The 71,178-nt window shown below is 37.3% G+C and overlaps 4 protein-coding genes across 6 annotated transcripts; 2 read left to right on the forward strand and 2 right to left on the reverse strand.

The window, feature by feature from the left end:
* Positions 1-13,602: 13,602 nt before the first annotated feature.
* prg4b (proteoglycan 4b) lies at positions 13,603-24,601 on the forward strand. 2 transcript variants are annotated; one of them, XM_015007247.2, is made up of 15 exons: positions 13,603-13,847; positions 13,932-14,010; positions 14,344-14,460; positions 15,423-15,545; positions 15,794-15,874; positions 15,988-16,035; positions 17,731-17,796; positions 17,881-18,111; positions 18,963-19,526; positions 20,423-20,509; positions 20,988-21,124; positions 22,069-22,225; positions 22,308-22,415; positions 22,798-22,926; positions 24,038-24,601. In XM_015007247.2, exons 2-15 carry the CDS (start codon positions 13,944-13,946, stop codon positions 24,145-24,147), a joined length of 2,025 nt encoding a protein of 674 aa, XP_014862733.2. In that variant the 5' UTR covers positions 13,603-13,847; positions 13,932-13,943; the 3' UTR covers positions 24,148-24,601. The 2 variants fall into 2 exon arrangements, with proteins under 2 accessions (XP_014862733.2, XP_014862731.2); XM_015007245.2 differs by lacking the exon at positions 15,794-15,874.
* On the reverse strand, positions 24,180-52,844 carry tprb (translocated promoter region b, nuclear basket protein). Of its 2 annotated transcripts, none has more exons than XM_088012796.1 (51): positions 52,665-52,844; positions 52,235-52,339; positions 52,068-52,141; positions 50,526-50,622; positions 50,320-50,423; positions 50,074-50,238; positions 49,871-49,963; positions 49,643-49,723; positions 49,478-49,565; positions 48,769-48,909; positions 48,582-48,682; positions 48,070-48,267; positions 47,531-47,638; positions 47,218-47,444; positions 46,965-47,128; positions 46,656-46,795; positions 45,910-46,058; positions 45,651-45,813; positions 45,118-45,252; positions 44,897-45,037; positions 44,643-44,811; positions 43,023-43,189; positions 42,016-42,168; positions 41,785-41,901; positions 39,503-39,706; positions 39,212-39,399; positions 38,906-39,053; positions 38,680-38,817; positions 37,994-38,125; positions 37,574-37,704; positions 37,237-37,447; positions 36,490-36,636; positions 36,191-36,389; positions 35,440-35,633; positions 35,154-35,227; positions 34,356-34,546; positions 33,487-33,783; positions 32,749-32,903; positions 32,204-32,278; positions 31,909-32,085; positions 31,657-31,827; positions 29,894-29,987; positions 28,439-28,593; positions 28,304-28,357; positions 26,884-26,969; positions 26,434-26,543; positions 26,220-26,318; positions 25,957-26,110; positions 24,843-24,964; positions 24,674-24,760; positions 24,180-24,394 (listed from the first exon to the last, which is right to left on the reverse strand). In XM_088012796.1, exons 1-51 carry the CDS (start codon positions 52,813-52,815, stop codon positions 24,345-24,347), a joined length of 7,074 nt encoding a protein of 2,357 aa, XP_087868922.1. In that variant the 5' UTR covers positions 52,816-52,844; the 3' UTR covers positions 24,180-24,344. The 2 variants fall into 2 exon arrangements, with proteins under 2 accessions (XP_087868922.1, XP_087868921.1); XM_088012795.1 differs by having other exon boundaries at positions 26,884-26,972.
* LOC148155293 (uncharacterized) lies at positions 24,503-60,131 on the forward strand. Its single transcript, XM_088012798.1, has 2 exons — positions 24,503-24,591; positions 58,984-60,131. Exon 2 carries the CDS (start codon positions 59,196-59,198, stop codon positions 60,129-60,131), a length of 936 nt encoding a protein of 311 aa, XP_087868924.1. The 5' UTR covers positions 24,503-24,591; positions 58,984-59,195.
* A 3,407-nt stretch (positions 60,132-63,538) lies between these two features.
* Positions 63,539-67,776, reverse strand: pdcb (phosducin b). Its single transcript, XM_014980325.2, has 4 exons — positions 67,666-67,776; positions 66,763-66,824; positions 64,959-65,107; positions 63,539-64,561 (listed from the first exon to the last, which is right to left on the reverse strand). Exons 2-4 carry the CDS (start codon positions 66,806-66,808, stop codon positions 64,046-64,048), a joined length of 711 nt encoding a protein of 236 aa, XP_014835811.1. The 5' UTR covers positions 66,809-66,824; positions 67,666-67,776; the 3' UTR covers positions 63,539-64,045.
* Between the last annotated feature and the right edge of the window lie 3,402 nt (positions 67,777-71,178).

Here is a 71,178-nt window from a genome sequence, read left to right on the forward strand (position 1 = left end):
ATGACCAGGCAAACTGGTCATCGTGATCAGGAAAGTCAAAGATATAGTCGTTTATAACATTTTCAATCAGCACATAAAGTCGGTGTTAATATCTCTATATGCTTATATTTCTTAGCAAAAGATAAAACTATTTTCCTCCAAATTCCTGTGTGCAGAGTGCTGCGTATGCAGTCTGCAGCAGCAGTACATCTGTCTGTGCACCAGTGCATGTAATGTACATCAGCAGAGTCCAATTCCTGTCTAAAGTTTCAAAAACAAATATGGTGTCTAAACTGCCAAATTACTTTTTCAATGTTTCAAAGGCTGAAATTATGGAAGTCTGGTGACAACAAATGGAGGATTAATTAAAGCATTCTGCTGGGTTTGTACAATGCACGAGACACTACTGATTAGCCAGGAAAAACAAAGTCGTTATAACTTTTATTAAGCTCCCAGATGAACTGTGAGGTTAAATAAAATGCCTTTTCGCTAAAGTCTCAACTGTTTAACGTTTATATGCATGTTTATATGCATAAACTGTTTGGTTACTCCACTGTGAGACTTTATGTAGCCAGAAAAATAGATTTCACCTATTTTAGTGTGGATAATATCCTTCTGAAGTCAGTAACCCAGACATAAGCAGTTTTACATTTCAAACCTTTGACGTTTTATAACAGAAATACATTTCTTTATTATCCACCTGTTTAGTTATTATTGTACATAATATTAAAAGTAACTGAATCTTTGCCAACAGCTTTAAAGTGCAAATGTTTTTACAGAAAAGAAACTGTTTAATTTCCTGTTCCCATACAGCTTGTGCTTTTTTGATAAATTACTTAATAAGCAAGCCAATAAAAAAATAGATAAGTGCTTTTCCCTTCTCTACTTTGATAAATGATCTAATTTTTTCAGCTCTACTTATCTGATTCATCAATGAATGATGCAAAAAAGATGGTCATGAACCTCACTGTCGTCATCGTGGTTTACTTCGCTTGTGGTGTAATTATGAGGTAGTTGAAATCCTGCAAATCTATCTTCATGCTGGTAAACAGTATTTTTAAAAAAAAAGGTAACCCAGAAATAGACAAATGAAGGTCCGTACCCAGAGGGATGAGCCTACTCCTCCATCCTGCCCCAGGAATCTCCCATCTGCCACATGTAGACCTTGGCTCGACTCGTTACTGCCTCAGGGACAGGCCACAACTTACAGAGAGGGTTAATATTAAATTCCCCAACTCTTTAAATATATTCACAACTACATGCATGGTGGTCCTCTAAAATCACAATATCTAAACCAAAATCATTCTGTTTATATTTCTATTAAGTAACAAGTTAGCTCAGTTTACCGTTTCCTGCCTCTGGGTGCTGCCCTGCTTGGCAAAGCATAAGGAGCGCTTGGAGCTCTGTAGCCTACATATTAACAGACTACACATGTATAATTTATCAATATCATGGGATCCAATATTATGTTGAAAAAGAGAGCAAGTACTGACAAAGGACAGCAGTAAAATGAGGGGTTATGACACGTTTGTGGGTCAAAGAGAGGAAAAAAGGAGTCATCGAGGAAGAAAAAGAGTCGTTCTGATGGCTTCAGCTGTGTGCATGTTATCATTCTTGACTGTTTGAATAATCAACAGAACTTTTCAGAGCTGTCATAAAGCACTAACTCAGAAATCAAGATGCAAAGCAGCAAGCACTCCTCATTCAGCCGCTGCGGTCATCCTCATCTCTCTGCCAGGCTCCATCACTTATATCCAGACTCATTTAAGTCAGACTTTGAACTGTTTTTCTGACAGTCAATAAAACATCAATAGCAGCAGCAAAGTTTTGGGGACTTTTCCCCCCAAATTACCTGTGTTATCATCACCACCACTTCATTTTCTAAACCAACAAATAGGTTTAGCAAGTTCCCTACTTTTAAATTTAAATAGGCCAATTTGTGTCAGTATTATAGCATTTTTCTGCACCAACATGAATGTAAGGAAAGTCCACAGATTGTTTAACACAAAGTGCTTCACTTGAAGTATTTATATGTTAAAATGGCTTAAAGTCTTCATCTCTGCTCTCCCAATCTGACTGAGCTTAAGTTATTTTGACAAGAACAGGTAAAAAACCCGTGTCTATAATATAACCCAAAACACGCTCAGTTGGAAATGATTTGGAAGATAATTACAGCAAAAGAGGACTGAACACAAAAATCATAATTTTCAGATTTGTATTTTTTTTTTATTGCCTCCTCTTCTGGTCTCATCCACCATGGTAAAGTGGCCAACCGTGCAAGACATTATACGCCAAATACATCTAAAAAGATGCCAGAAGACCACCACACAAGCTTCACAAATGTTATAAAACAGAGGATACAAAACTCTCTGCCTTTGTTACCAAGCATTTCCAATAAATGTTGCTAAACTAAAAGTCTCCTTATTCAATAGCCAACTCAACATATGTGCTCCAGACAGCCAAAACAAGTCAAGGTTTTTATGTTTCTTCTCAAATGATAATACAAATAACAGTGAAACATGAAACTCATCCTCAACTACATTAAGTTCACAAAACTCACAAACATATCTTCTGGCATTCAGTTAATCTCCCCACGTCAATTGCCAAAGTCAGAGTACCTGAATATACATCTGTTTAACTTGAAAAACACATCAGTTTGAAACATCCTTAATTAGTCTGGAAATACAACTATTTATCAATCTAATTAGCCATATTATTCATTGGTTTCCATTCTTTTCTAATCCAATAACTAAGATCAAGTCTGCACAGGGAGCTTGCAATTAAGAAGCAATTTCAGTTTAGTTCAAGATACATTTAAAAAGGGGTTAATAATAGTGATCAGAAATATGCACTGATCAGAAATTTTGTGGCCAATTTTCAATCAGTAGTTGATATCAGTTGTTATAACGTTTTGGATAAATTGAATCCAAAGTTGAGGAGCTCTCTCTCACTGCCTCCCTGAAACTCCACAAATCTAGTAAAAGAATGTTGCACCATTTCCTCTTTCACAGATTTCATTTTTAAATTCCTGAACCACAAAAATGCCAACTTTGTTTTGTCTTTGTTTTAACATAGTGATTAGAGCAACCTGGTTGCATTTAGCTAAGGCACTGATTCGGAAAAGGACTGAATTTTTGACTTTTTAGTCTGCTGCTCACAAATCAGAACTAATCAAGATGAAAATCGCCCTGTTCCAGCCATTTTTTGATGCATTTCTACATCCTGGGCCTAGGATTAATCTTAACTGAAATTTCTGATGATCTTGAAACTATTCTGGCAATAAGTCCCATCAGTCATTACTTAGCAGGTGGCAATATCCTGGGATGGACAGAAATCAAATGCAATTTGTCATGAATGTGTCTTTAAACTGAAAATTGGTGCAAAATGGGAGCTCTGGAACATTTTCATGTTATTTAAACAAAAAACTACATACATATTTTTATTTATCACCTTCACATGCGGTCACTTTAAGGACAAAAAGCGACTAACTTGGGCATTTCAATTGTTTGCACAATGTACCTACCAGCATTCACCAGCAGAGTTAGAGAAAAGAAACATGGGATGCTGCAGGACAACTGCAGTACAGTTTGATTTTGCAAACATTGTGGCCTGTGATATGATTGTTTGCATATTATTTCACATGATGCATAAGACTAAAATATCAGGTATTAAAGGGGAATTCCACACAGGTTTCTCGGGTGAAACCAAACGGTGGCTGAGTTGAGGCTCAGAAAAAAATGATGTAATCAAACCTTAAAACCCAACTTTCTAAATCCTATAAAACTTTAAATAATCTGAAGTCATATTAAAAAGTTAAATACTAATTCAGTTTACAAAATATAAATAGAATCTAGTAACCAAAGCAGATTTTATGTGGTTCTGCCTTCGCCTTTAGGAGAGAAAAAATACTTGAGCATAAAGAAACACGGAGAGCTGATTTGAATCAGTAAATTTCTGCTGATAGATAGAGGTTACTTTTAAAACCACAGTCATAACCCCACCCCATGTGCACTTGACTGCAAAGGTTTGACGCTTATTTACATTCAGTAGTTGAACACCAAAGTTTTCAATGAGTCAGAGCAAAGTATTAGACCAAACTGCAGCCATCTTTGTTTTTGAGGTAGTTGTAAAAAGCTGGGGTCAGAAATATATTAAGCATGAAAAACAAGTGCTAACAGCATATTCATGTGGTGACAGTTAGAAAAGCTAACAACAGTAGCTATAAGTGTATGAAAACATTATAAAAGTTGCAATTATGACTGGCAAAAATACATCTTCACCAATGTTGTATCATTAAGGCTAGGGATGCACAGATGTGATCATTTTGATCAATATTGATACATAACTATTGCAATAAACGATACTATTATTGTTTTGAGACCATTTTCAAATACTATAATGGTAATGCCATAATAAAGCAAGAACACATGATCAAAGATCAATAAACTTTAAATTCTAATGAACATTTAGCACTGTAATTGGAATAAATTTTAAATATCCCAAATAAATAATAAACAGAGACAACAAATAAAATAAATTCTGAAGTTTCTGTAAACAGAACTGTTTTTAAAAAAGAAAGAAAGAAAGAGAGAAAGAAAGGCTATATGAAGACCAACACAGCAGATTGGGGACTTTTGTCATCCAGTTTTTGGTAGCTGGAGAGAAAGAAAGAAATCATACATATGGAAATCTAGTTTGTTTTAATATGTTTAGCAATTTTATATATACTTTACTATTCTTTCAACGCTGTGAAAAATCAACCACACCAGAGACAAACACCTCTTAAAGTTGATATTCCAACTAGGAGAACAGGAACTAACGAAGCAGGCCAAGATTTGTATCCAATAATAAGGCTGCTGCACATGGTGAACATAATAAAAGCTCCAAATATAGACTATTTATTAGAACTTCTAGTGGTTTGTTTACCATTTAATCAGGGTTTGAATTGCATAAAATGGAGAGAAATAAATTGTTCTCTGCTTGTCTGGCTAACAGTCGTTAGCACCAATACACATAGTAAATCCCATTGTTTTCCAACCAACAAGAAAACCTTTGGCAACTCAGAAATGATTCGCAGCTCCAACTTCTCAGTCAAATCCAACACATTATGAAAAACTAGCAACTAGGGATGGGCAATATATCCCCATCAACATCGGTATCAGTCCGATAAGTAAAACTGGGCTGATTTTAACAGCCGCAGATTGTTTCTATCGTATCAAGGTTTGGTGTAGATGTTTCAGGAGGGATAAGGGAGAGAGTTGGCCATGTGGTATTTGCTCAGTCATGTGACAGTAATAGTGGTGCATCACAGGATTATGAGTTTAAAAAAAGAGAAAAATAGGCAGTGAGGTCACCTTTACACAGTGTTGAAAGTGTGGGAAAATATAAACAATCATACTGGTAAATATCAGTTATCGGCATTAAGAGCAGTACTAATATCATATATCAAAATTGACCCTAATTTTTATATCAGTTCATTTACTTGCTACCTTATTTGATGTCACTAGAGGAATGTGTCAAAGTTTGTTTTTAGGAGACTACCACAGTTAAACAATGATTTAAAACAAAATTGTAAAGAAAATAAAACACTTATTCTGTAGATGATAAACTAAAGTGAGTTGAGAAAAGTAGGGCTAGTAACTTTTAATGCTTTATTTTTACTAATCCCACTATTAGTTTCAAAATCAAATGACAGAAGCATGTTAAGACAGAAACAATGCTACAAAATTATTTAAAATTTCAAAGAAATCCAACATACAGGCAGCTGAATGACAACAAAGCAGCACCAGACATCAGAAATAACTGCTAAGTTGGACCATACAGTCTTAATTATGTTAAAGGGATAACACAACTAAAGGCTGCCTTTGAAAATTAAGGTGTTCTAAAACCACCAACAGGCAGCTTGTGATTAAGCTTGGAGAGTTTTATATATTTCAAACACGTATGTTCTTGTTTGTTTCAATAGTTTTTTCTCCTTTTTACGTTAGCCAAATTTCCCTCCGTTCAAATGTCAAACAAGCGCCTGTGCTCTTGCTCGCTATTTTTAAAACGCCAGCGTTATTTGGCGTAGTGCTTCCTGCCAGTCTTCTCACCTGTATTCACAGAATAACGAGTGATAAAAAAAAAGACCCGGAACAAATTTCTTACCTGGAAAGAGTCCTCAGACAACGAGACGTACATTTCCCATCCCCGGTCCGACCAACGGCTGCCCTGTTGCCGCACGCTTGCTCTTTCAAAGAGGTCTGATCATAGTAGTAGACTTTCACCAGGCAGTTTTCAGTGCGAGCTCACGCTCCCACCCTAGCTCAAAGCTGATTGGCTGTTCGATCCGTCAATCACAGGGAAACGTGTAGTAGACATAGCAACCACAGAAAGGCGGGTCAACGGGTGTAAAGAAGCGTCTTATTGGCTACCCATGAGCTCTGTGAAAACAAATAAATAAATAAAAACAGAGCTGATAGAGACGAATGTTTGCAACAAGAAGGATAAATGAATACAAAATGATTTTCGATTTTTGTTTTAAAATACTACTGCATTACAGTACAATACAAGTAGTGTTTTGGGGATCAAATAATGTATTTATTTAAGCTTGGTTTAATTATTTTCTAATAATGCAAATAATAAAAACAACTCACAAGCAAAGAAAAATTAAGCATCAACCTAGGTTTTGTTTTACATGTACAGTGTGGATTCTGATCTATTTCTGATAGGAAACTAGCAAAACTAAATCAGAAGTCAAAACAACCATACATTTCTATTTAACACATTTAACAAAGAAAAATGAAAGAGAAATGGAAAAGAAGCTTAATTTTTAATTGAAAATGGAAAGAACAAACTCCACACAAAGCAAGATTAGAAGAATTAGAACATTTAAAATAATCAAATAGCTTCACTTCCGTACAAGTGATTGTGAACCCACTGTGTGAACCAATGGGTTCACACAAGACCTCAAGTGAAACCATTGGTGAAACTATACTCCTACCTTATATGGACAGTGATGCCATGAGGGGAATTATTTAGCTTCCCCAAGTCAATGTGTGAAAAATTAAGGTTAAGGAGATTTGATTTGTTGTTTGGACATTTTTATGGTTTTAAATATCAAAAGAAAACTAGACCAAATTTGAATATAAATACAAATATAAACTTTCAATTTAAATTTCATATCATAAAAGCTCAAATATCCACTGTCCAAACCTGAGACAGTGTGAACAATCATCTGTCACAGTAAACGGGTGGTTATTATGACAATTGATGATGACAAAACACAGGTTTTTGCCAAATAGATGAAAAAAATCTTTTTTGGGAAAAACATATCACACAGATGATAAAGTTTGTCAAATCAATTCTTGCCAGAGAGATGGTTTTAAATGAAAAACTGTTCTGTATCTTATATAAGCAGAAGCAACAGGAAAAAGGGGAAGAGGTGTCAGTTACTGGTTGCTATGGTAACCAGCAACTGACAATAGCAGCATAACATAACTCTTACTAATAAATGTCATAAAAAAATAACTTTTTGAATGAGCACAATTAATTTGAAAATTAATAAACCAATTTCACATGTATAATATTGTTACAATAAAACGCTGTTTCATATATACTGCAAAAACACAAAGTCTTACCAAGTATTTTTGTCTAGTTTCTTATGCAAACATCTTACTACTTGAAGGAAGACAAAATTATCTTGCAAGTAACTTTTCTGCAAGAAGTGTTTTGTGCCAATAATTCCATAATATTTTGAAAATTACTAGTTCCACTGATGGCTGCACAGTGGCACAGTTGGTAGAGCTGTTGCTGCCTTGCAGAAAGAAGGTTTTGGGTTTGATTCCCGGCCTGGGGTGTGTGTGCATGGTTGTTTGTCCTGTTTGTCTCTGTGTTGCCCTGCAACAGACTGGTGACCTGTCCAGGGTGAACCCTGCCTCTTGCCAGGAGCGTTAGGTGGAGATGGGCACCAGCACCTCCTGACCAGGGAGGGACAAGAGTGTACAGAAGATGGATGGATAGTTCGACTGGCAAATTATTCCACTTATAACATGGGAAAATGTTTGTTAACAGCATAATCTGCCAGTATCAGTGTTAAGGAATTACTGAAATCAAGCTCCTATATTTTGCCAAAATATTACTTGTAAGTTAATTTTGTCTTATTTAAAAACTACTAAGATATTTGCATCAGAAACTAGACCAAAAATACTTGGTAAGATTTTGTAGTCTTACCAAGAATACAAACAATTGGTGAACACCCAGATACTTGTAAGAGTCCGCTATAATGCATGTATACTTTTGCAAAGTATTTTATCAGGAACAAAAGGAGAAAATAAAAATCTTTACTGGTCATCAGTCATATAAAAAAGTTTGTTTTGATGATTTGCATCAGGCAGGTAATGTAAAAATACATTCAGCCACAATCAAGTTTGTTTTCGAACATGTTTACTTCCTGCTGGCATTTAAAATGTAAAATTGAACAGGCAAACATGCATTGTGTATTATGAAATGGTGTAACTTCACTTGTCCTTTCAGTTACTGTTAGACATCAGATTCATGAACAGAAATAGTTCTCTGCTGGAAGTATTCATGCCTGATATGTAACCACTCTGTGTGATATTGTTTATGCCTGATGGGATCCACAGGATGCAGCAGAAGATAATATCAAACCCAGCAAAGTGGCTCCTTTGCACAGCTTTGAAGCGTATTTGTTTCCTGTGCACCATTGGTGATGGTTAGATATGATAACTTCCGTCTTTAGACCTGCAGTAAGCGACAAGGAAGATGAAAACATTAATCACAATGTCACAAGATAAGGTACTATTTCAGGGCTTAACATAACACTATACATTTTAACTTAAATCATGCAGAGTCCAGAAGGACCTATAGGTGGCTGCTGAAATATCAGTTGCTTTATCAAAGAATTTTACTGGGAGATTCTCATCCTTCCATCTGCTAACACAGAATTAAATGAGGGATAATTATTTGAGCATTTAATCCTGATTTAAACCTCAGACATAAAATGAAATTAGCTGCAGAATTTAATCAAACTCTGCCACGTGTTGGTATTTTCTCTACAGATCTGCTCTCATTTGTCTTCCTCTAAAGGCTCTTTTGTTTCTATCACAGCTTCAGACTTTGGAGCATGTTTATGTTGTTTCAGATAGCTCTCAAACTGATCCTTTAGGTTGCTTTTTAGCACATTGAAAACAGAACTGAAACAGTAAATGCGTAATCCGTTTCCTGTTGTGAACTCTTCTTTAGACTGCTCATGTCTTGCCGGAAGTCGCTGTGCTTCCTTCATCGGGTTTTCAGCTCAAATGTTAAAAATGATTGACTGAAGGAGACCTGGTGGGCTCACCCTTTGTCCTTGGTGTCTCTCTGATCCTGCCTCTTTTAGAGGGGGCTCGCACATAAATCAGCTTAGCTGCTGCTTGTGCAGGCTGGCTTATTAAAGCTGCCAAGACAGAAGATTGCCCTCCTCTGCTCAGAAACCACAGACACAGTTCTAGTGCCAGGACAGCAAACCCACTGAACCCCTCAAAGCTCATCTAATCTCACAGGGAGATCAAGTGTGTGTGTGGGATAAATCTGCAAAAACAAATGCATTATCTCCATCTATCACCTTTCCCTTTGTGTCAAGTGTTTGTCTTTCTATGAGCTTGTTACCCTGCAAAGACACAGATGGAGATGCAGCTGTTTCAATCTGTGAACCTTCAGGGCAAAATGAGGATGTAGGATGTAGAGAAAAAAGAAATGTAATTTTTTTTACAGCTGTGTAATAGACAGCTGTAAGTTAAGATTACAGCTGTCTATTACACTGTAGGGGTGGACATTTATTGTATTGTTTTATCATTTATCATCATGTATTTCTTGTTATGATATAAATTTTGATGTTTAAAAGCCTCCAACACTATATGGATTATTGGTTTTAATATTTTATCCACTGTTTGTTCTATGAGAGCATCAATAAATATCAATGCATTTAAATAATATGATTACGTTGTGATGTATCTGTATGTGACTGTTGTCTAAATTTCTCATTGTCTGCAAATAAATACTAAATTTTTTGCTAGAAATTTCAGAGACATGTTGTCAGTAGTTCATATAATAAAAGAACAATGTTTATTTTACTCAAACATAAACCTATAAAAGGTAAAATCCGAGAAACTGATTATTTTAAGTGGTCACTTAATTTTTCATCAGAGCTGTATTTATAATTATTTACACTGCATAAATGGATACCTAACCAAATTTCTTTTACTGTCTAACAGGAGAATAGATTACATGATTCCTGTTTATGTTCAGCTAGGATTGGCAAAATTATTCCATTTTGTTAAATGCCAGAATGAGAAGATAACATTAATAACGATTTTATTTATAAAGCCCTTTACGTCTTTAGTTCTCAAAGGCTAAACAGTAGCACCTTTGGTCACAAAGTCTAAATTAGTTCACACTAGAGATTAGGAGAAAGTATTTTTTAAATGTCAAATTAGTTAGTGACTGGACCAAAATACAGACAGGAGAAGGGCCTTTTTATTGAATTCATGAATTATTGAAGAAGAATAATGGGGAAAAAACATACAGAAAGTCAACACTGCAGGGAAACACGGTGTTATGGAGATAAAGTGTAACGAAAGGAGCCAGAGGAGAACAATGTGATGGGAGCTTAAATATTCTGGGGAAGAAGAGGAAGTGGCAAGGAACCAGATAACCTGTGTAAACTTAACAGAGCAGAGGAACAGAAAACCCTAAGGGTAGAAACAACAAAAAGAAATACTAATCTAAAGAAATGATAATTCAAAGTAAAAACGATGAGAATAAATGAACCATCACAAGAGACAAACTATAATGGCAAAAATATAAGAAAAACAAACAATAAAGAAATGACTAAGACTTTTAGATGAAACTAAAAGTCGAAACACCTGTAGATCTGTCACAAACCTAAACCTGTTGAGTCTGCTGATCTCTGCTGGGACTTTAATCATGACCATGTGCTTTGATAAAATGAGATTAACTTCTCTGAAAATGAAACAAAACAAAACAGTAGGTTTGGTGTGAAACAGAGGAATATGTGGGAAGGCATCCTACTACTAAGTAGATGCTGATTTGAACCTCATCAGAGTTGACATCATCATAAACTGTTTGAGAAATCTGCTCACTCCAGTAGAAGACTTCGGGGTGGTCTCATTTTTAATTTTTTTTTGCACATTATTGTGAAATTAGGAAAAGAAAATAAAGGAATAGATTTAGTTTTGTCTTCAGAACATGTGAACCAGTTTACATTTTTTTTTACAGTCAAGCCTAAAAATCTGTAAATGTGAGAAGAAGCTCCAAAAGTGTCAAATATTTTCAAACTTTCTCTGTAATACATCACCTGCAGAGGAGAAACTTTGCTCTATGCTGTGAACACAAGGTGGCGCTCCAACTCTACTCCAAAGAGAAGCTGAAAGGGCATTACATGGCTTCTCTTTGTCTTGTTTTGTGGCAGGAAATAGTGGAGAGTGTTTTTCCTTTAATATGTTCAGTTGGTGCAGCCATTTTAATATCACTGCTTTAACATGAGAGCACTAACAGACACCGATCCTCTAACTGGACGATGACACAACAGGAAATTCCCCGAGCTGTAAAACGGTTCAGTAAGATTTCCAACCACAAAACGCCATCTTCATCTGATCCACAGACACAAACATATTTGACCTGTATATCGGGTGGATGTGGGTTGTTGCTCTCGTTACATTTTTGATGATTATCTTACTAAAAGACCCAGTTCCATTTTCAGTCTTTTAGATGTTTTATTTTTAAGAGTTCACTCATCACCTTGCAGTCTGGTAAGATTTGCAGGACCTTTGAAGGAAAAACAGGCTCACAGACTCACAGATCTTCCTCCATACTTAAAATTGGGTACTTTTCATAAATAATTATCCTTTGTTTCCTGCCAAACTCACCTCAGTTTCAGTCTTGTTTAACCAAAACACATATTTTCAGTTTAAATTTAAGAAAATCCACATTTACATTTGAAACAAAGATGCAAAAAAGGCTCAAATGCATAAATATATGTAGTAAAATTGCTTTGACAGGAATTGTTTGAGATAGCAAGAACTGCATATCCACTGATTTTGTTAATAATTTTATGAGGTAAGCTTTTCTGCTTTTATTAACCACTTAGCAGGACTTTCCCTTTCAAATAAAAAAATAAACCCATAATTAATGGAGGATATGGTAAAAGTATTTGTTTTTCTTTAACTTTTTCAATTTTATTTGTTTTATTATACCCACAAACTTTTATTTATTTTGTTATGATGTCAAATAATAGAGCATGATTATGAAGTGGAAGGAAAAATACCCTTTAAGGTGCGTTTTATTCTGACACCCTTAAATACTCAGTACGAATTTAATTGTTTGGTAAAGGCCTTAGAGGTTTGTAAGTGAACATTAGTGAACAAAAGGAGTCATGGAGACCAAAGACAAGTCAGGGATAAAGTTGTGGAAACATTTTAGCACTAAAGCAGCGTCTCAATCCTTCAATATCTCCAAATAGCATGAAAATTATGTAAAAATCTAAATTTTAGGGCAACAAAAACCTGTCTGTCCACCTAAAGTGAGAGGGTGGACAAGAAGGACCACAAGAGGAGAGAGATTAACAACTAAGGTGGGACAATTTTGGCTGATCAAAAACTTGCTGTACTGCCCCCAAAAACCTGGAATTCTTGACAAATTGTCAAGAATAAAGTCATTGTTGAAGGAAAACCATAAAATGTTTAGTGCTACTCTGGAACTCATTAATGAACACTCATGTGTTGGAGTGGGCAGATTAGACTGGTACTTTAAATTAATTAAATTGATACTCTCTCTATTAAACTGACTGAGCGTTGGCAATTTTTCAAAAAGGAGTCAGTAAAAATGTCAGTCTGTTACTGCAGATGAAGGTGTCTGAAAATGAACCCAAATGAAAACACACACCAAACCTTTCGATGTTAATTTGTGAAAAAAAAAAAAAAAAAAAAAAAATTTCATAACATTTCCACTACACATTATAATCATTTGCTGTTTTGTGTTGGCGAATGAGATGGATGACAAAATACATTAAAGTTTGTAGTTGTATCACAATCATCAAATGTGTAACATTTTAAATGGTATAAGTGCAAGTTGGTTTATGGTTTGTTTACAAAGGTCTGCAGGTCCAGTGCTTGATAACAGGTGATTCATTCATATTTGTTCTCTGTGACTAACTTTTCCTTGGGACCATCAAAAGCTAGAAAATAAATGTATCTGTGGTTGTTTTCTAAACATAAATAGATAATATTTTTGTTGATTTGCCAGATATTAGATAGCTAACGTGGATCATAGATGTTGTATAGCTAAAAGCAAATTGTTTGAAAATTTGAATCCTGGGTGTGAAGAATGAATAAATTTAATTAATACTATAATAAATCCAGTTAATTATAAAAAATTAAGTTCTAAAGGTTCTGAAGATCTAAATATATAATAAATAAATAGAATAAAATTCCAAAGAACAATAGAGCAAATAAAAAAGCAATGACTAGTTTGTTTGACGGTCTTTGACCTGGAAGGTCTGGCAGGATGAGAAACTCCCCTGTTCTGAGTTTTGACTGAACAACAAGCCCCAGCCACTGTTATTTCCTCTGCCCAGAAGTGTGTGAAGTCAGCCGTCTGTCTGGCACAGAAGTGTGTTGATGTGCTTCCAGGTGTTTGTGGTAAATCCTAATGTCTGGACTGAAGGACCCTCCCTACACCCTGTGAGATCATCGCCTTTTAATTAGACCAGATTCGCCAATTACAAGACACTCAGGGCGTCTCTCTTTCTCTCCCTCGGCTCTATAAAAGGAGCACAGGTCACCGATTCGGCAGACAGGAGCTCAGGAAAGGTGAGTTTACACCATGTTTGTAGTAGTTTGCCTTTTAATTTTGAAAATGACAACTTTATCTTAATTTCTGATGCTTTATTTCAGATTTACTGTATAATGTCTTCCAAAACGTTTATGGTTGCCACTTTGCTGGTTTGTGCTTTGAAATTCATCTCATCTCAGAGTGAGTATAACTTCTATAACTGGCACATTTCATTAAGAAAATATGTAATTACCAGTCTATGCAAAAAAAATAAATAAATAAATAAAAAAAAATCCATATATATTGTTAATTTTTCTGGCAATCTGTTAAATGTTTTCTTCCCTTCTACTCATCCATGTTTGCTTTGTTAATGATCATTAACCGGAGCGAGGACATGTGCCTACATTTGTTTTTGTTGCTCAACTTCAGAAATCGATTTCTGGCAGCCTGTGCTCCAGAGGATCACATCAGCAGCACACACTGATTTCTCAACTCGTTTCTGATAGTTTTTCCTGTTTGCGCTGTTTCCTACAGCGAGCTGCAGAGGACGATGTGGCGCCGAGTACTACCGAGGCAACATGTGTCAGTGTGACTTCACCTGCCTGTCCTATGATGAGTGCTGCAATGATTATGAAGCTCAGTGCACCACAAGTAAGATTTGCTTTTACACATATGCACACAAACAGGAGTGATGCTTGTGTAGAAAATTATATATAACATATATATATATATATTTTTTTTTTTTCAAATTCTGTTTCTTAGAGAAAGTCTGGTATTTTTAAAGAACCACCATTTTATTCCTATTTTTAGGATTTCAGCTAAAAAATAAACACAATTTAGCAAGACTATGGATCTTTTTTCTGCAGGATGAAAAATGGTGTAAAAATTTAAAAAAGCACAAGAAAAACATTTAAAAAAGATTTTACTCGTACTTTTAGTGTCATTTTTGTAAAAAACTGTTAAAAACCTGCATTTATTATTATATTTAAACTTAGAAACATTAGCTGATTCATTTAGTTTTTTAACCAAAAGTTATTAAAAGCCATTGTGGCTCAGGTGCCACAGGCTGTAGGGTATCAGAAAACTATTGAAGTTCTACGACTCGGTCAATAATTAATTTGTCAAATGAATATTTAAACTGTAATAAATATATAGCAAGTACATTATGTACAGTCAAAACCACATATTTACTGTATATACTCTATAAAATACAACTAGTCTTCTCACTATCTGACATTAAAAGTAACTTAACTTCTCTTTTCTCTTTATATATATATATATATATATATATATATATATATATATATATATATATATATATATATATATATATATATATATATATATATTCTCGTATCTATTTAATGCATGTTTCCACTTTTCTTTAACTATTGTTAACAGAAAACTAATTTAATCTTCAATGGTGTGTGCAGCTTATTTATCCATTGAATAGCATGGATTATAGTGGAAAAAAATAGAAGCATAGAGAAAAATGCTCATATGGTGAACTGAGTTTAATTCTCAGCTGCAGTGCACAGTTGTGTGTATCTGGTATCTTCCAGAGGAACTGTGTGGATATGTAGTGTTTTAAGCTTCAGATTTTTATGCAACAGAAAACTCCTGCAAGGGCCGTTGTGGAGAAACCTTCAAGAGAGGCCGGCGATGCACCTGTGACTTCGAATGCTCAAAGTTCAAACAGTGTTGCCCAGACTTCAAGAATCACTGCGATGTGGATGGTAAGCCTTGATCAGCTCATACAGCAGTGGTGTTTGTGTTTTTTTTCTCAGCATGTGAAACATTTTTCCTTTACAGAATACCCAACAAGAAACTCTAACATTGGCAATTTAAACACGTCTTATGCACAAATTTAATGAAATGAATCTAAAAAAATGAACCTAAAATGCATGTGCAGCATGTACAGCAGCATCTTGAAATGCATGCAGTTAATCTGCCCTGATGCATTTGACGGTATTTTCTGTATCAGTAATTACTGCAGAAAAGAGTGGAGGAGCAACAGGACCAATGACGGGTAGTTCATGTGATAATGTACATAACAATCCCAAAGGTATTTTTTTTTACCAAAAGGTTTGCTACATTTTTATCCATTTAGGCTTTAAGGAAAATGCATGTGTCTCAATGGGAATTCCAGCTAAAATTTACTTGTAAATATTCGCACAGATTCAACTGCGGCAAAGGATCCTGAATTGAGTGAAGGAAACAATGCAGGTGAGATCACTATTTGCTTTTTTTCCTGCTTTCATCTTACTAGATGTGGGTAGAGTACATGAAACTGTACTCAAGTAAGAGTAGAACTGCTTAAACATATTTCAAGTAAGTAAAAGGTCTAAATTAAAAAAAAAAATCTAGTTAAAAGTACTTAGTGAATGATCAGAACATCTGATTTAATATTTTTAAATGATTTCATCAGACAGACAAAAATGCAACATTCTGTCCAAATTATATTTAACAGACTAAATAAATAATAATAATAAAAAAACATGATTACAAAATAGCAGATTCAGGTATCCAAATCATAAAAAAAACCTATGAAAACGATAGTTACAGTTGTTAATACAAGTATTCTGCATGTTAAAATAAGGTGAAGTATTTCCGGTGCCCGAAGGCTCAGCAGGGAGAAAATAACGTTAGAAAAACAAAGCTTACGTTAGCTTAAGCTGTAACTGTGTTTGTACTTCATGAATTGGTTGTTTGTTCTTCATTCAGCAAAATTACTCACAGTGGGTAGAGTATCTAGAAAATGTATTTAAGCAAGAGTAAAAACGAAGCTACTCTTTAAAGTATTATTTCCTAAAAAGTTACTCAAGTAAATGTAGCTAGTTTCTACCCACCTCTGCATTTTGCGCTTTGCTTCTCCAGCTACAGCCCTGAAACTCACATTTTAAGCCATGTGAGTAAATGTCCGGAGCTGAACTTTTATTTCCGAGTGAAACTGAGCAGGGAGATGTGCCCATCCAGCCGATTGAAGCTCTGCCCCTGGGGCTTTCTTTGAAGGGCCAGCAGAACAAGCCAAGAGCGTCGGCCTCAGGAGCCAAAGGAAACACAGGGCAGCAGTGTCTTCATGAGTGGAGGAAAGCTGGGCTCACGTTCAGTCGCATAAAAGGAAACCGCAGAATTAAACTTGAAGAATAATTACATAACATATCCTTGCCCTTTTTGAAGGAGTCAGGAACACTGCAAAATCCTAACAAGTAACAACAACTGGATAAAGAGAAACAGAAAAAGTGGAGGAGCTGTCAGTTGCTAGCGCATCCCTTAGCAACTGTGGTTGCTATGGTAACCACCAACCGTAAAGCGCAGCATAATTATAACTTGTATGCCAATAAATAAAAGTCAGGGGAAATAACTTTTTGACTAAACAGAATTAATTTGAGGAATAAATAAGGATGTTTTGACAAACATCCCATCTATAATATTTTTAAAAAATAAAACCCTGTTTCATATACACTGCAAAAACGCAAAAGCTGACCTGGTATTTTTGTCTGATTTCTGATGCAAATATTCTTAGTATGTGAACGAAGGCAAAACTAACTTACAAGTAACTTTTCAGCAAGATATAGAAGTATGCTTTATGTTTTATTTTATGAAAAAGTAATAGTTCCACTGGTATAATAAGTAGGTTTGTAAAATCGATAATCTGCAATTGGAACCAGCAGTTTTTAAAATATATACTAAGGAATTATTGGCTTAAAACAAGCTCCTATATCTTGCTGAAGAGTTACTTGTAAGTTAATTTTGTCTTATTTCAAGTGTACAAATATAATTGCACTAGAAGTTAGACAAAAATATGTTTGTGTTTTTGCAGCAAATTCTCTCTTCTGCTTCGTGGAGATGGAAAATCCTGGCATGTCTGTCAAGATTTTGATTAAATCATTTTCCAATTTTTTTCCAATTCATCTGCAGATGACAGCTTATTTACTCCAGACAGTTTGACACCGTACCCACCCATGGATCTTGACGATGGCGATGGTGAGCAGAAACATCATGAAGAGTTTAGCAAACAACTTTTTCCAGACACAACAATAACAGTCTGTATAAACATCTCTCTGGTAGATATATTTGCTGAGATTTTTCCGAATGACGACTTGTCCACCAACGGAGATGTGCAACCGGAGGCATCTCCAACCCCAGAGGTCAGCAGTGGTGATGGACTGACTCCAGTTGAGCCTTTGGACGAAATCCCGACTGAACCGACTCTGATTAGAGACGATCCACAGTTCAATACAGAGCCGACGCCTGTGGATGACATTTTTACTTTGGCAGCAGTTACGACTGGACGCACAGGTGTGTGATGTTCAGTGTTCAGATGCAGAGATATTGGGAAACAATCAGGCCCACAGCATCACAGAACCTACACTGTACTTAACAGTGACCCCAAGGTGGATTTAAACACATCCATCTTTTGTTTTACACCAGAACCATTTATGTAAAAAATAAGTAAAATGTCCAATTAAGCACCTTTTGCTTTTTAGATTAATTAGTTAATCTAAAAAACGGATCAGCCCTACACTCTAGTACTGAGCATTTCACATGTTGAGGTTAGAAGTATTTTTAAGTTGTTTTTTTTTTGCTGTAGTGTCAAAACATTTTGTCCTAAGGGCCAAAACTGGTAAATGTAAACTACTGACAGGGCACAAAATTCATTAAATAAGTTTTTTTAGTTTTACCTGCGTAACAATAAACACACCTTTTATGAAATCTGTGTATTATTGAGGATCCAAAATATAAATGTTGCAGGCTGTTGCTGTCTTAAAAGTAAAAAAAAAAGAAAAACAATTTCCAAATTTTTGGGGTCATCTGTTGCTTTATATTTTGTAAGCCAGATTTTTACCATTCTTTACTTGTCAGGGGCTGAACAAAATCATTTCAGGGCCCACAAATGGCCCCCAGGCCACACTTTGGACACTACTGCACTAAAGGAGTGTTGTGTTATTGCGTTTTAGTCAATAAAATATTAATATTATTATTTAAAGGATTTTAAAAATGTATTTCTAACGTATAAAAAAGGTTGAATGAAAAATGTGTATAATGTGGTAACTTTTTTAAATCTGATTAGTTAATTGTGAAAATAATGGTTAGCTAAAATAACTACTAGTTACAGTCCTATTAAGTTGTCATTGTTTTCCCATCTCAAGACCCTACAGAACCGACAAGTGTCGACCCGGATCAAACAACGACTCCTCTGGTTCCCTCTGAACCGAACAGCGGCGTCCTCGACCTTTCATTGACCTCAGAGCCACAAACTGAACCTACAGCTTCGTCCGGAGCTTCAGCGATCGAGACAGAGATTTCCCCCTCAGACACACCAGAGGTCAGCCACACCAATGCAAAGGACTTAATGGAAGAGCTGGAAAACTCCCAGCTCACCACAACTTCGGCCTCGTCAACCTTGGCTTCAGTTATTGAGGAAACCACTTCAAGCCCAAACACAGAGAGCAGCCCAGAAAGCATCACAACCAGCTCTCCTGATGTTCTGCAAGACGTTTCAGATGCCACTCTCACCCCAGCTGGAGACGAGTTGCTCTCGTCCACAGCGGCTGCCCCGGACAGCGCCAGTGGCGGTGTTAATCCAGATGAAACAACTGCTGAACCCGACTCCAAACCGGACCCATCCAAAGCATCACCCACCTCTAAACCTGAGTCCAAGCCTCTGGAACCACAAACCCAGATTACAGACAACCTGAAAGATTACCAAGGAGGTAAAAACACATTTTACACAATGAAGACATGTTTTAAGAAGCACTAACTTGTTCCACAGGCGTGATTCTGCCGCATAGATGGATGTTTCCAATTTGTGTTAAATATTCATTGGAGCTGCTAGCAGCAGGTTTTATGAGCTCTGTTGGTTTTTATTCTTCCTCTAGGGACGAAAGTTTAAAACTTTTATTTAGGAAGGGGAAAAAGCTTTCCAAACTGACCTGGGTAATGAGTTTTTTAGCTCATTTGAGTAAATTTGACTGGATGAATGGTTCTCACTTCAGACTTTTTACCAAACACTTTTTTACTCAAGTAATTTCGTTGGATGGCTACTTTTTGGGTAAAAATATGTTGAAATAGTACTACTCTTACTCGAGAACAATTTCTGACTACTCTATCCACCTCAGATTTTAGTCAGTTCATGATTTAACAAGCTGATCCATTATGTGATCCCAACTTCCAAGATTTGACTTCAGAGGTTAGGAAACGTAGCACACAACTGAACCCCTATTTGAAAAAATTCAGATCAATGTGCTTGAACAACATATTTTTGACTATAAGTGCTTATTAGCTCTACTTTATGGTTAATCATTCAAATTTACCTTCTCTGTGTACCTCTACTGAGAGCCTGGGCCCCAGCAGAGGAACTTGTACCATAGTTTAGACATTCATAATCCAGAGTCGCATCAAAGCAGTGTCTGTAGCTAAGCTGAATTTATTAAAAGTTCCTTATTTTTTGCTTTTAAAAATACTTTGCATTTAATGTAACTCTGCAAAAAATATGAAACTAATAGCGTCCTGCTTTCAATTTAATGGCAATTCATGAAGAAAAACTACCCATGTTTCCTGCTGCAGTGTTTTGATTTTTTCTTCAACAATGTGCTCATTTGTCCTCCAGATGACAGCGATGACACAAACCTGTGCAGCGGGCGCCCGGTCAGTGGGATCACCACACTGAGGAACGGCACAATGGTGGTTTTCAGAGGTCAGTGTCGAAAAGCTGGAATCTGTTCATCTGTAACTGGAAGAATAAGAGGTTTTACACCGCAAAAATACAAAAATCCTACCAAGTCTGATCCTGTTTGCACTCGTTTCTAGTGCAAATATCTTAAAACACTTGAAATAAAAAAACTAAATCACAAGTAACTTTTCAGCTCGACATAGGAAGCTTATTTTAAGTCAATAATTCCTTAATACAGATGAAAAAGTACTGCTTAAAAGTGAAATAATGTGGAATAAGACATTTTATTAGCAGTTAAAATTTCTTCTATTGGCAAATTATTTCCCTCCTACATTGTGCTGAAAAATTACTTATAGGTAGTTTTGGATTAATTCGGTTTATTTACATACACATATTCACATCAGTTCTCAACAAAGAAACACATTGATTAACTATGCAATATTCGTTTAGCTTGCATGGAGGGCTGTTATACCTTCTTCATTTATTATTATTATTATTACAGGCCATTACTTCTGGGTTCTGGACAGAAACCTGGTGCCGAGTTCACCCAAAGGAATCACAGCGGTGTGGGGCGTTCCCTCGCCCATCGACACCGTGTTCACTCGCTGCAACTGTCAGGGCAAAACCTACATTTTCAAGGTGAGACGCCTCATAGCAGCACCCTGCGAAGAGATTCATTTAGAAGTACATTAAAATATACAAATAAACAATTCAATTAATTTTTTTTAAAGAAAACAAACATTTCATTGCCTGAAATGCAATAACATTGCTTTAGTGCATGTTTGATCATTTGTAGCAAATGATTCATCTGCAGCTAAAAAATGTGAGCATGTGAAAAACTTGACTTATCAATACTGTTTTGGACTATTTTTCTTTGACTATTTTTTAGATTAATTGGTTAATGATTGGATAGCAAAAGGTGCTTAATAAAATATTTCTATTTTTACAGAACTTGAACAGGTGAAGCTAAAACTATGCAACTTGAGTTGTAGTGGGTAGAACATATTTACAGATCAAGGTTTATTTTATCTCAGATGCAAAATATATACATATTGTTTGCACATTTTTAGTTTAATTACTGATCTGAGAGTGTTGTTCTTTCAGCAAATTTTTTTTTTAAAATTCGTACTCCAGTTACCGATTAATCGATTATTAATCAACGATTACTGCGTAAGACACTTGAGACTGGGGTGGAGGTTCACCTACAACCCTAAACATACAGTCAGAGCAACAACGAAATGGTCTAAATCAAATCAGTCCAGATGATACAATGTAAAGTTTTGGTTCGTTTTTGTTTAAAATTTGACTAAGTTTGAACTATTTTGCAAAGAAAAATAAGCATAAGTGCTAAACTGGTATAGAAAAGACTTGCATCTGTGATTCCCCAAATTTAGAGATGCTAAATGAAAGAAGAAGAAGAAAAGATTTAAAACTGTATAAAATTTCCATTCTGCTTCACAGTTATGAACTTCTTTCCTCTGATGCCATTTCCAACAAAATTGAAGAGCAAGAAGCCTTAAAATTTCTTAACTGTACCTCTGATGAACATTTATAACATTTTCTTGTTTGTTGTAAATTTACAGGGAGGAAAATACTGGAGGTTCGAAAATGATGCTCTGGACCCGGGTTATCCGAAAGTGGTGAAAACGGGCTTTGACGGGCTGCAGGGCCACATCACAGCTGCCCTGTCTGTGCCGCAGTACCTCAGCAGGAAAGAGTCTGTTTACTTCTTCAAGAGAGGTAATCAAATTATCCTAAAGCATTTCAATATTTTTCTCTGTAATTTTTCAAAAATGTTTTTGTTTGTTTGTTTTCTTTATAGGGGGAACAGTTCAGAAATACTCATACCAGTTTGGCACCAGTCCCAAATGCGGAAGAACGGCCAACGTGCCTGTTTATACCGTTCGCGCTCGACTGGTCCGTCAAGCAGGTACGGTGCAAATTAAGGCTTCAAAATAAGAATATTTTTAATATCTGGATAAAAAATAAATATTTTTGGAGCACATTTTTTCTCCCCTATTGCTCAATACGTCAACAGTAATAACATAATTTTAGGGAGATTTCAACTCATGAGAAAGTAGCCAATGAGATGAGAGGATTTGCTGACCTGCATTGTGGTGTTTTTTGTGCATTTGATTGGCACATGCACTGGTCAGTCACTAAATATTTCTAAAGGAAGCAGCAAAGTTTAGATACTAGCATCCAAGAGGGATTAATAATCCTTTCTAACACTAACTCAGCAGAATGGACCTGAACCTCAGATCCAGTCTCACTGCAGAACTGACCAATTCTCATGTTCCACCTACTTGCAGTTTCTGTTTTGGAGCCAGCAATAAACATCCGTAGATCCTGGAAAGGCTTCCCCTCCACCATCACAGCAGCCGTTTCCGTGCCAACCAACAGAAACCCAGAGGGGTACAAATACGTCGTCTTCTCAAGATGTAAGTCAGAAACACAGCATCTTATATTATTTAACTTTTTCACATTTTCCGTTATTTAAATTGGGATTTTTTTCGATAGACCAACACGAAGAAGAAAACTTTATGCACCCGTTTTATTTTGTGGTATAAAATAAAAGCAATGAAAGCATCTTAATGTGTTAGATTGGCTCAGTGAAAAGTCCAGATCTAAATATAATAGATAATGTGTGGTGAGTGGAAAATGGATGCTCAGATGTTCTCCATCCTGTCTGACAGAGGTTAAGCTATTAGTCAAAGAACGGGTGAATCTTTTTACATTTAGATGGAAGGAAGGTCAAAGATTATCGTAAAACTAGCAGCATTGATGACATGGAAATTATAGACATTTGAAGTTTTTATGCATTTCTTATTTTGTAGTGTCATTTTGTGGTTTTAATCCCTTATTATTGTGCTTTAACATCAACCTGCCAACGGGACTAGAGATGGAATCACTTAACTATAATCCCATGAATTTACATGTAAATATCTTTAATACACATATTCCACATTTTTAAAGAAACTTGGAAAATATTCACCCAGGCAAGCATATTTTGTAAATAACTTTTTCTTTTGGTTTTACTTCACATCTATCTTCAGATTTTGTGGGTCTGTTACAAAATCCCGATAAAATAGTTTTTAGCTGCAACGAGACAAGATATAAACAGCTGTAAATATTTAAAAATCTTAAATCGAGTGTCAAGTCAGTCATCTTCAGCACTGAAGACCTTAAGCTCTCAACTAATCAGTCAAAATCTGTCATTATTTTGACAGATTTAGCTTCATTTCTAGATATCCATAGATAATCATTGGATAGGCACAGATTTTTCAAGCAAAACTTTAATATCTATAAGCAGCAAATGTATTTTTCTCCATCCATTTTGTTTGTATTAGCAAGCTAAACTTCAAAGGAATTAAAAACCTTGACATTACATCCAGCGAGTTTAATGAGGGATGCTAAGCAGATGTACAGATCGTTAAATGTGGAGTGTAAAGCATCCTTTAACAAATGGAAACTTCCACCAGCATGGAAAAATACGCTGAAATGCATCTGTTCACAGAATATGTTGACCAAGCCACACCTAATATTTTACAGCGACGGCGTACAATGTGAGGATGCACGACGGCCAACCCGTTGTCGCCGCTCCAAGAGCAAATGTGTCGCCGAAAACCGACAACTTCTTCAGATGCCCGAAGAAATCCTAACTGGAAAAATAAAACAACAAAGGAGCACGGGCTAATTTCAAACAGTTTTATTTTCTGATTAAAACACAGCATCAACATGAATTAAAAAAAAACATTCAAATAAACAAAATCTAGCCAAGAAACAAGAACATGGATGAATGCAGAGCTGAAAGTTGAATGGTGTTGCCTACATTTAGGAGTTAGTACTGATTAGTGCTTCATCTCAGAAATCGTCTCCCATGTAAGCCGCGGGGAGGGAAGGTTTGACCTGTGGAAGACAAAGTTCAACAATGATGTAGATTCTGTACAGTCACTAAGTATTAGTCAATGTTGTGCCTGCATATCATCTCCTGGCAGTTTTGGTTAATGAGGCAACATTTTTATTAAATACACTGTTTGTGCATGAATAAGAGTGTGAACATACAATTTTTTTTAAGGAAAATTAGAGGGCAATAAAGACTAACTGTTGTGAAAACTCTGTGACTGTTTTCCATTTTCTTTAGCTTACTAAGTTCTTTAGAACCACCAGGAACAATAAAGTTGTTACCTCCTCTCTTCATCCGACCTCCACGGCTGTCATGAAAGCGCTGCAGCTGTCTGGACTGTCCGTGATGAGCGGATTTAGGGACTGTATCTGCAAAGATCAGACATTTATAATCACATCGGTCTCACCTGGTATCCCAGACGGCCGTCATGGATGAGTTTTAAGGCTTTACCTGCAGAGCTGGAGGAAGGCTCCTGGCTGGTGGAGGGAAGGTTGGCCTTGTCAGATGGCTGGCTCGGCTCCTCCGCGTCTCCCTGCGACACCACAGCATCCAGAGACGCTTCAGCACTGGGCCTGGAAAAAAATAAACATATAGGATCACAGCTGGAAATCTTCCACCACTACTGTGTTTTCCAGGAAGCTTAAACTTTTAAAGATTGTTTCTACTAGGGTTGCACTGAGTGCAGTTTTCTGGCCAATCGCCGATTACTGATCTTTAAAAACCTGACCTGCTGATTCCGATTTTGGCCGATACCCATTTTATTTCTGTCTGAAATTTAGCTAAATATAGCAAAAAACACTGAGTTGGCAACAAAGGGGTGACTATTGCTAACCGCAAACATGCAGTCATGACCTGGTCTATCAGTCAAACCTCTCTCACAGCAGGGGAGGAGAGGACAGAGGTTGATTTTTAGACCTTTGCTGAGGGAGATGAGATCGGCTTCACATGCAAGTGTCGACCGAGGAGATTGGTGCAGATAAATTGATGCACTTCTAGGTTTTACCAATGTTTTATATCAGAGTAGAAACAATTTGTTGGATTAATTATGATGAACCGACTATTGAAATAATTGTGAACTAATTTAATAATTGATTAATCATTAACTGGAGTAAACAGACAAAAAAAGGCCATTTGCTGAAAAAACAAGATCCTCAGAGCAATAATTAAACACTGTACAAAGAATATCTACAAAATATAAATGCATGCATAAATGTATATACAATGTGTATTTTAAAAAACTTTTGTAAATATGTTCTACCCAAGTGGCACAGTTTTAGTGTTTACAGAATTAATCTGTTTCCTGCTGCTCTGCATTGTGGGTCTTGTTGTTTGGTTGCACAAAACAAAACAAACAAGACGAGACGTGGAGCGACTGAATGCATCCATAAATACAAACAAACAAACAAAGAAACAAAAAAAGCCAAAGATAGACGCAAAACATAAGTAAAGTTGATAAGGTCATAGTGTGAAAAGAAAAGGAATTTTTAAAACTCTTAATGTAGTTTATCAAATTAGAACTCTAAGATGTGGAAACCGTGAAGAAAAAAACTTGAGAGATAATCACCTCTCCGTGTCTGGCTCCAGGAAGATCTCTCTCTGCTCCCCGGCCCCGGCGGTTCCTGGCAGCACCAGGCCCGGCGTGGACGTGCTCACCATGGGAACCGACTGCGAGGCGTGCTCCGTCGTGTCAGACTGTGCAGCCTCCGAGAAGACAGTTACTGGAGATAAAAGGAAACTTTATCTTTACAAACGGTAGAGACTCCAGAATCTGAAACGGTTGGTTGTATTTATGAAAAAGGTCTTTGTGTCAGACTGAGTGACCGGTACCTGGAGCTGCAGCTTGCAGTGGAGTGGTGGGAACGCTGCGGCCTCCTGACTCTTCCTCATGAGTCGCCAAGAACAGAGGACTTTCATACATCCCAAGACCTGGAGAAAAGTATCATTTCACCATTAAAAAAGAAAGAAGATCCCGTTCTTATTGCTTTGTTGTATTAAATCACCATTTTATGTGTAATTTATTTTTAAACGTGTGATGGATCACCTCCTTGCGAGGCGAGCTGGCCGAGGTCAGAGTGAGAGGAGGAGCTGGTCTGAGGCACGTCTTCTGAAAGACCAAACCTGAAGCGAGGGACTCCAGCAACCTGAGGAGAACTGACGAACAAGATGAAACAAAATGAACTAAAACTGAAGCTGAAAACCAGATGAAACAAAATGAACTAAAACTGAAGCTGAAAATTATCAAGCATTCACTAACAGACTGTTATTGCATTTTATGTCATAAAAAGTTTTTCTTATTTAAAAAAAAGAACAGGATTATTTATTTGCCTATTTTACTGCCTTGGTAACATTGTCTAAAAAAGGCTTAATGGGTTAAATGAAAAATCTGCAGAATGTGCCAATTTTTTGTATCCGATTATTTGTCAGAATAGTCAAATATTCAATTAATTGTTAGTTGCAACAGATGTATATTCTACAGCTTTTCGAGACGTACTGGATAGCCTGGTCAAAGCCTTCTGAGCGAGGGGGAACCAGACTGGGAATGCTGGGAACCATCCTGTCGTCGTCTTCAAAGAAATGCTGCTGCAGAGCGAGAAAAATACAATTTAATGCTGATAATCACACAAAAACAACAAATTTACAACAATAACAACGTTATCAGTTGGTGACCAGAGCCTAATCATCCATTCTTTGCACCCTTGTCCCTTGGTGGGATGAGGGGGGTGCTGGTGCCCATCTCCAGCTAACATTCCAGGCGAGAGGTGGGGTACACCCTGGACAGGTTGCCAGTCTGTCACAGGGCAACACAGAGACACACAACCATGCATACACACACTCACACCTAGGGACAATTTAGAGAAACCAATTGACCTGACAGTCATGTTTTTGGACTGTGGGAGGAAACCGGAGTACCCGGAGTAAACCCATGCATGCACAGGGAGAACATGCAAACTCCATGCAGAGGGACCGGGGCTGGGAATTGAGCCCAGGACCTTCTTGTTGCAAGGCAACAGCTCTAACAACTGCGCCACTGTGCAGCCCGAGCCTAATCATGTTTAAGCCAATTAAAAATGCCTGAACACTCAAAATATATTTCCTGATCAGTGAAAGCACCATTATAATGTGTTATCAGGGTAGCAGATTTGTGATTCGATGACTCTCCACTGGTTAGCTGCAGAGTCAGTATTTTGAAATGAAGTCCAGGGAAGCACAGAGATGTAGAAAACTTTTAAAAAGGAAACTGCATTTTCCACAACATGTTTGATTTATTTCAGCTGCGAGAAAGCGAGAAAGAGCTAAACTTTTGACTCCAGACTTCATATGATTGTCAGAACAAGCAATAGGTGAATCAATTACTAAAATATTCATTAGTGGCAGCCTAATCACCTCTTATGTAAATAATAGCAGGATAGCTAGAAAATATTTTGAATGGCACTAAAAATACATTTAGCGACAAAAACTGGAAATAGGAGAACAAAGTGTATTTGATGCTAAGCCTGCCTGTTTATTGCAAGAAGAAATTAATTTCATGATAAATTAAAATGAGCTTGATAATTTCTATTCTGACAATTAATATTTTTTGAAGGACAATTTTGTTTATGGAGACTTCATAATCTATTTTATTTATGGTTTTGGTTGTGTGTTTTTATTTCCATTTAATTGAATTTTTTTTATCATGTTTTATTTTAAATGTTTAAAATATCTCAGTTCTAACATTCAGAGTTCTTTACAAAATTACAGTTTATTGGTCTTTGAGATTATTATCTCTATATTGATTATTATACCATTATCAATATATTTAAAAGTGGTCTTAAATAAAAAAAATAATTACAGGGACAATTTATTGTCTAATAAAATTAGTTATTGTGACAGGCCTATTTGGTGCACGTCTAATAAAATGAAAAGTGACTTACCGCACTGCTTGCCATGCCAGGATTGAGTCGGCCCACTGACTGGCGACGGATTCGCTGTTGGAGACACAAAACCGGTTAGAGGAGAAACAAAAACACCCAACAGATCTTCTAGAGAGACGCTCGCAGTGTGCGAACCTGAGCAGATGGTCCCAGTTCTGAAGACTGAGCGGGATGGATGTTGAGTTGGGGCAGAAGCTGCTGCACGGGTCGCCGCGGCGACTGGGGCATACGTGCTCCGGAACTTGTGATTGGCTGTTCTGTTGACAAGGCCTCCAATGGGCTTCCCTCAACTGAAACATTTCATATGGAATTAAAACAAGCTGCTAACATTCAATGAAAGTTTTAAACTGCTAATCATGTTTAAAATAAGGTAAAAAATATAATATATGGTGCTGAAAGTAGCAAACTTAAAAGAAAAAAACAGAAATGGTACAGTGGACCTCCGGTGGATTTTTTTTTCACAGAATATATCTGAAACATATGTAAAATATTTAAAACATCAGCTTGGAAAGTTGAAACAGTTTCCAAATGCTTGTAAGCTCCTGAATCGGCACCTACAAAGAAGCCAATCCAAGAGCGGCATTCGTTTCCTTGAAGCTGATTGGCTGTAGAGCAGAGATAAGGAAGACTGCAGATATCAGCCAGTAGGGCCAATTAAATTATTATTAGTGTTTTAAAACAGGGACTCAAGTATTTGTAGATTTTGGTTTTTTACAAATATGGATTATATATTATGTATCTATACTGAAAGATTTTTAAAAAATCTGTAGCAAACCTAAAAACATTTTTTGTTTGTTTTTTTCCAACTTAACTAGATTTTGTTTCTTGGAGTATTCTCAAATTAATTACTTCTTTATTTTACATAGTTATTAAATAATGTAAAAATCTAATCAGATTTTAGCGTTTCTGAGCATTTTTCCAAGACTTAATCTTCCAGTTTTTCATACAATTTGTAGTTAATGTTTTAAAATGCAAATATAAAAGTTCACTATGAGTGTCAGGCTTTAATTATAGAAGTGTGTAATAAACACCAACTGGAGAGGTAGAATGGACAGATGAAAAGATGGAGGGCTAAAGGAATGCACGTAATTTGGGAAAAACAAGCATAAGAAGAGGGAATCAAATTATTTTCCACTAGGCCATTTTATCTTTCCGTACTAATCCAAAGGAGGAAAATTCTTAAATTGTAAAAACTTTAATAAAAATAATGAGTACATTTAGTCAGTGATAATGTTTTTGAGCTTTCTGCTTCTACAGTTGACTGCCTTTAAGGTCAGATCTCATAAAAAAAGCAGGGCATATTGAAATTTTATTTTATTTTTTTTACCAAAGCCAATACTTTGCACAAAAATATGAATATCTGACCGTTGTCAACATGTAAGAGAAAATCCCCACATTAGTTTGAAAAATAACGACCGTCCTGTGTTGGAGAGGCTTTATTTTGGCCAGCTTCACCTTTTCTCCCCAGCAGATGTCTTACGTCTTTTCCAGTCATCGCTAAGTGGCCGATAACTAATTAGAAGTGGCGGTGGAGAGTATGAATCAGATCTACGCAGTTCATTTTTTTCGACAGTGTTTCCTGGATCTTACAGCTTGGTGTCTGGGAATCGGCGGGCCTCTGGGTGGAGTCTGACGCCCCTAAGCTCTCCTCTGTCTCAGTGCCCGGGTCGGTGACATCAGCTCCCTGGGAAGAGCAGGAACGAAGGAAAATTATGAAAGAAAGCGAGGAAAACGAAAAAATAAATAAAAATGATGGATATTAAATGTTGAATGAAGTGAAGGGAAGGGGAAAAACACAGGGGAGGAAGATGGGTGAACGTGAATGAAGTTGGCACATGATTGCTTAACAGAAGACACAAATTACCGACTCACTGCATTGAACAAAGATGCCTTTCAGTAGGTGGAAAAAGCTTTAACCAGGAATCAAAACGACAAGTCTTTAATCCTCACAAGGATTATTCATTCTTAAAGGTGATGAATGTGTAAAACTAAATAGAAATATTTTAACACACAAACTAAAAAAAATGCACCAAGAAATCCTGTGATGTTACTATCAGCTGGAATTTATACATTTTAAAACTTCATCAGGCCAGAAGAGAGCAAGATAAAGCAATGCTTCAGATAACAGGAAGGTTGAACAAAGTTGTCATTTTGTGCTTTCTGACTATGAAGTACGCAGGATTTGGAGATGCTGACAGCTTTTTGGATATTTTTACTGTCAAATTAGTTAAACCTTGTTTTTTATTTTTATAATATTGCACAAGAGCTAGAAAAAAATACTTTCAATGCTTATTGCTGCAAAGTTAATGGCTTGATGCAATCAACTGGATTTCCATGGATAGAAAACTTTTTACTAATTTGAATACAAATTAAACTTGACAGAATAGATGTTATCGATTCTTTTTGTGCAGTGCCTTGAGACGACTTTGTTGTAAACTGACACTTTATTATGTTATATAAATGAATTTTTTCATTTAATCGAGAAGTTTATCATCGTTAGAGACACACCTGTCTCCTATTATATCAGAAACAAACTATGTAAAAGCAGTAGAAATAAAAATACATTTAATCTAAACATCATGACATAACAGCATAACAGAAATTAAGCTCTTCTCGTAATTTTTGACTGGCTTTTTTTGCTTCCAGTGGAGTTTTAATTTATTTATATAGAGCCACTTCACAACAAGCGTCTTCTGAAAGCTCTTTGCAAAACAAAAAACAAACAAACAAAAAAAAAAACAAAATAAAACAAAAAAAAAATTCCCTTTGTGATGAGCTTTAAATCTTTGAGGTAGAAAGGCCTCTTTGTCATCACCCTAATCTTCAGCTCCCTTCACAGATTCTCTGTCACTTCAAAATATTTTTATCGTTTCCAATCAGAAGAAATTCACCAATAATTACATGTGTGCAACTGAAGCGTCAACTTGTCCTAAAAATACTGAATCCTTGTTCTTTACTTGTCATGTAGGAGGCGCCGTCTCTTCTGAGCCTTTATTCAGAGTCTGGAGGAAGACTGAAGTAATTCTGGCGCAAAAACGCGACTTTTTGTACGAAAGCCAATATTAGAAACAACAACGAAGCGGATTGGTGTGTCTCTGTTTTCAGAGGGGAGTTAAATGTCACTTCTGAGACACTGACTCATCCGACTGAATATGAGCAACTAACAAAAGAGTAAAAGTTATTCTAGACAAAAGTGCAGAATTATGACAGAAAGGTCAAGTGAAAAACAGACACTGGAACAACACACTATGAGCTGGAAAGGCTGAGTGTGTTGGGATGAAAAATAATACGTGGGAGGGCGATTAATGACGAATCATTTCATGAGAACGAGATTTATGTTCTGGTGTCCCAACCTCTGTCTCGTCTCCTTCATAAACTTCGTTGCCATCACCGCTTCCTTCGTTGCTCTCCTCTCCTTCTTCCTCCATCCCCCCATCATCGTCATCCTCATCTTCTTCGTCTTCTTCCTCTTCCTCCTCCTCCTCTTCTTCTTCCTCGTCTTCCTCCTCCTCCTCTGCATAGTCCTGTAGCATTACAAAGCAGCAATGAGAGGAATCGGGGACATTTCGTATAAAGAGACTAACAATGTTCAATCGGCACTTTACCTGCTCTTCTCCCTCTTCCTCCTCCTCCTCCTCGCTTTCAGAGTCCGTCAGTATGACGATGACTTCCTGCTGCAGGTGGTCAGGTGTTTCACTCTGACTTGGGGTGACCGCCGGCTCTGCTGGGACCGACTGAGAGGCTGAATCTTCCTCCGCTTCCTCGAGGTTTGAAAACTCTGTCTGCAGGGTGAACATAAATATAGAAATATAACCTTAATGCATTTCTAAATGACAGTATTTGTACTAAATAAAAATATTAAATTTTTTTTAACACAAGTTAGAATTATCTGATACAAACCTGGCTTGGTTCTGCTCCATCCTCTGATGGCACCACACCCTCGGCCTCTGCACTCTCGTCAGCCATCGCTTCCTCCTGAGATCACAACCAATACGCCATCGATTGCCATTAGGAATAGTAATTATTGACTAAATTGAAACAAACCAAGCAAATCATTTTAAGGTTCAGGATTTTCTGCTCAAATTAAATGCTTAAACAAATAAAGTTAGGAAAAAAATCTCTAACAAATATAAATAACTGGTGACTGTAACTGATCTAAAACAAGAAAAGTTTGGTCTGGTTTAACTTTAGGAAATGAGGAAAAAAAAAACATGTCTGTTTTTTTATTAGGTGACTGAAAATATCTGGTTTCAACTGTAAATAAAGTTTAGGATTTTAATCAAATGTTACAAAACTGTGCAGTTTGAACATGAATCACTTTCAAAACCTTGGAATCACCTCTTTGAAATTCAGGCATAGTCAAGGACTCCAAGCACAAAGATAAATCTACCAGATAACCATTTTGTCAAACTGAAACCCTCTTCCTCCCCTCTCTTCCTCTTCACCTCTGGTCCCACCCTCTGGATGATGCGCAGCTTTTTGGCCACTGGAGCTCTGGGTTCCTCCTGGGTCGCCTCCACCTCAGTGAACGCAGCAGCGCTGCTCTCCTCTTCCTCTCGAGGTCTCTTGGACATGCCCAACGTCCCAGGTGTCGCTGAAACTGGAGTAAAGGTCCAATTAATACGATGTGTACAGAAACAGGATGCATACATTTAATGCAATACATTTTTTACCCGCAGAAATGAAAATGAATTCAAATTAATCTGAATGTGTGTGTATATCTTCATTTTCCAGATTGGGGCAGTGTTTTTCCATTTATTTGTTTTATGAATGTAATATACATTTCAATGCAATTCATTGCAAAAAGAGTTCAAAATCATTTACACATTAAGGTAAGGCGGAGAAATTTAATTTATTCAACACATTTTCAGCAAAAAATTTTTTATTTATCGATACAATCCAATTTATCACCCGATCAGTCAGATTTCACAGCTTGTTTTATTTCACTCTGGACTCTGTTGATGCATTTTGCAAAGATAAATGGGGCGAGGCGAGTCCAGTAAATGCTGCAGAGTTTTAAGGTATTTTGAAGTTTTGAGATATTTGAAGCCAGAGTTTAGCTTTTATTCAAACAAATGAAACATTTATGTAATTCTAAAGGGTGCAAATACTTTTGTGGTGAACGGTAAACTGAGAGGAAAGTAATACCAGAAAGAAATGATTTTTTAGAACAAATGTCTCACCAGTGCCGAACACAGATGAGGAAGAGGAGGAGGATGTTGAAGGCCATTCCACCTGCGAACTGGGTGTGGCCTCGATCGTAACAGGCGATGGCTCCCGATTGTCTGGCTCTGGGTGGGTGACGCTCTGCTGCTGCGTCGGCTGAACGAACGCCGTGGCCTGAGTCTGCGTCTGCTGAACGGTCAGCATGGAGCCCGCCAAGGTGGTCTGGACGTTGGGACTGGCGGAGCGAACGGAGCCGCTGGCGTTTCCGTACACGGTCACATGCTCCACCGGCGGCGCTTCGGTAGACTGCATGGCTGTTGGAGAGGTTCAGGTGGAGAAAATTAGATTTTAGAGCTAAAATAATTAATCGATCAATGAAATAATAATTATCTACTCGTTAACTGGAGTGTGAAGACTCTAAAAACAGTCCATTTGCTGAAATAAAATAAGTCAAAACTGAGGCAAAAAATTTATATATTTTGAATTTAAAATGAAAAACTTTCTTTGTTGGTAAATTTGTTTTACGGAGAACTCCTCAGATTGCATAGTTTTAGCTAAAACCCCCACCCCCTCATATGAAGCACCTTTTGCTATCCTCCTATTAGTAAAAAAGGGGCTTTACTTCAGCTACAAATAATCACTAAAGAAATCCTGTTATTGAATTTCATTCAATAAAATGATTTACTTATTCACAAAATTCATTAAATTATTTGTTTGCTTGCATTTTTGTGTGCATTTCTAAATTTGTATTAAAGTTTAAGTGAAAACTTTGTAGAACATGCCAATTTCTTTTTTACCCAACTAATCAGTAAATCATCAGAATAGTTGTTAGCTGCAGCCCTTCGTTTTCTCCTTTTGAATCAAAGGTATTTGCAGACGGACCGACCTTCCTGCGTCTCCACCTGTGTGGTGGGCATGACTGTGGCGGTGGGTGTTGGCGGCGGCACGGGCGTTATCATCGGTCTGATGCTTGCCCGGGGTGTCGGTTTGTTGCCGGGGTTGACCGGTTGCTTACTGGCCGTGGCAACCACAGGTGTCGGCTTAATGTTGGCGGTCGGCGGCTCAGAGGCGCTTGTGCTGAAGATGAAAAATAAAAATGATGGCTTGAATGAACATTTTACAGATGCATCAAGATGTCCTGATAGGGAAACTGGTATGAAGGTGTTCCAAGAGTTACAGCATCAAAACCATCAAAATATTCAGTTTTTCTATTAAATCCTTTTGTTTTGCAAAAAATTTCTAAAACAAATTTCTCTCTAAGTTTTCTGGCATGTAGCAAATAGGAATAATTTTGTTTAATGCTAACTGATCTAAAATTTGGTCTGATTTAACTTCAAATAGTTTGAAAAAAATGTGTTTGTCTTTTTATTAGGTGCATAAAAATATCTGGTCTCAACTGTAGCTTCTTTTTTTTCTAAGTTGGGTTTTTAACGCTCAATCGTTAAATTACACTGCATTATAAAACTGTGCAGTTTGACAATCAAACACTTAATAGAGAAATCGAGCCCTTTCCAAATATTGAAAACATCCAACTGTAATTGAAGCATTTTCAAGGATTTTAAGCACCTGTATAAACCGTAATTGTAGAAAAAAATTTATTTTCTAATATTTACGAATGAAAATAAACATCTTCATTCTGTAGAATGACGTCAGCGGAAATTTGAGGATTAATTTTAACACTTACCTGCCCCTGTCTGCAGCTGGGGTCGTCTTCAGACTGATCTGCCTCTGTTCTGTCGTCCTTTGTTGCTCTTGAGTCTAAAATGAGAAAAGAAACATTTGTTTAGAGAGCGCAAAAGACTTGGACAGAAATTTCACAAATCCAACAAACAAAGATACATTTTTCACATATATCTGAAAAATACAGGTTAGGTTGCTATGCAAAGTGAGGCTGTCGTGGTTTCTAATCTTTGAAGATTTCTGCTATTTTCCAGTGTGAGTGCTATGGAGATGTGGTGGAGGTGGTTCACCTTGCTTGGCCCCGCCTCGGGGGGCTCGTCTCTCTGCTCCTGTCTCTCCTGCTGACCCCTCAGGTCTCTGAGCTCCCGCTCCTGTCGGCTGAGACGGCCCTCATAATTAGACCTGAGAGCGCTCACTCGCACCTCCAGCTCCTCACGCTGCTGCTTCAGCTCCTCGTTCTCGCGCTGCAGCTGCTCTTTGGTGGCTGGAAGCAAAGCATTTAAAGGCAATTAATATGGCAATACTGGAAACAAACAACATTTTATTTTGATTTGTACACTTTTCCCAGAGTAAAATTCAGGCATCTCTATAGGTAAGTTTTCAAGCATCACATTTTGGAGATAAAAACAAAGTTTTATGTTTTTAAATATCCCTCTCATACCTGACTGGTACAAAAAAGTAAAAAAAAAAAATCTCTTTCTGGTATTTAGCAAATAAAAATAGTTTTGGTGAGTCTAGCTGAACAAAAACAAGAATAAAATTGGTTTTATTTAACTTTAAACTGTGATAAAAAATCTGTACATGTCTTTTTTATTATCTTTAAATATCTTGTTTCAACTGTAAATTTAGGCTTTTAATCAAATGTTGGGTTGCACTTTATTAGAAAACTGCACAGTCTGAATATCAAGAACTTTCCAATTCCTGAGAACACCTAATTGAAATTCAAGGATTTCAAGCACCCGTCTGAATCTTGTTTATGATTTGGCAATTCTTACGTTTTTGTTGGACGCTACATGTTGCAATATGAGAAAATCCTCTCACCGGTGACATGGCTGATCTTCTGTCTGGCAACCAGAAGCGCCTTTCGTGTTTTCTCGTCCTTTTCGGCCATCTGCTGTCTCAGACCCTCCTCCTGCGTCGTTTTCTCCTGCAGCTCCTGCCTCAGGCGGTTCAGCTCTGTCTGCATCCTGGACGACTGTTCCTGGACGTTACGCAGCTCAGTCTCCCGCTCTGTGACCACCTGAAGGGTCACAAAACAATTTATTAATCTAAACATCAGAAAAGCCTTAAAGTCAAAATGAGTCTTAGAAATTTCATTCTTGACACTTGTGATGTTCCACCTTGTTGGTGTTCTCCAGCTGTCCCTCCAGTTCTTTGGTTCTGGTCTCTGCCTGATTCAGGGAATCTTTTACGCTCTGCAGCTCTTGAGCTGAAGCCTGATGTGCCTCGACGTCTTGGGATGGGCCTGCAGCGGCCTCAGCAACGAGCTGCAGGTCGTAAACAGAGATATCAGCAGAGATGGAGAGAGAAATCAGTTGTAGTGGCACAGTGAAGAGGATTGGCTATTTTTAGTATCAGTAAATAGTTTAATAATGAAGTTTACTTGTTTGTTCTGTTCATTCAGTTTGCAAAAGCAATAGAGAGAGCAATATGTTTTACAAAAACAAGAAAGGCTGATCAGAGCACTGCAAAGTCAGTATACTCAATAACAAATGGAGGAAGGATAAATCAGACTGGAAATGTTGGCCTTGTTCTGCAACTGAGTAACGGTTTACCAGATACACTAATCGCTAATTTAAGATGCTGAAGGCAATTTAAAATGGCAACCCTGTAATCATTTTGTCTGTTTGAGGAATATTTGTGTTGGAGCAAATGCTCCCTCACAGCAGAGCATCATATAATCTTTTCTCCTAATATAAATCATTCCTATCAGCTCAGGAAGGCAATAAAACCTTTTAATTATCTTGTTATAAAATAATTTGGCTAAGGTTTTTATCAGTAGGTAATTTTTTTTTTTATTGTTATTGATTCAATCAACTATGCATTTTCTCCTAAGTGTTTTAACCGAGGCAGAGAGAAACCCTTACCTTGTCATGTTGCACCTTTAGTTCATCATATTGCATCTTGTAGCGCCGCCCGATTTTCTTCACCTGGGTGATGGTTCGCACCTTTTCTTGGATTTCCTGGTTTTTAGTCTCCAGGTCCTTCCTCAGCACAGTTCTGTCATCGTTTGCTTTACTCATACCTTCACGCAGGTTCTGCATTTGTCCCTGGAGTGACGTTGTCATGTTATTTAACCTGCGCAGCGACAAGGAGAAGAAGATATTAGCCAGGTTGGAGAAAAATAAGTGGCGCCATCCACAAAAGTCAACATTTCGGTAACAATGTTTCCTCACAAAAGAGAGAGAGAAAAAAGTCTCTTACTTGTTCAACTCAGCTTTAAGTCGAGAGTTTTCCTCCGTGAGCTGCTGGATGCGTTTCAGATGTTGCTCTTTCTCGGTGTTGAGACGTTTGTACTCGTCAGGGTCCGAATCTTTTTGCTGACTCAGCAAATTCTGCAGGATTGATATAGTAACGTAAAACTTTCCCAGACTTTTTTTTTTTAGAAGTTCTTTTTAATATCAAAGTAGAAAACACATACAATTTACTGATTTATTATTATTGTCAGTGTTCCCTTTTTTTCTTTGCACATGCACACGTGGTTGATAATACTCATTCTTAAAAACAATACTTTCTGCTTCTTTTTCTGTTTGCTCTGTGATATTTCTTTCTTTCATTAATGTAATGTACCACTCCAAGGTCTTTCCCAGATTTTTTTCTTTAACTTCTCATGTCTACACTGACCTGAGTTCGAGCTTTCCAGCGCTTTATGTCCTCCTCCAGGATCGCCTTCTCCGCCTGCAGCATGCCGTTTTTCTCACTCAGCTCAGAGTTGCTTTGCTGCAGAGGAAAGACGTCCGACTCCATCTTTTGCACCTGAAACACGTGACATTCTTGAGTTGAGTGTGAAGAAACGTTCAAACAATGGATTTAGAGACAAATCTAACAGCTTCCAGTTGATGTCTTCGTCATGAGCATGAAAGTCATTAATTTAGTTTTTATATTGGTGCATTTTAACTATTTTTTTTCCCTATGCTGTCACGATGACATAGCTGAATTTTTTTTTTTAATTAAATGGGTGCAGAAGTTGGAGTTTATTTAAGATTTTACTTTAATTTGCACAAGATATAAATTATACATCCAGGCCAAAATGCACCCATAAACAAGGAAGAAACTGAAAATATTAATGGGAGTTAATATTTGAGCCCTTCTGTTTATTTTTGACCATGTGATTATTAGTGAAAATTCAAACTTGTGCGCCTAGTCATATCATCTTGATATAAAACCAGGGAAAATAGTTCATTTAAGGCTCAAAATTAAGATGAAATTTATGAAGCTTATATAAGTGAGAACATAAATTACTGACTGTAACTGAGCAACAGATGCACAAAGAGTTCAACCAGCTTTTTCCAATAAAATGAGGTGAACACCTTAGCTTGAGTTTGCTGCAGTTCCTGCTCCATTTTGGTTTTCTCCTCTCTCAGCATCTTGTTGGTCTCCACTAAGATATTCATGGTTTCAGTCTTCTTCATCAGCTCATCATGCTGGGCCAGAGTCTTTGCAGTCACCTGAGACAAGTCAGAGGGATTAGAAGCAGAACATGTGTTTGGAAACTTATTCTGATAATAAGTTAATAGTGTGAGTTTTGAAACACACCTGCATTCTCTCCCTTGCAGCAGTCAGACTGTCCTGCACCTCCCTAAGTTCTCGTTCCAAGTGTTCAACTCTCAGACGGTGACGTAAGCTCTCCCCTTGCGCCACCTCAAACCGGGATTCAGCCATCTCCTTTTCCCGACGAACAAAACTGCATAGGGAAATTAGAATAAAATTGAAAAATAAACACCAAGAATGGGCGGTGGACCAAGAACAGCAGCACTTATTAATCAGTACAGAAGAGAAAGACTTCAGGGTTTTTCAGAAATACTAGAGAAAACTTTGAAGGGGGAAAATTATCCGGCTTACCTGAGAATCTCAAGCAGCTGGTCTTGAGATTTTCCCTCTTCACTCAAAGAAACGTTCAGCGAGCTCTCATTGGCGGCACGCTGAATATTGGCAGCCATCTTGGTGCTCATGGTTTGGACCTGCTCATGCAGGAGGGTGTTCTGCCTCTGCAGCTCCTCATAGCGACTTTCCATCTTAGATGTTTCCTCCTATAAGATATTGTGGCCACAGTAAATCAATCAAGGACAAAAACAATGAATAATTTCTTAATTTAAATTTCTTTTGGCTCGCAGTAGCTTGTTCTGACCAAACCTTGAGGATCTTTTCCTGCACCTCCCAGGAGACTCTGGCCTCCAGCAGCTCAGCGCTGACTCTCTGGACTTTCTCTTCCAGCTGGTTTCTGAGCTCGGCGGCCTGCAGGGCCTGAGCCTTGGCGGCTTGCAGGGCTTCCACGTCGGCTGCATGCAGCATCATCTCCCGCTCGTATTTATCTTGAGCTTCAGCGGCCAGCTTAGCCTTGGAGGAGGGAGAAAAAGATTTCATTTGTTGTTCATGTGCAGGGCTCCCAACAAGCTCCATCAGCACCAATCTAGCTGGTGTTTTGACAAAATAACAACTTTGGCTTATTACTGTGAGAATGGAACTGATAACAAAAGTTTTCCAAGGTGGTTTTAGTCTCTGAACCGGGTTTTTAGTTCAGGGACGCAGATGTTTCTTTGTGAGAAGAATGAGAAAAAGACGCCTTGAGATGAGGGAGTTGGATGGGAGGTGGCAGTGTGTGTTACTAAAAAGATTATTAGAGAGAATTGTATGATTTAAGTTTCACTTCTTACTCTTCTGCTTCTCTCTCCAGCTTGATCTCTGAGAAAAAATAATTTACCTTTTACTCTGATTGTCTAAATAAATCATCAAAAGACAAATGTGCATTTTTCTCTGATTGACTCAGTGTTTCACTATCATTACTAACAACATTTACTACACTGTTTATTTTCAATTAGTCTATGTGTCTTAAATGCATTAACTATAAACACGGGCACATGTCAATAAAAGGCAAATATCACTAAAAACTTAAATAATTAAGGGAATTCAACTTAAAAAGTAAAATGCACATTAGACAGTAACTTATTGTAAACACCTTTCTGTGTTTTATTCTGTGCCATGATCACTAAATTACCGTATTTTCCGCACTGTAAGGCACACCGGATTATACGGCGCACCTTCAATAAATGGCCTATTTTAAAACTTTTTTTCATATATAAGGCGCAACGTTATAAGGCGCATAGAATAGATGCTACTTTAGGGTTGCCACCTGTCCCTTAAAATACTGAACCGTCCTGTATTGAACCTGTACGGGACACGATTTGTTCCGTATTCTACAAATATGGATGTGTAATAATAAAGAATTGGTCCCCGAGTACTTTACATAGTAGGCCAGTCATTGTTTCACTCACGGTGTTGGGATATTGTGCCCAACTGCTTTCTGGGTAACACAGACCAACCGACACGCTGCCGCCGCAGTCTCTGTCTCTCTTTCCCCCCACCCCCCGGCTTTAAATGTATAGGGGCTGGTCCCTTGGTAACCCTAGTCGAAGCACCCCGGGTGAATGTCTAAAGCCACTTTGTTGACATAAAAAATGTCAACATAACAGTCCGACTCCAGTTGGCGAGGAGAGCCTTCCGCGACTGGGCCGGGGCGTCGCCGGACGATGGTCACCCTTCTCCGTTCGCACACAGCATGTTGGTGGAGAACGTGGTGCTAAATGACCTGCAGACGACCTGATTCTAGATGGTTGGTAGGTAGATAGGTCAGTCAAACTTTATTAACAAACCAGCGTTCTGACAACTATCCCAGCATGCACCGCGCGCTTCTTCTTCTACGGGTGAAAATAAAGTCGGCGGCTGCTTACCGTAGGTGCTAGACCTGTTGTGGCTCAAAATTGGCCCATATATAAGGCGCACTGTCGGCTTTTGAGGAAATTGAAGGTTTCTAGGTGTGCCTTATAGTGCGGAAAATATGGTAACAAAAGTCAGATATAAGAGTGTAAATAGCAAACGGTATGGAACAAACAAGGCAGGTTTTAAACCAGAAGTCACAAGAGTCTGGATCATTCGGTGGTTTTTATCACACTTCAATTTTTGTGTGGATTGTAGAAAAAATGCTACAGCCACTATGCACATTACAAAAACTGATAGATTAGGAGAAATATTCGGAGTATAAACGTCATTATTCTTAAGGAAAACTGGTTAAATGATGCAAAGAGCAAAATGAATAACTTTCTCCTCCTGCTGTTTTTAAGAAGAAAATGTTGAATTTCATTTTGCTCCACTCCTTTTCTGTACACTACTATAATCACAGTTATGAAGACTATTGTAGCTCTTCATCACATTATGTCATCAGCATGGTTTCTTTTTTTATTGCCTTATAATGTATTCAAAACAAATACGTAGGTATATTAATCTATGCAAGTATCAATGCTAGAATAAAAAAAAACAACAAATTTTTAAATGTTTTAATTACCTTGCACCTGCATGTTGCAATATCTTCACAGATGCTTGAAAACAAACTAAACTGCTGTTTGTTGGGTTATGCTTACCTGCTCCTGTTGGTCCTGCAGAGCCTGCTGCTTGTGGGCTTCAACTACTTCCAGCTGCTGCAGCACAGCCTGGTGATCTGTCTGCGCATCGCTCAGGCTTCTCTTCAGGTCATTAATCTAACACACAAACCAGTAGATATGTCACAACAAGTGTGAGAAAAAGGAGAAGCCCATCATGCTAATTTATGATCTCCAGCCGTTTCCATAGTTTGATGATGGTGGATTTCAGACCTGCTCCTCTAGAGATGCCAGGTCTTTTCTCTTGCTCTCCTCCAAGTCCTGCTTTTCCTTCTCTGCTTCCTGGAGTTTCTCTTCCAGCGTCCGGTGTCGCTCCTGAGCTTCCTTCAAAGAAGCCTCCACTGACAGGCGAGCCTGCTCCGTTACCTGGGGAGTGGGAAAGAAGTCAACACAACCGTCAGAAGAAATGAAGATAAAAACCAAGAGGAGGACTTCTGTTCTCCAAGCAACATCAGGAGCCAAACTTTTGTTTGACCGTTTAAATTAATACTTCTTTGGTATATTAGGAGTAATTTATAGGAATGTTGCAAAATCAAAATCTTATCAAGTATTTTTGGTCTAGTTTCTAGAAAAACATCTTGAAAAAAAGACAAAACTAACTTACAAGTAACTTTTCAGGAACATGTAGGAACTTGTTTTAAGTCAATAAATCCTTAATATTGATGAAAAAGATTCTTTCACTTATAAGTAAAAAATAAAAAAATAAAAAAAATAGTCTTGTTCCACTGGCAGATAATTTCACTCATAGCTCACACTTTTTCATTAATATGAAGGAATCATTGATTTAAAATCTCACTGAAAAGTTACTTGTAAGTTAGTTTTGTCTTTTTTCCAGCATACTAAGATATTTGCAATAGAAGCTAGAACAGAAATACTTTGTGAAATTTTGTGTTTTTGCTGTGAATGACAAACAGAAATGTTGCCAGCCCTAATTTGATATGGTCTGTTTAGACACTACAATTTGTTTCCAAAATATTACTGCCATTCATAAAATCTTGTTTTTAAACAATTTATAGTATTGTGAGGCGGCTCTTTGTGCGTGCTTTCATGGCTAAGTGTTTTTCCATCACTGTTTTGGCATAAAAATAAAGTGGTCAAATGTATTAAACCGAAAGGAATTTCTCTATAACTCGCTTTACAGCACTGAGGATGGTAAAACATATAAGCAGTTTATGATGTGAGAGTCCTGTAAACTGGTGGTGTCTACACGGCGTCCTGACCTGCTTCTCTGTCTCCAGGGACTCCTCCAAGCTTTGAGCCATGGCTCTGTACTGCTCCATGCTGGAGGTGGCGGTCCTCAGGCTCTCTGCCAGTTCCTCTGCCCGGGTTTCAGCCAGCTGCAGGCGGCCCTGGAGCTCCTCCCTCTCTTGATCTGAACCCTGCAGGCCTGCAACAAGACAGAACAGCTTGGGGAGCGTGCATATTTCCCTACAGGAAAAACAAAATCATTTCAAGTCTCGAGTCTTTTAAGAAAAAAAAAAAAAAAAGTGTGGCTGAAACCATCAAATAACCTAAAACTGGGTCAAACCACAACAATACAGACAACCGTTAAAAACAAAACGGTGTAATTGTGTTTTATTACATTCTTTGCACGCACATTTAAATAATCTGAAAGAGAACCAATTAACTGCTTCATTTAAGCAGACTTTATAACATCCAGTGAAAACATGTTTATGTTTAAATACGCTTTAAACAATAAACTATACAGTTCTCCTGCATAGTTCTAGTAAAAGTCTTTATGCCAAGAAAATACACCAACATCAACCGTGCATATAAAAAAAGTAACAGGGAAAAAGAAACCAAAATGGAAATGACATCAGAAGAATGGCAACATGTTTGCATAAGTCAGAGCAGAACAACAAACTGTGGGGAGAGTTTGGGTGGAAAAATCTCACTAGATAAAGACAAAGTAAACCAGGTTTTCCATATTTGCTTCTGTATTATTTCTGTGGAAATAATACAGAAATTGGACTTGTTTTGGAGAAATGTAAATGCTACAATTTAAAGAATCTGTGGGTAAGCCTCTCACAATAAACAATAAATCAATTAATCGCATTAAAAATGAAAAGAAACTCAATTTTAATTTACTTGATTTATCGTTTTTCTCTTTTCTCCCAAAACTGATCTTCAGTCTTTGAAAGACAATTTTGTTTACAGAGACTTCATAATTTATTTATTTGTTGTTTTTTAATTTATTTTGTATATTTCAAATGTCTTCCAGTACCAACTTAAAGTTTATTTATGTTTGAGAATGTGTTCTTGCTTTATTATGACATTATTATTACCATATTACTTGAAAATGGTCTCAAAATAACAACATTATCGTTTATCACAAGTTCTGGGACAATTTATTGTCCAGCAAAACCTGTTATCGTCACAGACCTATTTGTGGGTTCCCCGTAACAAAAGATTTTCAGATAATTCATTCTGGAAATATAAAACTAAACATTTTGAAGGAAGATGTGTACTTATTTAATATTCTATTAATTGCTTGCAAACAAAAGCCACAGCAAGGAGCTGGTCCCAGTTAACTGCTCCCTCAATACAACGACTGAATATTGTTGAGGAAACAACTGGTCTTCATTCTTTATGACATCCAAGAAGAGACATAAGGAAATCCAACACAATCATCAAAAGATGCTTATAGATTCCAGACACTTGCAACTGAGATGTTTTGTTTCCCTTTTACCATTTTCTTCTGTCTAAATATACATTTACTTTATGTTCTGGATGCTGTGAGGAGGGGCTGCAACACTGTCTGTGGTATATCCTTACATGTTGGTGTCCAGTGAAAATGTTAATAAAAATTAAAGTAGAAAAATAAAAGTAGTTATGTTAACCTCTGAAGACGGGTGTGGGTGGAGAGCCCAGGGTGTGGCGTGCCTCGGGGCGGCCTTGCTGCATCCTCAGGGTGTTGAGCTCCAACTCGGCCCCATTCAGCAGCTCTTTGGTTTTCTGATGTAAGGCCACCTGCGTCTCCAGCTGCCTCTTGACGTCCATTAGTTGGATCTGCAGATTAAAAAATAATGTTTTTTTTGTATATGTACATATCACATCAATTAATTTCAGAAAATATCTTCGACATGGTGTTTACTTCTTGGTTCCTGCTGCACAGATGGCGCTGTTCCACTTCCTGCTCCAGCTTCTTCTGAAGCTGGGAGATTTGCAGTTCCTGCTTTTCGATCTGGCCGTTGAGACGCTGACGTGCGTCGGCCTCAGAACGCTCCAGAGTGGCCTGAAGTACAGAACGACAGACATTTCCAGCTTCTGCTACCTGATCCTTACTACAGTAGGTAAAGTTAAGTCTTCAGTTACCTGTATGGTCTGGAGATTGGTCAGCAGCAGGTTCTGGTTCTGCTGTTGGCTCACAAACGTCTCTTTCTCCTGGTTCAGCCTGGACTCCACCAGCTTCAGCATGTCTCTCTCCTTGCGCAGCTTCTCAGCCTGACCCTGAGTGATGAGATGAGATAAATTATGAGGTAGCTCGATTCACCTAAGAAAAAGAGCCCCTCAAAAGTCTTCAGGAGTGGATAATTGTGACGTGTGAAGAGAATGGCAAGATATTTTCAACATGCTTCAAATAAAAGACTAAAAACTGAGAAATGCACAGATATTCACCTCTCCTTACTCTGATATTGCTAAATAAAATACAGTGTGCTCAATAGATTTAGAAGTCAACTAATTAGTGAATAGAAACCACGGCTGTAATGATTATTTTAGTAATCGATTATTCTGACAGTTGATTATCTGGAGAAAAAAAACATCAACACATTCTGCAGATTTTTCATTTAACCACTAAACCCTTCTTAGGCTCTTTCCAGTGCACACTAGGAAACAAGCTAGCGAACCTCAGTCAAGGTAAGTTTCTCCTTTGCAGCTTTCAGATCTTCATTTAGCGTGTGGACACTCTGCTCAAGTTTCTGTGTGGCGGCGGCCGTTTTCTGTTCTTTCTCTCTAAGTGAGGCGATTTCTTTCCTGTAGCCCTCAACGTTATCCTGCAGCATCTCATACCTGCAGAGGCAGAAGTCAGGGGAGTAACATTTCCGCACAATCTAATTTATTTTCTAAGAAGTTTAGAAGAACTAGATCTGGTTCATTGAACTTTACCTCTTTGATGCAAACTCTAGCTGAGTTGATGTTTTGGCATTTTGAGAGCGGAGGTCAGAGAGCTGCTCCTGCAGCTTTTCATTCTGCTCGTTCATCGCCTTATCGCTTTCCAGACGCTCCTTCTTGTAGGCAGAGAACACTTCCTGCAACTGAACATAAAATCAGACAAATGTATTTACTTTCATATATATTTATCTTCTGTTTGAGGGGGGATAAAGTAACTACAATACAGTAAGACTTAATTCATACCACGTCAAGTTTTTCCATGCCAAAAGATGTGAGTTTTTAAAGAAAACCTGTTTGCAGCAGTTCTGTGGTGTTCTTTACAAAAGTATTCTAAAATATATGTTTTAGCAGTGATAATTATTTTTTCCTCTGCAACTTGGTAAAGAAACACTTAGGATATTTTTTACAACACTTTGATTCCTTGCAAACATAAGAAATGGTTTGCAAAGACCTCTTCTCTGTAGAGTGAACAACGCTATCTGGTGGCCATCCTAAAGCTAATGATCATTTACAAAAATACAGGTCAAAATACTGGATTTCTATTGATTGTTTTTCCACACATGACCAAAATAAAATCTTTTCCAGTTTTAAACTTTAGTTATGTTTTCTTCTTGTATGTTTTTATAGGATTCTGTACATTCAGGAATGAAAGATTTAGCTGCTTGAGTTTTACCTGCAAGTTTAAAATGCATAAAATTCGAATGCAAACACTTGCAAGTTGTGCATAAGTTGTTGGTCACCTGCCGCAGCGCTGCCTTGGCCTCCAGCACCTCGACAGACTCGGCCATGGTCACGAGTGCAGTGGGAGCTCCAGTGGTGGGAGTGGTTGTTGGTGAACGTCGGGGGGTCGATGTCAGAGAAAACTCCTCCGGTGGTGTTCCTAAACATGTCAATAACATGAGTGAAGCCATATCAGTAAAAGGTTTATTGGACAAAAAAAGTAGACTGAAATGCTGGAAATCAAATCAGATTTTAATTGGAAGTTGCAAACATAGGACCTTCATTCAAATAGATGCAAAGGCAGATTCTCAGAGTGATCTCTGCCTCACCTTGTTGAGGGAAAGCCACTCCCGTTGCCTGAGCCAGCAGCACACGGTACATGTCCCTCTGCCTCACGATGGACTCCGTCATCTTAATCTGCTGGCTGCGCTGTTCCTTCAGCGACTCCAACTCTGCCTGGGCTTTCTCCAAACTCTGCTCCAGCTCCACACGCCTAGAAGAGTACATCATCAGATTTAGAATCAGATTTTTAGGGATTTTATCCCTCTATCTGTGAAGATATTAAAGATGTAACAGACGCACTTATTGCCAGTGCTCTCCTGCTCTTCTTTCTCCTGTGCGTCACTCAGATCCCTGAGGGCCACGAGGAGTCGCTGGTTTTGCTTCTGGAGCTCCTCCACGCTGCGGAAGGTCACCAGGTGTTGGCTGATGACCTCTGATGTGCTGCTGATGTCGGCTGAGCTCACTTCCTCCTCCTGAAGCACGTGGTTTCCACGGGCCTCTTCCAGCTCAATGAGCAGCACTCGAACCTGGCAGAATGAATAAAGGATTTTAGATCAATTTAATCTCCTCGGACATAAAAATGCATAAAGGTGGATGAGGAGCTTGAACCCACCTGTTGAGCCATGTCAGCCACCTGGAGTTCATATCTCTGGTTGTCTCTTTCCAGGAGAGTGGATTGCTTATTGGCTTCGTCAGCCTCGTTCTGCAGACGGTGAACTTCCTGTAAAATAAAGCACAAAACTTTCAGGACCCGGCAGAAGCAAGACCAATGCTTGAACCTTTTCGCATTACAGCAACAAACCTCAAATAATTTCACTGGGATTTTATGTGATGCACCAACACAAAGCAGTGACTGATTGTGTAGAAGAAATAAAATGATGAATGCTTCTACTATTGTTTATATTAATAATCTATTATTCCGATAATCGGATATAAAATGGGGTTTGGACCTTGGTCCTTTTCATCCATAGTAATGCATTACTTTTTGTTGGTTTACCACATAAAATCTCTCCATAGTACACTAAAGTTTGTAGTTCTAATGTGACAAACTGAACATGTCATTTACATAAAAGTATCAATTTAATATTTTTCAGTCCAGTGTTAAGGAAAATATAAACCCATACAGACCTGCACCTCGTTAATGTCACGTACCTTAATGGCTTGCTCCAGCTTGGCTGACAGACTGGCCACCGACTTCTGCATGCGCTCGTGTTCGTCCCTCTGCCGTTTCAGGATGGGGGCCTTGGCTTCGACTTCCTGCACAATGTCATCCAGATATTTGTTGACGCGCTTGTTCTCCAGCCGCTCCAGCTGCAGCTGCTCCTGGCTCTCCAGATACGCCGTGTACAACTGCAAACACACGACTCGCTTAGTCAAGCATGTCGACAAAGAAACTGCTTGGCAACATTTTGAACATAAAAAATTTAGCACTATATTGAAAATGATAAACAGTTCTAGTCTACATTAGAATTAGAAGTCTGAATTTTATGTTCTGTAAAATAGAACACGGTGAAGCGTTTATAAATGTAAATGTTTTCCATTCTTATTTTTCTTTGTTCCCATGTGTAATAAGGCATGGGAAAATGCTGGAGCAAATTTTATGTTCTAAGACTTTGTGGAAATGGTCTGAATGACGGCTGCAACCAGGAAGCTGATTTGCTTACTTCAGTCAGCTTCATGCCGGGTTTTATTTTGGACACAGCAGCCGCTGTTGGAGACATTGTTGTTATTTGGTCCTCTGCCACCACGCTCGCACCAGCAGGTCCTGATCAGAAAAAAAAGTTTTTAAAGAGAGATGCTACTGAAATGCATTTTAAAATCTGAACATGAAGTAAGTGTAGCACAACTGACCTCTGAGTTTAGAAGTTGACAACAGGTCATTGGCGTTGTCCAGCTCTTTCTCAAGGCTCTGGATCTTCTCCTTTAACTCGTTAACAGTTTTGTCCGCTGCGCCGTTCATCTCCTGCAGCTTTTCCTCAAGAACTTTGTTGGCTGAAGTGGGCAACATTTCTTTTTTATATTTGATACTGGCAGCCACAAGTTTACATGCATTTATTAAGGGAATGCTAATCATTAATTTTGAATTCTAAATTATTAATTTAAACTTTTCTTTTAATTTAAACGGGGAGTTTAGATCTGGGATATTACTTTGGAGACGGTTCTGAACAAATTTAGACTCAAAGGTTCACATCTTAAGTAATGAAAGAAAATAATGATATTAAACTGAGATCAAGCTTGGTCTTAGGATTAATAAAGCAGACTAAAATAACATGAAGAATCTGGTCTCCAAAAGTCCACAATTGTAGCAATTCTGATTATTTATTGACTGTGCTTAAAAGCTGGTTCTGTTTGACAAAAAAGCAAACAAAACAAAAAAACAGTCCATCTAAATTAACTAAAGACTCTTTAAAAAAGAGTAATAAAATATTCAGCTAAAAGCTGAACCAGAAATATGAACAAAAGTATGGATGAACAAAAATCCACAATAAAAAAAGAAATCAAAGTTGTGTATCCAATTTCGTAATTCAGCAAAGTTTGGACTGAAACTCTCAGCTTTTACCTTCTCCAGCATCTTTCAACAGTTTGTGTAGTTCCTCCACCGCCCGACTCAGTTCTTCACTTTTTGCTTCAGAATCTGCTGCTGCACCCTGTCAGAAAAGAGTCAAATGTTATTCTAAAAAACATTGCAACTGAGCACAAAGTTTACTCTTAGGCTTCTCCACACCTTGTATAAGTTGGAAAGTTTAATGTTGGCATTCAGCTCGTTTCGAAACTTCTCCTCTGTGATGGCCTGCTGCTCCTTTGCCTGGAAAAAAAAGGAATTAACAACCATCCAAAGAGCACACACACACACACACAAAACAAAAAAGTAATGCATTCCATGCATTTCTTTCAAAATATGCCAATAAACTAAAACTGGGAACTTTAATTTAGGCAATTTTTAAATACACACTTCTTTTAGTTTGTTGATCATCTCTTCACTTTGCTTTTGAAGGTGTTCATTTGAGGTTTTCAAACTGGTCACTTGATCCTGTAGTTTGGTTAACTGCAAATCAAAAATAACATTGTTAAACTGGATAAAAGATTAGAAATTAAAATCACAACACAAACTGAATCACAGCAGAATGACATAAAATGAAATAAAAAGATCCTCACCTCATCTTCCTTGTTCTCCAGTTTGCATTTCAGCTCCAAGATTTCATTCCCCTTCTCCCTGGACAGGGCGAGCAGTCCCTCCGTCTTTGCCTTCAGTTCGTCTTTAAGCCAAGACACCTGGCCATGCAGCAGCTCCTTCTCTTGTTCCATTCGCTTCTCCTTGTACTGGAGAGACAGACAGCGCTGATCAAAGGCTTGCTTTTAAAGGTAATATTCAATGAAGACAAAGATCCCTTCAGAACTCACTTTAATGTTTACTTCTGCAGCTTCAAGTTCATCCAGCTTCATCTGCAGAGCCAACTTACTAGTGTTGACTTCCATTAACTTATCATTCAGCTGCCTCAAGTCATCTGATAAAGCAAAAAAACTTGATAAGTCCAATAAACGTTTTACATGCCAATAAAGAATATAAAAAATTTATAAATAATGCCGTTAGATTATTTTATTCCTACCATTTAAATTCTCAACTTCCAGAGATCTCTTCTCAAGTGTCCTCACAAGTTCCCGCTTTTCTCCTTCCAATTCCTCTTTGGCTTTCGAAAGCAAAGTCTGAAGAGAAACAATGGAGGTGTTTAATGTGATGGCGCTAGAGCTCAGGGAAAATGTATTTATTCCATCTGAAAGTTTGGTAACAAATCTGCAGCTGTTTGATCTGTACACACATTCAATGGGAACACGTTAAATTGAATCCTAGTCGTGTGGTTTATTTTATTAAATCAAGACTTAGTCTAACATCAAAGTAAGCATGCCACAAAGTTTGCTTCAACTATTTTAATTGTTTGTGTATGAGAAATTCTAATTATTTCATTTAAAAGGAATTAGAATTAAAAAATGTTGTCTACCATTGCACACATTGTAAACATAGTTTAATAAATGTTTCTCTTTAAGGCACTTTTGTTTTAAAAAAAAGGTTAATAGGCAAAAGTGTCAGTTTTTATACATTTTAAGCAAATTATCTCCAAGCAATGTGCTTAATTTGGGAAAACAACTAAACTAAGAGTTCAATCTCAGAGACTACACATCTCATTTAGCATTTTAAATGCTAAAGTTCATGATAAAATAATATGGCTGCAGAAACTGGGTCTGCAAAGTTCCATCTGGATGAAAAAGACTTCAATAAGTTTCGATACCAAAGACGATACCAAAGTAGAAATGTTTGGCTATCATCCACAGCACCATATATGACAGTTTGTGCTGCCATAGCAACACAAACTGTCATTGAGCCTGGTAATGGAGATGTGATGATGCGTATATGTCTAGTAGTCACAAGACCTTACACGGACTCCCTGTAGCTCAGAGAATAGACTTTAAAATATGGTTGTTGAAAGGCTCAGCTCCACAATACAATAAAGATCTATTGTTGGATTAACCTTCCAGTTCACTCAGGCCTTCTGGTTCTAGTTTTTTTGTCTGCATCCCCAGAATCAGAACCAAACATTGAGAAGCAGCATTCAGTTTTTATGCTCCTCTAATCTTGAACAAACTTTCAGAAAATCTGCTGATTAATAACTGGAACATCATAAACCTGTCAGCGCTTTCCCTTACCTTACTTTGCCACTGCAATGCAAGGTCCTTGCTTGTTTTATTTTCATGTTAATCATGTAAAAGCACGTTAAATTGCGTTGTTGCGCTATAAAAATACAATTGCCCTGCAGTCATGCATTTGAAAACAAAAGCCTATTAAAGTCAAACAGGAGGCAATCTGTTGGAAAGACGATGGTTAGCGGAGTTTGGGCCATGTTTTAGAATGATAGGTGGGCCAAAAGTCTTAAATAATATGATAACACACCATAATAAATTAATGTATAAGGTGTGCTTATTCAAACATGACTTTTCCATTTCGCTTAAAGATGTAAATTTGACTGTTTAGCAAATAATGACAGTGATCAATCTACTTATGTGTGTTTTGGATTTCAAGGGATACTTCAAAAATGTTTAAAGACTACAGTCTATTTAATCATGACTAGTTATCTTTGTTGTTGGTGTCGTCTTACCTGCTCTGTTGACAACTTCTCCTGCGCAGACTCATTTTCCTTGTTCTTCTCACAAACACGTTTCAGTTCTTCATCTGCATTAAAGGTTTAACAGTAAGTTGATCTATAAGACTTGAAAAAAGCGAAAATCAGATAGGAAAACTGAAGTAAAGCGAAGGATGTTTTACCAAGCTTCGTGAAATCCTCTTTGACTTTAAGATGTTCTTGAGCTTGAGACAAAAGCTCAGCCTGACACCGCTGAAGTTGATCAACTTTTTCGAAAAACTGTTGCTCTGTACAGGAAACGTAACCAACACTATAAGCATAAATCTACTTACTGAGAAGCATTTTGTCTTATCTAGCTCAAATCTAACAGTTAGCTTCAATGAATTCCTTGTGTTAGCTTTAGTTAGCTTCCAACTGGGTTTTTACAAATCGTTAAGCACCTTAAAAAGAGTAAGTTTATTGAAATAACCCACTAGCTTTATTAGAGGCAAATAAATCGGAAGTAAAACAATGACTATTTAAATTAAACAAACTTTTCGCCATTAACACTCATCCCTCTGTACTCAGCACGTTTAGCACCAACAGTTAGCCAAAAAAGCACCAATAACTCACCGCTGTCAACCCGAAACTGTTCATGCAGTGCTTTTAAAGAATCAATTTCATACTGCCGGTCTAATAAAAGTTTCTCAAGTTTGCTTTGAAGAGTTGTCGGTAGTTTAGATAGCTCGGACGAATCCAGCTCCTGCAATAGCAGTGCCGCCATTTTCGCCACAACAGCTAAACGCGCAAGCGCGATGGGTTGCCTTGTTCTTTGAGACTTTACGAGAGGGTAAAAATACTTACTGCCACCTAGTGGAATCACCCAGAATCACCAGTTTATTTCGAAAACATCAAGCAAAATATCTTGCTATTTTATGTGAAACACAAAAATGGGTAGAGTCCCCAAAAATTTTACTCAAGTAGGAGTGGTACTGCTTTAACAGATTTTTACACAAGTGAAAATAAAAAGTAATCATCCAAGAAATTACTCGATTAAAAAAAGTATTGGTAAAAACTCAAGTACAGATGGTCATAAAATCTGATTTAAAATGTGAAAAGGATGTAATCAGATAGATAAAAACATGCATTTATGTGCAGATTATGTTATTTAAAAGACTAAAGTGAAGGAAGTTATACAACACAACTGAAAAATAACAAACTTTGATTGCTCCAAATTAAATTTTCTAACCTGAAACAAATCAGACCACTATTTTCAATAATCAGTAGTTAGAACAGAGTAATTCCAGTGACACAGTAGTTGACCTCAAAATGTCTCAGTAGGCTCAACAAATAGAAAATAATGATCTTTCTTTAACACAGACTGTATGTGTGCTGGGCTGCTCAGTGGTGCAGTTGGTAGAACTGTTGCCTTGCAGCAAGAAGGAAGGTTCCGGGTTCAATTTCCAGCCCTGGTCTTTCTGCATGGAGTTTGCATGTTCTCCCTGTGCATGCGTGGGTTTTCTCTGGGTGCTCTGGTTTCCTCCCACAGTCCAAAAACATGACTATCAGGTTAATTGGCCTTTCCAAAATTGCCCCTAGGTGTGAGTGTGTGGATGGTTGTTTGTCCTGTGTGTCTCTGTGTTGCCCTGCGACAGACTGGCGACCTGTCCAGGGTGTACCCCGCCTCTCACCTGGAACATTAGCTGGAGATAGGCATTGCTTTTTTAGAGAGAGGGTGATCATTCGAAGAAACGATATTTCATGCATCTTGAGTGGAAAAAAAACCAAGTGAAGAGGTTATAGATACCTTTCAATTATCTCGAACCAATATGTTGAGTTACTTTATGAAATACTTTTCTATAATAGCCACAGATTCATGTTCTCCACCAGGTGGCGCCAAGCGCACTGATAATAACCTGCAAGGGGATTTTAAAACCTTGCCGAAAGATAATGCGTTACTGTATTTCTTAATTTTACACAAACGACAGAAAAGAGGGCTAGTTAAAGAGAAAAAAGGGCTAAAAGCACAAGGAAATGTAGAAATGAACACATTATTACTGATTTGGTCTTTATATGTTTTGAAGTTTTACACTGTATTTATATACCTTGCGAATGAAGACAAAAAAGTAAATTTTTCACTCATCACTCACAAGATGCACGTAACAGAAGCTTACCTGCCGTTTGTTTCACGTTGCCATGGTAACCCAGAGGTTGGCCCTGGTTGCTGTAGTCAGAACATATCTCCTTCTTTCAGCAAAATCGAGGCACGTCAGATGAGATGTTTGTAACATGTTGTTAGAATTTATGTGGGTTTACTGAGAGAAAATGATTTGTTTGCAACACGTAAAAGTGAACCGGAAGCGGAAAGTGGAATAAGCCAAACAGACAGATGCGTGAGGCTCTCTCTTATTTCTGCTACTGTTTTTATTTTAAAACTGGCAAACACATTGTTAAAAATTGTACACTATAATACAGTGACAGAAACAAAAATTAACTCAGTACTGTATGCTGTCCGGAACCTTATGCTTAAATACTTACTGTTGTATTTTTTTTTAGTTTCGTTCAGTTGAACAAATAAACTGGACATCATTATGAAGCATGGGCTTTTTTTTTTTAGACCAGTGCAGTTACTTTGTATTTTAACAAAACTTTAAATAGTTTATTTATTCATGAGTATAACACTAAAGATATATTTAATCACTTATGTGTTAAAGCTGTGTTAATGTTCAAAATAAAATCGGAAAACGTTTGATTTGGCTAAAGTTTTGAAAAAGGTTAAATGAAACGCCAGATGAAGTTGTACTATTTTGCAAACAAGATTAATGCAGGACAGAGTAAGGTACTTTAAAGATTCAAAACCCCACTTTCATGCTTTGAGTGGATAGCAGCACGCTTCATTAACTTGCTACACTGAGATGTAATTGTCCACAAAGCCATATATATATTAGTGATTACTTTGTAAACAAGAAGTAAGCTGAGGAGAGGGTTTGGAGTTTGGCATACTGGTTCCTGAGGCAGTTCCCTGTTATTGTGTTTTTCTATTTCTGTTTTGTTGTAACAGATCATAAAACATTGTCTACCAACCTGAGTTAGTTTCGTAACCAGGGAGTGTAAGAACTTAATGTTCAGCTGGAGAAACAGTCATAGAAGAACAAATTAATCTAATACGCAATATCTTTCAGAAATGGAATTTATTTTTAAAGACACAACATGCACAAGTTCATCAACCCAGTTTTTCTAACATATCAGATAGAGTAACATCTCTATAAAAAAGTATTTTCATCTTTTATTCATTTTGATTTTGGCTTTGCTGGACTTTATATTGAAGTCCAGCAAAGTAACTCATTGAGATTAGAAAGATTGGTCTCTTTTATTCCAAAGAAACTATAAAACTCTAGAAAGATCATAAATTAAAAAGCTTGAATTTGGTGCGCAAATATTTAATCAGAACCACAAAATCACTCTTAGCAGTGACATAGTACTTATTCTGCACAGATGATTTACTACTTAAGTCTGCCTTAAAATAGTCAGTAAGTAATGAGAATATTTTGTGGTTTCAAATACCCGATGAGCTTATAGGTGTGTCTCTATCCTTGTAATGTAATTGGAAGGTAGGGACGTTAAGATTGGTCACTACAGAAACCTTGCAAGTCCCAACCAGGCCCGTAAATATTTTTTTCAAGAGTTTTACTTAAAGGGATGGTGTATCCTTTTAAGTTCCTGTAACTGCCTTCTGTGAAGGCTTGAAATGTTTCCACAGTTTCAGTTAAAGTTATTTATTAACCGTGTCCTTTGTGACATATACCTTGAAGGTATTCATTTCCTGTCTGGACCAGTTTGGACAAATTCCTCAGTGCCTTATGGCCCCACAGTCTTTAAGGTACTGCTAGAGAACAAAAGATCCCAATTAACCACAGAAGAGTTGCAGGCAATGTTTGCTGCAGGTTGCTAACTATTTTCTGACATTCAATTGTCCCACCTGGTTACCAAGATGTACAATTACATACAGCAACATTACAGTGCAACCCCCCTCAAATCTGAGTCATCTGAGTCGCTGTCAGGACTTGTTGCTGCATTGCAGCATGGTCTTAATCATGCTGACAAGTGATTCAAGTAATACACATAACAGTATGTGACAGTAACCTTCTATTCATGGAAAAGTTTTAAAGAAATTTATTGCATTTTGTCAACAAGAAAACATCAATTCTTGTAATTCTGACTAATAGTTTTCCAGGCTTTAGTACTTTGGACTACGACTGCTTTTAATTTGTGTTTAATACAATCCATTTACCTAAACGCAACAAGATTTTCTGCAGGAAAGCTGAAAAAAAAGGAGTGTCAAATGTAAAAGTGCTACAGTGAATGAACAGAAGCTGAATCACTTCTTAAACAAGTGGAAAAATGTAATGTTTTGACTTAAAAATTTATTATTTTCAGTTTTTTAATAGATTAAACAAAAAAAAGGAAACAAATTGAGTTCTTGCCTGCTATTAACAAAGTGCAACATGGAAATATAGAAACATTCTCCAATAAATGTTCATGTACTGGAATAATAATCACTGAAAAAGCATTTAACTTTGAAAGATTTTCAGAAAGCCAGAAAAAAGATTTACAATGAGCATTTTAAAAGTGTTCAAGAAAGCTGTCTCCTTGTACTGTATGCGTTGGCTGAGTCATTCAAACTACTGGAGACATACGATTTGCACCTAGACTAAATGTAGCAAAATAACGTTAAGTGCACTGTAATTTACTTTTCTCCAACTGTTAGTGCAATAGTATCATTACTCATGCTCAGATAACTGAGTCATGTTTCCTTTTGCCCTACCTCCTTTTTATTCCTCAGTTGTTAACTCACAAGTTTGGTTATAACATTCATCTAGTCTGGTGTCATCTTGCACTGAAGATTTAAACCTAATTAATAACATGAGTCAACACATTTTTTTACATCATCTTAGCACTGTTAAAGTGATGCTAAGATTATGCAAACCCATCATAAAACCTGAGCTATACTGGTAGTAAACGGAGGTGAAAAAGGACTGAGAACACTCCATTTACACAATTTTTACTGCACAAAACAGAAAAATACCAGATTTGACCTTTCAGCCACTTTAGTCCAAATCTATTGTCCTTGTGGATGAAGTCAAAACTTCTAATTCTGCAAGTGCTGTTCTGGAATATCCAAAGTATCAATATTTATATGACCTTGACTGTTGCTACACCCAGGAAATATTTTTCTAAATGACTGTCAATGTCAAGGCAAGTTTATTTTTATAGCTCATTTCAGCAAGAAGACAGTTCAAAGTACTTTACATGGTTAAAACTTAAGACGGTAACCAACAATATTGAGAACAGCTATCCATTTTAAATGTTTTCTTAAACTTGTAATTATATTTAACTAACACAGAAATGAAGAAACTTTCAAAGCAATAAGAACTTGTGGTTGACAGTTTGTACAATGTCTCCAATCTGATTGGTTGATTAGCACCTTGTGACGATTCCTCCCTAGAAACACACTCTGCCAAGAAGAAAGCTGAAACCTGGGAGACTCAGAGAAAACAGGACCTCAGTTTTCACCAATTCTGAGCTTCCATAACATTTTTGAGATTTGATCCCTATAAATGTTTCACATTTACACCATGTACTGAGTTTAACTTCTCAAATTAAATATTAAAACATTCAAAGTTCATTTATACAAATATATTTCCATACCCATTTTTTCCACATTTAGTCAAGCCTGGAATTCCATACTTTTCCACACAGTTAGCAATGACACTCAAAGTAGGTTTTAGCCTAACAGACAGTCCCACTAATCACACTTTTACTGTTACATAATCTTTCTTACATCCGCTGTCCATGTTTGGTCCCTGAGCTGGTGGGCCATGCCATGGCCTCATGGAAATTTGTTTCTATGTTGATGAAGTAGAGCATGACAGCTGGGCTTTCCAAGAGTCCAAACATAAAAAGAGCATAAGTTATCCAATTAGCAGAGCTGTAAACAAAGGGGGGATCAAATGGTTTGAGTGGGAGCAGAATCATGTGGTCAGTGCAGCCGTAAACACTGAGGTAAACATTTGTTTGAGAGGAGCCATGAGTCAAGTCATTTTTGGGGTCTGTTTCAGATAGAAAGTTCAGATGGTTATTTGTTTAACTGGGCGGAGGAAATACTTGGAACTTATAGAAAGTTTAACTAAGAAATGCTACTTTTTGCAGTTGTAAAAATTACCTAAATAGCATCTGGTTTTGTTATGAAATACAATACAATCTTGTTGTTTCAATGACTTGTAGTCGAATGAGATTGCAGGATTTTTACCCTTTCATTTCATCACATTCTGCATTGCCCAGATAATGAGAGATTTATTTGATTTAAGTGAGTTAGACCAGGGATGTGTTCAAAAGCTGCAGGAAAGAGGTTATTAAGGAGTGTAGTTGGAAACATTTTCAGCTTAAGTTATTATGTACATTTTCTATTTTTAGGTTGCTAAAAGCTTAGACTTTTGAAGAACACCACTTTTCTCCAGTTGATCTCATTCAAAGTGCTATTTGTAGAAATTACTGTTGTGACTTCTCCCCCACTCTGCGCACTAGGTGCAGCCAGAAGCGCACCGTTGATTGGCGGGCGGGGCAAATGGCTTTATAGTCCGATTAGCGGCGGAAGTCGTGCCCATAAATCACGCAAAGCCTCATGGGGGCTAGGAATAAATAAAGTGGATACGACAGTAAATGTCACTATTTATCTTAGTATTACAGAGGTGGGCAGAGTACTCAAGAATTGTAATAATAATAGCTGTAATATACTTATGTTGTTAAATTAGGTAAGAACAGGCGAGAGCTCCGCTTATGGCTTGTTTATTGTTGTCATAGCAACTCCTTAGCAGCTGCCTAGTTACAAAGTTCAAGGAAGTGTCACGTAACATGACAACCATATCCGTGTCTGCATCCTTCAAAAGCCGAGTTTGTGAAAAAAAAAAAAAAAAAAAAAAAATCGTAGGCGAATTACATCATAGCACTGCATGTATTCCTGTGCTGACGTATCACAGTTTGTGATGTCACGTCCCGCCCTGTTGCGTAACAGGTGGACGGGGCTTATATGACTCTTTTAGCTACAATTCTCCCACATTCGAAATCGGTTCTAGTGATAGCAGATTCGAGTGTAAACCAGCAAACATGAGTTCCTCAATGAGAAATGCGCTCCAGGATATAGTTGATAACTCTGTGATTCCTGCAATCGACGAGTTTATCAATTATATTCCAGAAGAAAAGTGGGAAGATCTGGCATCTGGATGTCCAGATCAAAGAATCAGAAATAGTATAGCAGATCTGTTGGACTGCATGACACAGGTCTGTTCAGAAGTGGTTTTGGACATAATCAAGAACTGCCAAACATACAACGACTTGAAAGCTATAGTGGGCAACATAATGTCTCAGGCTTTTGCTCAAGTCATGGGCATCGAAGAGCACTTCCAGTCAGAGAGTACGGAGATGTTTAACATGCTTTTTTTAAAGCATGTAGTATCGGCGGCCACATCTCCTGTGGACAAGGAAGATCCCACACAGCGGCTCCAGGTGGCTGTAAGATTCAATTCTTTGATACAACACGTCACCATTATGATCCAGGAACTTACAGCAATGAGGAGTGAGATCAAAAAGCTGAGAAGGTCAAAACTTTCATCACAGAAATTCTCAGAGATTCCAGACGATGGGATGTCTGAGGAAGACAGGAAAGACACAGTTCAGCTTTTTGTGAAGCTATTGATCTCTAGAAGCATCAAGAAGGCAAAGATATGTTGCTTTCCTGAGCACCTGGAAGCCATGGAAGAACGAGTTGTGGGGAAAATCTGGGCGAAAGTTGAGAGTCAGGAGTTTCAGATTAAGCAGAAGTGCATTCCGAGTCTATGCCAGAAAGTTTTCAAGAACATCACTGAAACTTTAGGCTGCTCTTCTGGAAGGACGCTGGCCTTTATCGAACATAATTTGGTTGATAATGTAATTGTGACATGTTTTGAAAACGAACTGAAGAAGCACCAGAAAAAGAAAGACAATTGTTTTAGAAGATACTTTTCTCGTATTATGAAAACATTGGCACACATTTTCACTAAATAAGAGACCTGGAGAACACTAAGAGGAGGTTGTTCCTCTGAAAATAGCAGTGAAAGTAGAAATGATTACACATTTCAAGGCTCTAGTGCTAAGAAGTCAGAGGTAAAATTTGCTACATCTTCTTTCTGCGTGTCAAGTCCAACCATTTGCAGCCTGTTACACTAACTCATGCAGCTGCGTGTGTGCTTTGTAACAGTATTTATCATTTTTAATTGTACGTCTTTGATGTGTGAACCTGGAAAGATTCACACAGAGTGAAATTTGTTATTAGAAAGGAGGAGCATGACGAGGTGATTGGCTGGACAGGTGAGATGAAGAGTCTTCCAGTTTAAATGTATGCCCAGGCTTCATTTCAACCTGCACAGACTCATACAGAGAGAAAGTGGCTTTTAGAAAGTTTATTTGACAAATAATATTTGTCAAATAATATTTTGTCAAATATTATTTGACAAATTTGCATGTTCTCCCTGTGCATGCGTGGGTTTTCTCCGGGTACTCCGGTTTCCTCCCATAAAAACAGACTATTAGGTTAATTTTGCGGGGGCGGATCTAGAAAAATATTTATGGGGTGGCAAGAGGGGGGCAGAAATTTTTTCAGGGGTGGCTGTATATATATATATATATATATATATATATATATATATATATATATATATATATGTATATATATATATATATATATATATATATATATATATATATATATATATATATATATATATATATATATATATATATTATATACACGGTTCCCGGCCCCGGTCTTTCTGCATGGAGTTTGCATGTTCTCCCTGTGCATGCGTGGGTTTTCTCCGGGTACTCCGGTTTCCTCCCATAAAAACAGACTATTAGGTTAATTATCTTATGGTAAATTTGTTGCTATTAACACTTTCTTGTGTTTTTGTTGTTCTTTCCAATACAAAGTACCACTGGCTCACTACTTTTGCGTTTTGCAGTGTCTTTTTTCTCAACAGAACCACTAATGGGGAAGTTGCTATCCTTAACTTTGTTTATTCTCTGATTTATTTTTTATATTCAGAGTAGTCCTGACTCATTGCTTCTGTTCATATGTGTCTTTTTCTGGAGAAATCTATTAAAAGAGCTATTGCTGTTATCATCTTTGTCTATTTTCTTTGTATCTTTTTAATTGAAAGTTTCTCCTGAACACTGAAAAATTAATCCCAAAAAAGGAAATGAGGCACAGCTACTTTTTTTTTAATACAGTGTCTTGTCCAGCGATGTGAGACTCTGAAATGTTGTCTCAGAGGCCTGTCATGATAAGTTGCCCCAGAAGTTATTGCGCTAAACAATAACAAGGTTGTTTTGAGTCCATTTTCAAGTAACATAATAGTAATGGCATAATAATGCAAGAATATACTCCCAAATATCAATAAACTTTAAATTCTAAATGTCTAAAATAAATAAACAAAACAACAAAGTTATCCTTCAATAAAAGGGCTAGTTGAGACCAAAGCTTCAGACTGAAGACTTTTGTCATCCAGGTTTTGGTAGAAAGAGAGGGAGAGGAGAAAAGCAACAAATCATCCAAATGGAAATTACTGAGCTTGTTTTAATTTATTATGTGATTAATTGATTTATTTCTTATTGCGACAGAGATTAAACCCAACAGATTTACTTTCACAAGTGGAAACTTTTGGCTTTTGCTGCAACGCTCCACTTAATATACATATAAAAACCTTTATTCAAAACTGCTTTGGGTTTACTTGTATTCAGTTGTCAAAAAATTGTTTTTTGCTTGTCTGCCCTCATGCAGAGAGTATATAGGTCTAGGTCAGCAGCAGCTAGTCTGACTGACATGTCTAGGCTTCTCAGGAAAACTTCTTTAAAAAGCTCTTAGGCGAGTTATCAAAATGGATTCAATGAGTCGTAGGCATGCAACTTTCTAAAAAGGAGGCCTTCCTGCTAGAGGCAATTCACTTAATAGCAGATGTGGTGTAGTGAACTCAAAAACACATGTATATCCTCAGTCAAATATGTGTTTGCGTGTGACAGTCTAACTGCCTTTACTTGATAAGTAATTAAAAATCCAGTGCTGCCAAAGATTGCTGGAAGTTGCTGTGCTTGCTTGAAGACGCACTGGAGGGTGTTGTTTTCTGCTAAAAGGTTCAAGACAAACGTGATGAACTGTGCATGCATGCATGCAATGCAATCATTCTAACTTTGAAAGATGCAAAGAGCATGCACAAGAATGAATAAGAAGACAATATTAATACTACAGGAGAATTCGACTAGCATGTAGAATACAGTAAAAAAAGGGTCAAGTTTAGCCTTACAAAAAATGAAACAAATCAAACTGCATAAAAAGAGGTGATGTTTTTATTGTACCTATTGGTCCTAATAGATGGATCCATCATCAGTTCACTGAAAGGTTTTCACCTCAAATGTAGAGCATCAACAAACTGGGTGGTCTGGATTTTGAGCTCTGTTGGCCAGCGTCTATGCACTAACAGATAAAAGTTAATGATGTACTTTAAAAGCCTGTGGTTTTCGTTTTAATAGGCGTATTTAGAAGGTTTGGCCATTTCTGCAGATATCAAACTACTTAATTACATTCTCTTCAGATTAATCAGCGGGTTAGCATCGAAGGTCTACATCTAAAAAGCCTGATCAGGTTTTATATTCTGGTTTTGACATGCCAGGGGTCATGAGCATGTCAGAACCTATGTTGTTACATGACAAATAAGGTTGTTTAACATGAAACATCCTCCTTCCGGAGTTTCGCTCTGATATCCTTAACATCTCTGCATATCGGTGACTTTACACCTCTGGCCTTTACCTAATAAAGTAGCCACTCATTGTATGTAATGCATTTAAATATGACAAAACATTGCAACAGATGTTATCTTTTTTTGTGTGTAGTTTTAAAGCACACATACCAGGCCTACATCAGCAAAAATTAAGTAACTTAAGTAAAAGTACATTAGCAAGGTTGCTAGCTGCTATTAGCTAGCAACAGCAGCCATGTCTGATTTCTAAGCAATACTCTTGGTAGCCAGTATTGTGAGATAGTGGTGCTGTGATAGTTTCCTTCTTCAAGGCACAGTATTTTGCATTATTCCAAAAAATTCTCTGAAAATTGACTTTCCTCCAATTTTGAATACCAGAAAAGCTTGAGGGTCCCATCTCCTTTGACTGTTGTGTACCACTGACTGACGACTTGTTTCAAAATGAAACCAATATGAATGGTAGTCCAAGGCTGCACAATTATGGAGATTTTCCTGCCAGTTTTGTCAAAATACTAAAGCCTACATGCAGGTAATCGAATTAAATAAGAATATTTTAATATTATATGCTTCAAAAAAATGATGAAAGCGTCATATTAATTAGGGTTTTTGGAAGATAAAATTAGTCCTCTTTCCTTTTTACTGGAAAAGTTGGTTGAGTGGAGCTTCAAGGTTTCCAGTGTCATTTATTTATTCTTTATCAGAACAACACAAACATAATAAATATACAGTACATGTGCGTATTATTTTACATTCAAAAATGTATAGCTCATGGATGCAAATCTTTTGAGTTAAATACATTCAAATGCTAAAAAAACACTATGAATGAATCTGGTCATGCACATGTATATATACAAGAAGATATATCCTAATAAAACAATGTATTTATCATTACAGTTATTTTGTTTTGGCTTTTCAGGTGATGAGGAATGGAGTGTTTTCTCATTCAGCAACTCCTTTTTCCAAGCTATTAAAGTTTCCCCACCACTTATATATAAATACATTCTCAAGAAACAGTCCAATGCTAGTGTTATAGAGGAAAAGTTATGATTTTCCTACTTGCCAAAGCAACAAGAAAAAAACGGATCAAATAAACATAAATATTTTATATATAAACTGCTTCACTTATAGCTTTACCCAACCTCTTTTTCCTGCAGCAGCCAAACTCCTGTCTCATTCTACGTCATGTTCTTCCTCCTCGTCCTCTCCAGGCAGCTCTTTCTCTGGGAGCAGGCCGTAACTGTTGAGGAAAGCTTCAACGTCGGTTGCAAAGAACTCCTCGTTCATGTGCTGCGTGCAGGACAGGAAGTTCCCTATGAGCTCCCCAGCCTTGTACACCAGCAGCGTCGGTAAATACTCATCCGAAAAACGCTCGGCGGCACCGGATGAGACGGCATCAATCCTGCAGAACTTTACAGTGGGGTACTCTGTGGCCAAGCAGTCCAGGCAGCTGTTGAGCTGCTCGCATCCTTTCACCCCAACCTTGTAAATGTGAACAACCACCACTGTGCTGTGATGCTCCTTCTCGATGACTTCGAGGAAGGCCTCGCCACTGTCCAGGTCGTGAACACCTTCAAACTTGGGGCCAAAGCTGAGCTTGCTGTGCATCTCTTCCATGCATCGTCTCCTGTATTTCTTCAGACATCCTTCATCCTCCTCCTTGAGCAGTTCATACTCTTGGACACTCATCTAGAAAAAAAGGAGAAATTATGTAAGTTGATGGCATTGGTTGAGAAATAAGCTTCATTTCATTTTCTTTGCTTCTCTGTTCTCATCACCCTCCGTGATCCCAGTCACTGAGATCTACATCATGTTGGAACATGAAGGGCAGAAAAAATTCATCCAACTGCTGAACATATATTATACATCCTTCTTAAAATAACACAGTATACCAAATATTGATTCCAAGCAGTCTTTTGGGACTGTGATTTTGCACATAATGATATTGCATTCACGGCTAGTATTTTCTATTAAACACCTGCAAAAAAGTCACACACAAAATGAAATATCTGTGTTTAATGGGGAGTGTTTCTTAAATAAAAAACTTCCTATGCTGTCCCGTCTGGTTAAACGATTAGGGTTGTACCTTGCGGTTCAGGTTAGCTCTGGAATCATCTTTTGATTTATTGGGGGACGACATTTGCCTCAGAAGTTCCTTTTTGGCAGGAGGCAAATTCTCCCGGTCCATACTTTCCAACTTGAACCTCCTCCAGTCATTAATGACCCCCTTTGGACCTACAGAGAAAACAAAAATTTCAGCTCAGTGCACTGACCACCATCTACTTAATATCTCAGCTATTTACTTACTCTACTCAGACAAAAGGGAAATGCAGGAACTAACCCAATACAGAAAGCAGTATTTGTCTAATTAAAGCTTCTAGGAGCAGGAGCATTTTTATGGTTGAAATATTTCTAAATAAGGTCAAAGAGACATCAAGGCCAAAATCTGGATACATTTGAGCTAATGTTTGATGGGGTTTTTTTTTGGATCCCCACATTTAATTCTGAGATTTTAGATGAGATCTTAATGTAAACTTTTGTTAGAAAAGACCAAAAAGCATAAAAACGCAGTGATCCCCTCTAGGATGAAGGTTACAAACCCAGTTAAGCTTTGTAACTACACACCTGTGAATGCTTAGGAAATGTAAAAGTCCAGCATTTTTGTGCTTTTGTTGTCCTGTTGTCACTCCATTACAGTTGACTGACTGATTTTAACAGACTTTAAGTCAGCAGTTTTCCATTTCAGTGTTATACGGGCACGTTAGCAGCTCAATGTAAAGGGCATATAGGTGACTCTGATGTATGAGAGTGTAGGGTCTCTTGTTAAAAACTTCAAATAATGGAGAACAACTCATACTTTTCTTTTGCAATGAACTGAGCTTAATCTGAAGTTATTTATAGAGGATCTTGTCATTAATGCACAGTTTAGCAACATTTCATTTCCATCTGCAAGTACACTGCAAATGTGTACCTATCTCTCTGTATTTACCAATATTCTCTCAAAGAAAAATATGAAGGCTTTCCACACATTGATGAGATTATCGCAATATCACAACACAATGTGCTCTTAAATTTAAAATTGCAAAACTCCTTCGCCTAAATGTTGCATTATCAAAGAATCAACACCTAGGCTTAAGATTATTTAACTCTGGCAGATTTAGGTTTAAAGTAACATTTGAATTTGACTGCCATGTTTCCTTTGACTTGAAAAAATAATAATGTTGGATGGAGAACCAGTACGAATCCTAACCTGAATCTGGTAGAGAATTTGGGTTAAAGGCCGATGGCAAGTCGACTTTTTATGCACACTGAGCTCATGGACAAAAAATGTGTCAGAAATACCAGTGAAAACATCTAAAAAGGCCAGTTATTATATATGAGTCGAGATTTATTGCTTGAATGCCATTAAAGACATTTCTAGTGACAGGAGTAAGTAATTTTTGACATATATAAAATAAGTGAAGACAGTGACTGGATGGATGGACATAACTTTATATCTGAAGCTGTTAGGGTGTGAATCATTTTGAGCCAGACTGTTCATTTAAATCTAGGTTTTACATAGGCTTCCCATTGACTCGTGTCTCAATGAGTCTTTTGTGTGGCCTCAGGCAATGTAGAGATAATCTTGTCTTTCCAGGAAGTGGACTAATTAACCCAGTTACACAAGAAAAAGATTAGACCATCTGTTAAACGGTTTTCTCTTGTCCATTGGGTTTCCTTTCACCTGTCTTAATCCAGTGCCATTGTTAGCCAGTTTTCTCTGTAGGAACACAATGTTTCAACTGCTTTCCATTAAGTTTTTAGTTGAGTCAAAGATCCTTTTCACTTGACCTAACCACAGAAAGTCCAAAGTAGTGTTTTTTTTTTGTTTAAATGGCTCATCTGCTCACCTGTATGGGTCGCGGTCTCTTCCAAATCAATTACTCGGCCAGACATTGTTGTGGTCAGCTACCTGTACAAAAGAAATGTGATGTTGTTACTTTAATGCTTCATTTCCATTCACCAGAGTTGAAACTGTGCAGCTAGAGATGTAGACTCACTGGACAAAGCAAACAAAAAAAACCCCACAACTCTTTAATTTTAATTAAATTAATGCAGTTTAAGAGGATTACAGGACTGCAATCAGATCAGTGTTTTGCTTGCTGTTGGCTCTCAAAGCCACTGTTTGTGTAGGTATGCATCCAAATCAGATGCAAATTTGTGTTTCGTTTGCCATGCAATGCTGTGTCATTTCTGTGGCGTGACTTTTTAAGCCAGTTGATGGTGTGACTCATTTTAAGCCAATATCTGATTGGATTAGGTGGCCTTTTGTGAGGAGTTCTTTCTCCATGCTTGCAGTCACGATGCTGATCTGGTTTAATGATCTTTATGACCATCATCTTGCTCCCAGTTGACTAATGGGGAGCTTTTTCCCACGAGCAGCTGCAGCATTTTCAAATGAAATCGCGTTTAATTGTTTCAGTACAGAGTTAAAGGTTGATAACTAACTTTAGTAAGCAGCTGTGCTCTAATAAAGCACAGAGGGATGAGGAAACGACAGCTCCAAAGAAGGAATTGTTTGTTCTGTGACTGAAAAAAATGCATCTAATTTTGCAGCTTTCTGTTTGATGCCTTGTGTGATAACAGCAAAAACTCAAAACCGTCCAAATATCCACAAATATCCATTCAAATATCTGCTGTATGGGGAATAAAAGAAATAATTAAAGCACACTAATGTGTTATAAATCAACAACAATCTTCACGTATCCGCATTCTGTTGATTCTGCTGTATCAATAAAAGCTGTTTATCTTACCTTTCACTGCCTGATAAAGTCCTCCCTTTGTGTCAGCAGTTAACCATGCACTGCTGTTCTCTCGATCACTTGTTGGAGCTATCTGTTGCTGGACCGTGTGTGTTTTTTTTGTGTGCCTGCGTGTGTTGTTTCCAGCCAATGAGATAGGTCTATTGGAGATTTTAAAAAAAGACCCAATAGACCAAACAGAAATAGAGCATAGATCCTAAGAGGATTTCACTTCAGGAATTAGAAGCCTCTGCTAGATAAAGGCCCTCACTGTACACAATGAAGAGGAAGAATGACAAGGTTACACTTTGTAGACCAAAGCAAAACTTCATAACTTTCTCCTTTTAATCAGGATGTAATAAAAATTCCCCTTCCTGGGCATTGGTGAAAGCAATTTATATTGAAATATAAAGAGGAGAAGCTGCAGTGTTGCAGTTCTCTGGTATAAATGGCATGGATGGAGTTAACTCAAGCAACAGAACCAAAAATCCCAGAGATGAACTTTCAAATAAAAGGGATTTTGTCGGAAATTGGAACTTCTTCCAGGCATGAAGCTTCACGCAACACGACCACATGATGCAAGTCTTTCAAAACAACGTTGGCTAGGGGCTAAGGAAGAAGCAATGACGCCGAATCATGTGTCTCACAACTATTTTCAAAACAAATATTTCCATTGTTCACCTATCAAACTCATTCAGACTTTATTTTCTGTCACAGGAGCTTAAAATAAAAGGTCTAGGTTTAAAGTGTTCTCAAGACAATTTTTAAATACTTTTTTCAGATTTCTGAAAAACATTGACTTTGTTTATCCTAAAGCCTTGAGCCATGGTCAGACATTTTACTATTCCATTCCTTAAAATAACTATAAAAGAAAAATCAAGATGAAGAAGAAAAAGAAGACTCAAGGACATATGAGCTCCATTCAAGGGTGAATGAAGGGCAATGGTCTACAAGTTAAAACAAAACAGGACATTTGGTCATATTTAATAAATTAGAATATAAGTTCTTATGAGTTGTTTGTTAGATAAAAGCAACTTTTGAAAAATAACCTTTGAATAGGTATTAAACATAGTTTTCATTAATTACATATTTCTACATTTAAAAATAGTTTTTGTTACTGATTAGATGTAATATTTAAATTTAAATCATATTTTCATTAACTGTAATCATAATTAACATAAACAAAAGCATGTAAACATTCATCTGTGTGTAATTAATTCATATAACATGTTCCAACTAATGATAAAGTTCCTGAAATAATTGGAGTTTCTTCCTTATCTCTATTTTTGACTGGGTCTGTACATGCATATTTACATACATACTGTCAATATAGATACAAAATGCCAAATTATAATTTTATTTATCATGGGAAATAAAACCAGAATACAGACAGACCTGTAGAATCAAGAAATCACCCAAACTGAACCTGTCTGACCGCATGAAGTAGGCTAAGAGATATCATAAGCAACACACCTACAAGCATCATACTTTATGGCTCAGTTTGAGTTTGGAAAAAAACAATCAAGATAGGAGACAAAGTAAATTTTAAAAATGCCACACGTGGAAGGGTTGCCAGGAAAAACTGACCAAAAAACAAACAAACAAAGAAAAGTGAGTGAATCCTGTCAAATGCAGCATAAAACTATCAGAGCACTCCAGAAAAATAACATCACAGCAACAATCAAACATCTGGTGCTCCAAAGGCACCATGGCTGCTCTGCCTACAGGGCTTGACTTTGTCTTCTGGTTGACTCCTCCTGTCAGCAAGAAAACCTGGGAGGAAAATATCTGAGCATCAGCTGGTGAATATGAGTTCAAATACACTTGAATTAATGATCCAAAATACAGCAGTAAGTCCTCCTCTAAATCGCCACAGTAAAGGTTTTGCAATGGCCTATTCAAAGTTCAGACCTAAATCTAAATGTTTAAGGAATAACCTTAAACAGACAGTTAATGCCTGAAAATGCCCAAATGTAATTGATATTAAATAATTCTGGACACAGGGCCATCTTAGAATTTATATCTTATCTTAAAATAAAGCATCAAAAGGAAACTGCAACTTAAAAATACATAATTTCTAAGTATTATTAGCATAAGTTAGTTGCAAACATTTTTAAATAAAATTCAAATTTGTAAAGTATGAACAAGTGAGTACTGAGCATAAATGCAGTAGAGAAAATATTATTTTCTTTGGTATGTGGTTTGGCAGTATGCTAAAAAATAAAGAATAAATAGAAAAATAAAGTTATAATCATGTTGCTGTTCATCTTTGTTCATCTTTCATGTTTCAGATTAAACATGATTAGTTTCAACTCCAGTGCCTCATTTTAGGACATTATGAGTGAATGCATTTGCACATTTTCATCTGGAAATGTTCCAGATGAAGAAGGAAACCTCCTTTATGCTCCTGTCTCTCCCTGCATGAGTCATAAGAACTGCCTCTTCGTGTTGAATCTCAGCAGTCTTCACATTCAGATCACCTGTCCTGGGAACAGTTCGTGGAATGGCGTTTAACTTCTGTCCTTCAACTCTCTGTCTGTGCCCAGCATTTATTGGCTTAAAGGATTTACTGGACTTTTATATTCAGGCACACAGGGAATGTATGTCAGGTTAGGTTACGCTACCGGATGAGCAACGGTTGCCTAAAATGGAAGTCATCTTTTTTTGTTTTAACGGTGTGTGGCAGGATCAAATTACAGCTCTAAATTAGACCTGTCATCTATCTGCCTGTCAGCCTCAATAAGTCACGATATACAACAATAACAAACAGTAATGAAAGATTTTAAGAGCCAGACAAAATGTGGATTTTGGTGCACATTTAATGGAGTACAACCATTTTTCTGAAGACGTCACAGTCATATAATATTTTTGCTATTACATTGTTTTTTTTAAACCCCAAAGGAGAATTTTGATGCATGTCTCTTTAAAAAGCAAAGACACAATAGCCTACTTTGAGAAAGAGAAAATGATTTTTTTTTTACAGAAAAATACCCTTGTAATGGGAAAATGTTAAATGGAAAAATGGAACAGAATAAAAAAACTGGTCTTAATTTCCTCAAAAATCCAGGAAACTAAGAGACACAGAGAAGATCTGTGAAAAAAGAAACAATAGATTTATTGCTCCTGTGAAATAAGATAATTCTAGAGGAGCCAGCAGCCAGATCACACAGGAAGTTTTTGAGCATAAAGTTTCCCAGGTAATAAAATGTATTATTGTCCAGCAGATTAGTTTTTGCCTTTTAAATGTCAACTATCAGCACAAAACATCTGCAGACGTCCAAAGATCCCTTCATTATATGAAATCTGAAACTGCTCTTACCAAATGTTTCTCTTGCATGTTTACCCACGATAATGAGCTGCAGCATCAGCAGCACAATTTAAGCCTTATGGGCAAAACTTTACTTGCTGCATCAACGCTTTGCAAATGCTCTGTTCACTAAAATAATTCATCCTGGTACTGGGAGGAATGGCTGTTCCAACGTCTCTGTGCAACAGAGTAGCAATGCTGATCAGACAGCGATGAGA

The sequence above is a fragment of the Poecilia mexicana genome, unplaced genomic scaffold (assembly GCF_051168715.1).
Source record: "Poecilia mexicana isolate PSO_F unplaced genomic scaffold, ASM5116871v1 scaffold_15, whole genome shotgun sequence".
NCBI classification, from domain to species: Eukaryota; Metazoa; Chordata; class Actinopteri; order Cyprinodontiformes; family Poeciliidae; genus Poecilia; species Poecilia mexicana.

Excerpts from the sequence above, each read along its gene's own strand:
- pdcb (XM_014980325.2), bottom strand. The coding sequence starts at position 66,808 with ATGTCTGGCCGAGTAATTGATTTGGAAGAGACCGCGACCCATACAG. Across the intron at positions 65,108-66,762 it reads AGAGACCGCGACCCATACAG|GTCCAAAGGGGGTCATTAAT; the intron begins GTGAGCAGATGA and ends TTTTCTCTGTAG. Across the intron at positions 64,562-64,958 it reads GAGCTAACCTGAACCGCAAG|ATGAGTGTCCAAGAGTATGA; the intron begins GTACAACCCTAA and ends CTTTTTTTCTAG.
- LOC148155293 (XM_088012798.1), top strand. The coding sequence starts at position 59,196 with ATGAGTTCCTCAATGAGAAATGCGCTCCAGGATATAGTTGATAACTCT.
- prg4b (XM_015007247.2), top strand. The coding sequence starts at position 13,944 with ATGTCTTCCAAAACGTTTATGGTTGCCACTTTGCTGGTTTGTGCTTTG. Across the intron at positions 18,112-18,962 it reads AGTTACGACTGGACGCACAG|ACCCTACAGAACCGACAAGT; the intron begins GTGTGTGATGTT and ends TCCCATCTCAAG. Across the intron at positions 20,510-20,987 it reads CACAATGGTGGTTTTCAGAG|GCCATTACTTCTGGGTTCTG; the intron begins GTCAGTGTCGAA and ends TTATTATTACAG.
- tprb (XM_088012795.1), bottom strand. The coding sequence starts at position 52,815 with ATGGCGGCACTGCTATTGCAGGAGCTGGATTCGTCCGAGCTATCTAAA. Across the intron at positions 52,142-52,234 it reads AGAGGATTTCACGAAGCTTG|ATGAAGAACTGAAACGTGTT; the intron begins GTAAAACATCCT and ends CCTTTAATGCAG. Across the intron at positions 26,544-26,883 it reads GGCTTTGACCAGGCTATCCA|TTCTCCTCAGGTTGCTGGAG; the intron begins GTACGTCTCGAA and ends CTTGTTCGTCAG.